Source organism: Loxodonta africana, chromosome 18 (genome assembly GCF_030014295.1).
Source record: "Loxodonta africana isolate mLoxAfr1 chromosome 18, mLoxAfr1.hap2, whole genome shotgun sequence".
Classification (NCBI taxonomy): Eukaryota; Metazoa; Chordata; class Mammalia; order Proboscidea; family Elephantidae; genus Loxodonta; species Loxodonta africana.
The window spans coordinates 80,941,971-81,014,059 of NC_087359.1; the positions used below are offsets into that span (position 1 = coordinate 80,941,971).

At 41.3% G+C, this 72,089-nt stretch overlaps 2 protein-coding genes across 13 annotated transcripts; both read right to left on the bottom strand.

Moving 5' to 3' along the window:
* Positions 1-27,195: 27,195 nt before the first annotated feature.
* On the bottom strand, positions 27,196-56,644 carry TVP23C (trans-golgi network vesicle protein 23 homolog C). Of its 12 annotated transcripts, none has more exons than XR_010318237.1 (8): positions 56,539-56,644; positions 52,625-52,707; positions 50,754-50,898; positions 46,513-46,602; positions 43,731-43,862; positions 32,326-32,454; positions 28,986-29,077; positions 27,196-27,380 (listed from the first exon to the last, which is right to left on the bottom strand). XR_010318237.1 is itself a non-coding variant. In XM_064270261.1 (7 exons), exons 1-7 carry the CDS (start codon positions 56,548-56,550, stop codon positions 29,075-29,077), a joined length of 594 nt encoding a protein of 197 aa, XP_064126331.1. In that variant the 5' UTR covers positions 56,551-56,644; the 3' UTR covers positions 27,196-29,074. The 12 variants fall into 12 exon arrangements, 6 of the variants coding, with proteins under 6 accessions (XP_064126331.1, XP_064126330.1, XP_023395353.1 ...); XR_010318236.1 differs by having other exon boundaries at positions 27,196-27,383; XR_010318235.1 differs by having other exon boundaries at positions 28,986-30,919.
* A 1,298-nt stretch (positions 56,645-57,942) lies between these two features.
* Positions 57,943-61,446, bottom strand: LOC111747844 (F-box/WD repeat-containing protein 10-like). The gene has a single exon (XM_023539597.2). The coding sequence runs from the start codon at positions 59,712-59,714 to the stop codon at positions 58,899-58,901; it is 816 nt and encodes a 271-aa protein (XP_023395365.1). The 5' UTR covers positions 59,715-61,446; the 3' UTR covers positions 57,943-58,898.
* Positions 61,447-72,089: the final 10,643 nt, after the last annotated feature.

Sequence of the window (72,089 nt, forward strand, 5' to 3'; positions counted from 1 at the left end):
TCACCCTATCATCAAATTTGAGTGGGGGACATTTGAAGGGATGCTCAGAAAGGCTGTGAACAGCACCTAGGAAACCAAGGCCGACTTCAGAAAATAAGATCAGGCACAAATGGCAAGGTACTCAGACAATGTTCCATTGTGGAGTTTAAAAACATGCATTTTTAAGAGCCTGGGCTTACTGAGTCAGCAATCTGGAACATTCTCAAGAGACTAAAAATATCCCAAGAGTGAACTGAATTTTAAAATACGCTTTAAAAAACTTGCTATGTGAAAACAATCGGGTATTTCTTCTTTAAAACAGTTCTGCATTTTCTTTATTTAGATTTTCACTACTGGAAATGATAACAAGTATAGAAGGGGGTTCAAGCCACAGGACCCAAGGCTTCCCCATCCTAAGATTCTACAGCTAGGGTCAAAGATTTACATGTTGAAATCTCTTATAACTATTTGCATTTTCAAAGCAAAGAGCTGAAATGCTTTCTCTCTTCCTCCGGACTGCCTGCTTACGGATTCTCTTTCCCAGCATCCACAAATGGGACAAAGCGCTGCTTTCCGCCAGGAGGTTAGCATCTGCCAGAAGCTTAGTCCTTGGTGTTGCCTGGCTTCCCCCAGCAAGACATGAGCAACAGATTTGTAAGTAGTTTGAGAGCCCAGTTAGAATGTACACCTGAGTATCAACCCACCAATGCAACCTCTCCCTTGTCGTTAGCTGCCATCAAGATGATTCCACCTCAAGTCAACTTACACACAACACAGAACAAATGCTGTATGGTCCTGTGTCATGCTCATGTTCGAGTTCATTGTTGCAGCTGTAGTGTCAATCCGTCTCACCAAGGGTCTCCCTCACCCTTGCTGGCCCTCTACTTCACCAAATATGATGTCCTCCTCCAGCGTTTGATCCCCCCAATGATGTGTTCAAAGCAAGTGAGTTGGACAGTGTTCTGTTGTGACCCACAAGGTTTTCATTGGCTTATTTTTGGAAGTAGATCAGGCCTTTCTTCCTATTCTGTCTTACTCTGGAAGCTTTACTGGCATTTGAAGTACTGATGGCATAGCTTCCAGCGTCACAGCAACACACAAGCTACCACAGTATAACAAACTGACAGATGAGTAGTGGGTTGTAGGTAACATGAAAATATGCATATGACATGTACCCTCTGCCTCAAGAAAAGGCACACAAAGGAGAAATACCAAATAAAAACATAAATGCAAAGGGTGTGTGGGGAAAACTCTGTTTTAAAACCTTATTTTTTTAATCAGACATGAGTTTTAAGGGGCTCTTAGCTTTAAAAGGAAACCCTGTTGGCATTGTGGCTAAGTGCTACGGCTGCCAACCAAAATGTCAGCAGTTTGAATCCACCAAGCGCTCCTTGGAAACTCTATGGGAAGTTCTACTCTGACCTAGAGAGTTGCTATGAGTTCGAATCGATTCGACGGCAAAAGTATGGTATGGTATAGCTTTACAAACACAGTCAGCTGGTGTCAGCTGCCTGTCAAGAAGCCAAGCTATAAAACCACTGGATCTTAGGACTGGAAGGGACCCTAGATGTCATTTCTCTCAGTCCTTCACCCATTGCTGGAAAACCTTCAGCAGCATCCCGGCATGCTTGTTCACTTCCCTTAGCCTAGCCAAGGAGGTAACCCTTTCCAGCCAGATCCACCATGACTGCTAGAAAATGGTTCCTTGGATGGAGCCAAAATTTTCTTCCTCTATTTTCCTTCCATATATCTGTCCTAATTCTGCCTGCCAGGGCCACAGAGAACATGGACAGCCCCTCCTCTACGTGACTGTCTAATATCTGAGTACAGTTTTCACGTTTCCCTAAGCCCCCTAAAAACAAAAAAATTAAAAAATTAATAAATCCACTGCTGTCAAGTTGATTCCAACTCCTAGCGACCCTGTAGGACAGATTAGAGCTGCCCTGTAGGGTTTCAAAGGTTGAAAATCCTTACAGAAGCGGACAGCCATATCTTTCTCCCATGGGGCAGCTAGAAAGTTCGAACCACCAACCTTTTGGTTAGCAGCCAAGCACTTTAACCACAGTGCCACCAGGGCTCCCTAAGACCCCTACTCCCAGCAAAACAGACTCATGACTTTCCACTGCTTTCCATGTGGCACGGTCTCAGATCACCTAGCCTGTCCTCGGCACCAGTCTCTGCATCATCCTAGATCTCAACTCGGGCTGCCAGGCTGGGCCAGGGCCCCCATCACCCCAATCCTGTTGTTAGAAATAGCCTCCAGGCAGAAACCCAGGGTGATTGCGGGGCTCACTTTGTTTATTTCCCTGTTTTCAGGGATCACAATCCTACACTGCCTGTTGTCTGGGGGAAAAAAAGTTATGTCTTTTGTCCAGCTTCCTAGTTGTTTACAGTAAGAGTTAAGTCCAGTCCTTATTACCACGTCATGGCTGAAAGTGGGGGTCCCCATAACATGTATGTTTTCTACACATTTGTAATTTTTAAAGTTATTTCCAAGCTTTTTTGGAGATGTTCCCAATTTACCATGAGAATGCCTATTCTAGGTGTTTTTTTTTAAATACCTGTATCTATGTCTTTGCGCTACTTACTATTAAACACTGTAATTGCCCGACACTTGCATATATAATTTAATCCTCACAAGTCTGTGAAGTAGGTATTATTATCCCCACTTTTCAGATGAAGAAACCAGGCTCAACTAGGTTAGTAAGTTAGCTGTCATCAAGTTGAACTCCAACTCATCAAAATAGAATGAAACATTACCCAGTCCTGCATCATCTTCACAACCACTGGCATGTTCAAGAACATTATTGCAGCTACTGTGTCAATCCGTCTCACCAAGCTACTCCATTGCCTTCACTAGACCCCTCCTTCACCAAACACGATGTCCTCTTTCAGCAATTGATCCCTCCTGATGACACGTCCTAAGCAAGTGAGTCTGATAATGTTCTATTGTGATCCTTAAGGTTTTCATTGGCTAATTTTCAGAAACAGATCACCAGGTCTTTCTTTCTAGTCTTTCTTAGTGTGAAAGCTCCACAGAAAGACCCTTCTAGTCTTTGAAATACTGGTGGCATAGCTTCCAGCATCACAGCAACAGGCAAACCGTCATAGCATAACAAACTGACAGATGGGTGGTGGCCAAAGAGGTTAAAGAGGGTGAAAGTGATTAGGCCCCACAACATCAGACAAGATACCATAGACATAAATACGTGCAGGGAAGGACTACATAAGACACAAGTCTCTGCCCTCTGAGTCCTAACCTGCTAAACACACACATGGTATCAAACTTTAAATTGAAAAATTTGTGCTTTCTAGGGACTTTAGCTGACCAAAATATCTCTCTAAAACTTCAGCCTGCTCACTCTTTTACTCCCTTGTTTCAAAATTGGGCAAAAGAGACAATTTTTATAAAAAATACAAATTACCAAACAGACTCAAGAAAAATAGAAAGCCTGAAGAGACCTACGAGTATAAAAGTAATCAAATCATGAATTTAAAACACCCACACACACACAATCATCATGCCTAGAGTTTATCAAGGAGCTTCTATCAAACAGTCAAGAAACAGATAAAGCACATTTTATATAAATTCTTTCAGAAGAAAGAAAAAGAAGGAATACTCCCCAATTTATTTTATGAGGCTTTTTTTTTTTTTTTTTTTTAGCTGCCATCAAGTTGTCCCTACTCATGGTAACCCCATGCACAACAGGATCATACTGTTGTGATCCATAGGGTTTTCACTGGCTGATTTTCAGAAACAGGTAACCAGGCCTTTCTTCCTAGTCTTTCTTAGCCTGGAAACTCTGCTGAAACCTGTTCAGCAACATAGCAACATGCAAGCCTCCACTGACAAGTGGTGGCTGCACTTGAGGTGTATTGGCCAGAATTGAACCTGGATCACTCATATGGAAGGGGAGTGATACGAATTGAATTATGTCCCCCCAAAATAGGCATTAGAAATCCAAACCTCTATGCCTGTGGTTATCATCCCATTTGGGAATGGGTTGTCTTTGTTATGTTAATGAGGCAAGATTAGTGTTGGGTATGTCTTGAGTCAATCTCTTTTGAAATATAAGAGATTAAACAAGTGGGCAAACAAGCAGAGATGGGGAAGAGACATGCCAAGATACATGGAGACCTCCAAGGAACCAGGAAGCAGAAGCTAAAGAGACAAGGACCTTCCTCCAGAGCCAACAGAGAGACAAAGCCTTCCCCTAGCGCTAGCACTAGCACTCTGAATTCGGACTTCTAGCCTCCTAAACTGTGAGAAAATAAATTTCTGTTTGTTAAAGCCATCCTCTTGTGGTATTTCTGTTACAGCAGCACTAGATAACTAAGACAGGGAGCTACCACTGACCCACCAATGCCCTCTTTAAGAGGCTAGCATAACCTTAATACCTTCCCACAAAGAAAACACCAGGCTCAAAACGTTGTTCCGGTGAGTACTACCAAATCACTTAAGGAACAGTATTTCCAGTGTTACACAAACAGCGTGTGATAAAGAAAAAGAGACAATCATACCTTGATATCAAAACTCGGCAGGACCCAACCCAGCTATACATGAAAATCATACCAAGTCGGAGGTTTGTCTGCCTTTTTTTTTGATGATGATTCCTCCTGCTCCTCCCTCCTGGAGCTCCAAAGAAAGTAATGTGAGTCAAACCTAGTTTGAGTCTACAATTGAAAACAGGATTCCTATGTTCACTTTGACCTGTGCTGTTAGAGGGTGTGCACACATTCTATGTTTAGTGAGCATCACCAGCCGCCCATCATTGGGAATATAAAGGTAAACAAGGAAGATAGGTTGCCTATTGTCACAGAGCTTAAAGAAAACCAAAGGTAACACGTACACAGGTAATTACTGCCCAGCATGCTAAGTGCAAAGAGCCATGGTGGCACACTGTTGAAGCACTCGGCTGCTAACCGGAAGGTTGGTGGTGCAAATCCCCCAGCTGTTTTGTGGGAGAAAGATGTGGTAGTCTGCTTCCGTAAAGATTTACAGCCTTGGAAACCCAATGGGGCAGTCCTACTCTGTCCTATAGGGTTGCTGAGTCAGAATCAACTAAACACCAACATGTTTGGTATCCCAAGTGCTACGCTTGGGAGGCATCATATGTGGGCATTGGAGTCCTGGTGGTTAAGAGCTACGTACGGCTGCTAAAGAAAAGGTCAGCCGTTCAAATCCACCAGCCGCTCCTTGGAAACCCTGTGGGACAGTTGTACTGTGTCCTATAGGATTGCTATGAATCAGAATTGACAGCAACAGGTTTTTGGGTATTTTTGTTTGTTTTTTTTGGTATGTGGACATTGGCGGTTCAATGGTAGAATTCTCCCCTTCCATGCAGGAGACCGTGTTCAATTCCAAGCCAATGCACCTCATGGGCAGACGCCACCCTCTTCCTCAGTGGAGGCTATTCGTGTTGCTATTGAAGCTGAACAGGTTTCAGTGGAGCTTTCAGACTAAGACAGGCCTGGTGATCTACTTCTGAAAATCAGCCAGAGAAAACCATGTGGATCACTACTGTCCAATCTACTGGGGATGGCACAGGACCAGGGAGTTCTCCATTTCGTTGTTCCTGTGGTCATCATGAGTCGGGGGCCAACTCAATGGCAGCTAACAACAAATGCTATGACTGGGAGACCTCGTGTGTGGTGCTTAACAGGGCAGGCATAAGTCAGGTTGTCAAGATTTGAATCTTGACTCCATGATGAACTAACCACACCATGATCTTGGGCTAATTCTTACATTCTCTGAACTTCAGTTCATATTCCCTATAAAACAGGAATATGGCATCTGTCTAATGGGGTTATGGCAAGGGATCAGAGAGTTTAAGTAACTTGCCCATGAACACACAGCTAGTAAGTGGGCAGTCAGGATATCTCTCTTTTTTTTTTTTTTGGTGAAAGTTTACAGGGCAAAGTAGTTTCTCATTCAAAAATTTATACTCAAATTGTTTTGTGGTATTGGTTGCAGTCCCTGCAATGTGTCAGCATTCTCCCCCTTTCCACCCCAGGTTTCCCTATTTCTGTTCATCCAGTTTTCCTGTCCCTTCCTGCCTTCTCCTCTTTGCTTTTGGCAGGTGTTGCCCATTCTTCACGTGTGTTATTGTTTTATAGACCTGTGTAATCTGTAGCTGAAAGTTGGACTTTGGGAGTGGCTTCAGTTTTGAGTTAGTAGGGTGTCTGAGGCCACAGTCTGAGGGAATCCTCCAGTCTCTGTCAGACCAGTAAGCCTGGTCTCTCTTTTTTTGCATTTGAATTTTGTCCTACATTTTTCTCTCACTTTATCCAGGAACTCCCTCTTGTGATCCCTGTCAGAGCGATTGGTGATGGTAACCAGGCACCACCTAGCTCTTCTGGACTCAGGCTGGTGGAGGCTGTGGTTCATGTGGTCCGTTAGTCCTTTGGACTAATATTTTCCTTCTGTCTTTGGTTTTCTTCATTTTCCTTTGCTCCAGACAGAATGAGACCAATAGATGTATCTTAGATGGCCACATGCAAGCTTTTAAGAACTCAGACACTGCTCACCAAAATAGGATGTAGAACAGTTTCTTTATGAGCTGTTATGCCGACTGACCTAGATACCCCCCGAGACCATGGTCCCCAGCCCCTAGCCCCAGTAACTTCGTTCGTCAAGGTGTTTGAATGTGTCAGGGAGCTTCTATGACTGTGCTCCCTCTGTACATGCTGTACATACAAATAAAAAAGAAAAAAAATTTTTTTATACGTATGTAAAAATATCCACAGACCTAACATATATATATGTATGTGGTGTACTCCTATACGCTCTCCTTCCCCTATTTGACATATGTATCTACCTATGTATCTGCTTGTAAGTTATTTGTTTTTACTGTTGTCGTAGGATTGTGTATGCTATAGTATTTACTGGTTGCCTCTTTTTCTTTTTTCTCTTGTGTTCCTCTAGGTGTCTTCCTTTGCCTTAGTCAAGTTCTGCTGACTTCCACTATATCGTGTATCATCTTTCTCTTTACCAAAGTTAACACTTGTCTACTATCTAGTGTTTTCCCCTTCCCATCCCTCCCCTACCTCATAACCATCAAAAGATTGTTTTTTCTGTTTGTAAACGTTTTCTTGAGTTTTTATAATAGTGGTTTCATACAATATTTGTCCTTTTGTGACTGACTTATTTCACTCAGCATAATGCCCTCCAGATTCATCCATATTGTGAGATGTTTCAAGGATCCATTACTGTTCTTTATCATTGCATAGTATTCCGTTGTGTGTATGTACCATCATTTGTTTACCCATTCATCTGTTGACGGGCACTTAGGTTGTTTCCATCTTTTTGCTACTGCAAATAAAGCTGCAATAAACATGGGTACGCATATGCCTATTCGTGTGATAGCTCTTATTTTTCTAGGATATATTCCTAGCAGTGGGATTGCTTAATCGTATGGTACTTCTATTTCTAGCTTTTTAAGGAGGCACCATATCATTTTCCATAGTGATTGTACCATTTTGTATTCCCACCAGCAGTGTCTGAGAGTTCCAACCTCCCCACAACCTTGCCAGCATTTATTGCTTTCTAAATTTTTGATCAGTGCCATTCTTGCAGGGGTGAGATAGTATCTCATCATGGTTTTGATTTGTATCTCTCTAATGGCAAATGATGAGAATCTTTTCATGTATTTGTTGGCCTTGTCCTCTTTCGTGAAGTGTCTGTTCATGTCCCTTGTTCATTTTGTGATTGGGTTGCTTGTCTTTTTATTGTTGTTGAAGTTTTCTGTATATTTTAGAGAGTAAACCTTTATCAGATATGTCTTTGCCAAAGATTTTTTCCCAGTCTGTAGATTCTCTTTTTACTCTTTTGGAAAAGTCTTTTGATGAGCGTATTTAATTTTTAGGAGGTCCCAGTTATCTAGTTCATCTTCAGGAGTTTGTGCACTTTTAGTTATGCTTGATATTCTATTTATGTGATAAATTAAGGTCCCTAGCATTGGCCCCATGTTTCCTTTCATGAACTTTATAGTTTTAAGTTTTACATTTAGGTCTTTGATCCATTTTCAGTTAGTTTTTGTGTATATGGTGAGGTATAGATCCTGTTTCATTTTCTGCAAATCAATGTCCAGTGTTTCCAGCACCATTTGTTGAGGCGACCGTCTCTTCCCTACTTAACACACTTTGACCCTTTGTCGAAGATTAGGTGTCCATAGGTGGATGGATTTATTTCTGGGTTCTTCATTCTTTTCCATTGGCCTATGTGTCTGTTGTTGTACCAGTACGAGGCTGTTTTGACTACCATGACTGTATAGTAGATTCTGAGATGGGGTAGTGTGAGGCCTCCTAATTCGTTCTCCTTTTTCAGAAATGTTTTACTTTTCTGGGAGCTCTTTCCTTTTCACATAAAGTTGATTAGTTTTTTCATCTCATTAAAGAATGTTGTTGGGATATGGATGGGAATTGCATTGTATCTATAGGTTACTGTGGTTATTACTGACATTTTCACAATGTTAAGTCTTCGTATCCATGGGCATGGTATGTTTTTCCATTTATGAACTTTTTTTTGGTTTCTTGCAATAGTGTTTTGAGTTTTCTATGCTTAAGTCTTTTACATCCCTGTTGTTGTTGTTAAGTGCCATTCAAGTCAGTTCCAACTTATAGTGACACTGTGTACAACAGAATGGATCACTGCCCAGTCCTGCACCATCCTCGCAATTGTTATGTTTGAGCCCGTTGTTGCGGCCACTGTGTCAGTCCATCTCACTGAAGGTCTTCCCCTTTTTCACTGCCCTTCTATTATCCAAGCCTGATGTCCTTCTACAGAGACTGGTCTCTCCTGCTAATATGTCCAAAGTATGTGAGATGAAATCTCACCATCTTCACTTCCAAGGAGCACTCTGGCTGCATTTCTTCCCACACAGACTTGTTCATTCTTCTGGAAGTTCATGGTATATTCAATATTCTTTAACTCTATGGGGCAGTTCTACTCTGTCCTATAGGGTTGCTATGAGTTGGAATCGACTCGATGGCACTGGGTTTGGTTTTTTTTGGTTTTTGCCAACACCATAATTCAAAGGCATTAATTCTTTTTGGTCTTCCTCGTTCATTGTCCAGCTTTCACATCTGTGTGAGGCAATTGAAAATATCATGGTTTGGGTCAGGCACACCTCAGTCCTTAAAGTGACATCTTTGCCTTTTAACACTTTAAAGAGATCTTTTGCAGCAGATATGCCCAATGCAATGCGTGGTTTGATTTCGTGGCTGCTGCTTCCATGAGTGTTGATTGTGGATCCAAGTAAAATGAAATCCTTGACAACTTCAATCTTTTCTCCATTTATCATGATGTTGCTTATTGGCCCAGTTATGAGGATTTCTGTTTTCTTTATGTTGACACATAATCCATACTGAAGGCTGTAGTCTTTGGTCTTCATCAGTAAGTGCTTCAAGTCGTCGTTGCTTTCTGCAAGGAAGGTTGTGTCACCTGCAGATCACAGGTTGTTAACGAGTTTTCCACCAGTCCTGATGCCACATTCTTCTTCATATAGTTCACCTTCTCAGATTATTTGCTCAGCATACAGATTGAATAAGCATGGTGAAAGGATGCAACTCTGATGCACGCTTTTCTTGCTTTTAAACCATGCAGTATCCCCTTGCTCTGTTCGAACAACTGCCTCTTGGTCTATGTACAGGTTCTGCATGAGTACAATTAAGTGTTCTGGAATCCCCATTCTTGGCAATGTTATCCATAATTTGTTATGATCCACACAGTTGAATGCCTTTGCATAGTCAATAAAACACAGGTAAACGTCTTTCTTGTATCCTCTGCTTTCACCCAGGATTCATCTGATATCAGCAGTGATACCCCTGGTCTTAGGCTGGGTTCCCTAGAGAAACAAACCAGTAAAGCATATAAATATATAAAAAAAATTATAGAGAGATTTATATCAAGAAAACAGCTCACTCGATTGTAGAGGTTGGAATGTCCCAAGTCCTTGGATCAGGATAGCGGCCTTTCACAATTCACGGAGCCACAGAAGCTAGTGAACCTAAGATCAGCAGGTGGGAAAGCAGGGCTCGCACTCAGGCTGTGAAATCCCCAAGGTCAGCAGGCAAGACCACAAGGTTTCTCCTAATTCACTTAGCTGCAGGGGCTGGCAAACCCAAGATCATCAGGTCAGGGTGCAGGACTCTTGCTCTGAGGCTGTGAAGATCAACAAATCCCAAGATGGACAGGTAAGCTGCTACCTCAAGTCCCAAGAACTGGAGGTTAGACAAGAGACAGCTGCTGGATCCAGAACAAACCAACAACCTTGACAAGGTGAGCAAGAAGGAAGTAGGCAGTGGAAGGTGGAGAGATGAAGGCCCCACCCCCTCTGGTACCGCTCAGCAGATTCCATCAACAGGGAAGTGATCATAACATTATACAACTGCCAAAACACTGAGAATCACAGCCCAGACAAGTTGACACACAAGCCTAACCATCACACCCCTCATTCCACCTCCTCTTCTGAAGCCAGCTTGAATTTCCAGCAGTTCCCTGTTGATGTACAGCTGTAACTGCTTTTGAATGATCTTCAGCAAAAGTTTACTTGAGTGTGATATTAATGATATTGTTTGATAATTTCTCATTCTGTTGGGTAATTTTTCTTTGGAATGGGCACAAATATGGATCTCTTCCAGTCAGTTGGCCAGGTAGCTTTCTTCCAAATTTCTTAGTATAGACGATTGAGTACTTCCAGCACTACACCTATTTATTGAAACATCTCAACGGGTATTCCATTAATTCCTTGAGCCTTGTTTTTCACCAATGCCTTCAGTGCAGCTTGGACTTCTTGCTTCAATAGCAACGGTTCTTGATCATATGTTATCTCCTGAAATGGCTGAATATCAACCAATTCTTTTTGGTACAGTGACTTCCACTGGTACATATTCCTTCCATCTGCTTTTGATAATTCCTGTGTCACTCAATATTTTGCTCATAGAATCCTTCAAAATTGCAACTCGAGGCTTGAATTTTTTCTTCAGTTCTTTCAGCTTGAGAAATGCTGAGCGCGTTCTTCCCTTTTTCTAAGTCCAGGTCTTTGCACATTTCATTATTTTACTTTGTCTTCTCGAGCTGCCCTTTGGAATCTTCTGTTTAGCTCTTTTATGTCATCATTTCTTCCATTTGCTTTAGCTACTCTACATTAAAGAGCAAGTTTCAGAGTCTTCTCTTCTGACATCCATTTTGGTCTTTTCTTTCCTGTCTTTTTAATGACCTTTTGCTTTCTTCATGTCTTCCCCCAACTTGTCTGGTCTTCAATCATTAGGGTTCAATGCGTCTAATCTATTCTTGAGATGGCCTCCAAATTCAGGTGGGATATACTCAAGTCACATTTTGGCTCCCATGGACTTGACTTAATTTTCCTCAGCTTCAACTTTTTTTTTTTTTTTCAACTTGAACTTGCATATGAGCAATTGATGGTCTGTTCCACAGTTGGCCGCTGGCCTTGTTCTGACTGATGATATTGAGCTTTTTCATCCTCTCTTTCCAGATGTATTTGATTTGATTTTTGTGTTTTCCATCCAGTGAAGTTCATGTGTTTTGTTGCCATTTATGTGGTTGAAAAAAGATATTTGCAATGAAGAAGTCATTGGTGTTCCAAAATTCTATCATATGATCTCTGGCATCATTTCTATCACCAACACTATATTTTCCAATTACCAATCCTTCTTTGCTTCCAACTTTCACATTCCAATCACCAGTAATTACCAATGCATCTTGATTGCATGTCTGATCAATTTCAGACTTCAGAAGTTGGTTAAAAAAAAAAAAAACCCTTCAGTTTCTTCATCTTTGGCATTAGTGGTTGGTGTGTAAATTTGAATAATATTCATATTAACTGGTCTTCCTTGTAGGTATATAGATATTATCCTATCACTGATGGTGTTGCACTTCAGGATATATCTTGAAATGTTCTTTTTGATGATGAACGTGACACTATTCCTCTTCAATTTGCATTGAATCAGACAATAATAGTAGACCATGTGATTGTCTGATTCCAAATGGCCAATACCAGTCCATTTCAGCTCACTAATGCCTAGGATAATGACCTTTATGCATTCCATTTCATTATAACCTGGTACGTCCCTAGTTAGGTTTATTCCTAATTATTTTATCTTAGGGGCTATTGTAAATGGTATTAATTTCCCAATTTCCTTCTCAGAGTTATCTTTGTTAGTGTAGAAGAATTTGACTGATTTTTGTATGTTGATATTGTACCCTGCCACTTTGCAGATTCCTTCTATTAGTTCCAGTAGCTTTTTTGTGGGTTCTCTGGGATTTTCTATGTATAGGATCATATTTGCTTCAAACAGGGATAGTTTTATTTCTCCTTTACCAATATGGATGCCCTTTACTTCCCTTTCTTGTCTTACCACTCTAGCTAGGACTTCCAATACAATATTGAATAAGAATGGTGATAAAGGGCGTCCTTGTCTTGTTCCCATTCTCAGGGGGAATGCTTCCAGTCTCTCTCCATTGAGAATAATATTGCCTGTTGGTTTTTTTGTATATGCCCTTAATTATGTCGAGGAATTTCCTTTCTGTCTTAGTTATCTAGTGCTGCTATAAGAGAAATATCACCAATGGATGACCTTAACAAAGAGAATTTTTTTTCTCTTATAGTTTAGGAGGCTAGAAGTCCAAATTCAGGGTGCCAGCTCCAGGGGAAGTCTTGTTGGCTCTGGGGGAAGGTCCTTTTCATCAATCTTCCCCTGGTCTAGGAGCATCTCAGCACAGGGACCCCAGGTCCAAATGACAGTCACCACTCCTGGCTCTGCTTTCTTTGTGGTAGGCAGTCTCCCTGTCTCCCTGCTCACTTCTCTCTTTTATATCTCAAAAGAGATTGACTGAAGACACAACCTAATCTTGTAGATTGAGTCCTGCCTCATTAACACCATAGAGGTAGGATTTACAACACATAGGAAAATCACATCAGATGACAGAATTGTGGACAATCACACAATACTAGGAATCACGGCCTAGCCAAGTTGACACACATTTTGGGGGGGATACAATTCAATCTATAACACCTTCAATTCCTATTTTGGTGAGAGTTTTTATCAGGAATGGTATTGGACTTTATCAAATGCCTTTTCTGCACCAATTGAGATGATCATGTAATTCTTTTCCTTTGTTTTATTTATGTGGTGGATTACATTGATTGATTTTCTAATGTATACCTTACATACCTGGTATGAATCCCACTTGGTCATGATGTATTATATTTTTGATATGCTTTTGGATTCTATTGGCTAGAATTTTGTTGAGAATTTTTGCATCAGTGTTCATGAGGGACATTGGTCTATAATTTTCTTTTTTAGTGGTATCTTTGCCTGGCTTTGGTATCAGGGGTATGCTGGCTTCACAAAATGGATTCAGGAGTATTCTTTCCTTTTCTGTGTTCTGGAATAGTTTGAGTAGTACTAGTGACAATTCTTCTCTGAATATTTGGTAGAATTCTCCAGTGAAACCGTCTGGACCAGGACTTTTGTTGTTGTTGTTGGTAGATTTTATACTTCTTCAATTTTTTTTTTTTTTGGTTCAGGGTCTGTTCAGATTTTCTATTTCAGTTTATGCTAGTTTAGGTATGTAGTGTGTTTCTAGGAATTTGTTCATTTCCTCTAGGTTTTCAAATCTGTTGGAGTATAACTTTTCATAGTATTGTGTTATGATCCTTTTTATTTCAGTTGGTTCAGTTCTGATGTCACCCATTGCATTTCTTATTTGGGTTATTTTCACCACCTTTTTTCTTTTGTCAATTCGGCCAATGGTTTGTCAAGTTTATTGATCTTTTCAAACAAGTTTCTAGTCTTGTAAATTGTTCCAATTGTTTTTCTACTTCATTTATTTCTGCTCTCTAATCTTTATTATTCCTTTCCTCTGGAGTCTGTGGGCTTCTTTTGCCGCTCTTTTTCTACTTGATTAAGCTGTAGAGTTAAGGTATTGATTTTGGCCCTTCTTTTTTGCTGTGCATGTTTACTGCTATAAATTGGCCTCTGACCATTGCTTTTGCTGTGTCCCAAAGTTTTGGGTATGTTATAGTTTCATTCTCATTTGAATCTAGAAATTTTTTTATTTCATTATTAATTTCTTCTGTTACTCAGTGGTTTTGAAGCATGGCGTGTTCAGTTTCCAAGTATTTTATTATTTCCCTTGTTCTTCCTGTTATTGATTTCTAATTTTATAGCATTGTGATCTGAGGAGATACTTTGTATTATTTTGATATTTTTTAAATTTATTGAGGCTTTCTTTGCAGCCTAGTATACGGTCTATTCTAAAGAATGATTCACGTGCACTGGAAAAGAATGTGTACTGAGCTACTGTTGGGTGAAGTAATCTGTATATGTCTATGAGGTCAAGTTGGTTGGCTGTACTATTTAGATCTTCCAGATTTGTTGAGTTTCTTTCTAGTCGTTCTGTCCGTCGTCAAAAGTGGTGTGTTAACTGCTGGTGGGAATGTAAAATGGCACAACTACTTTGGAAATCGATTTGGCACTTCCTTAAAAAGCTAAAAATAGAACTACCATACAATCCAGCAATCCCACTCCTTGGAATATATCCTAGAGAAATAAGAGCCTTTACACGAACAGATATATGCACACCCATGTTTATTGCAGCATTGTTTACAATAGCAAAAAGATGGAAGAAACCAAGGTGCCCATCAACAGATAAATGGATAAATAAATTATGGCATATTCACACAATGGAATACTATGCATCGATAAAGAACAGTGAGGAATCTGTGAAACATTTCATAACACGGAGGAACCTGGAAGGCATTATGCTGAGTGAAATTAGTCAGTTGCAAAAGGACAAATATTGTATAAGACCACTATTATAAGAACTTGAGAAAGAGTTTAAACTGAGAAGAAAACATTCTTTTGTGGTTACGAGAAGGGGGAGGGAGGGTGGTGGGAGAGGGACATTCACTAATTAGATAGTAGAGAAGAACTACTTTAGGTGAAGGGAAAGACAGCACACAATACAGGGGAGGTCAGCACAATTGGACTAAACCAAGAGCAAAGAAGTTTCCTGAATAAACTGCTTTGAAGGCCAGCATAGCAGGGGCAGGGGTCTGGGGACCATGGTTTCAGGGGACATCTAAGTCAATTGGCATAATAAAATCTATTAAGAAAACATTCTCCATCCCACTTTGAAGAGTGGCATCTGGGGTCTTAAATGCTAGCAAGCAGCCATCTAAGATGCATCAATTGGTCTCAACCCACCTGGATCAAAGGAGAATGAAGAACACCAAGGACACAAGGCGATTACGAGCCCAAGAGACAGAAAGGGCCACATAAACCAGAGAGTACATCCTCCTGAGACCAGAAGAGCTAGATGGTGCCTGGCTACAACCAATGACTGCCCTGACAGGGAACATGACAGAGAACCCCTGAGGGAGCAGGAGAGCAGTGGGATCAGACCCCAAATTCTCATAAGAAGACCAGACTTAATGGTCTGACTGAGACTAGAAGGACTCCGGTGGTCATGGCCCCCAGACCTTCTGTTGGCCCAGGACAGGAACCATTCCTGAAGCCAACTCTTCAGACATGGATTGGACTGGACAATGGGTTGGAGAGGGATGCTGGTGAGGAGTGAGCTTCTTGGATCAGGTGGACACTTGAGACTATGTTGGCATCTCCTGCCTGGAGGGGAGATGAGAGGGTGGAGGGCATTAGAAGCTGGTGAAATGGACACAAAAAGAGAGAGTGGAGGGAGAGAGCAGGCTGTCTCATTAGGGGGAGAGTAATTGGGAGTGTGTAGCAAGGTGTATATGGGTTTTTGTGTGAGAGACTGACTTGATTTGTAATCTTCCACTTAAAGCACAATGAAAATTATTGAAAAAAAAGTGGTGTGTTGAAGTCTACTATTATATTAGAACCGTATTTCTCTTTTCATTTCTGTTGGAGTTTGTTTTAGTATTTTAGAGCTCTGTCACTGGGTGTGGCTATATTTCTATGGTCATGTCCTCTGGGTGGACTGATTCCTTAATCATTGTATAACATCCTTCTTTGTCTCTTATGATAGAGTTTCATTTAGTCTATTTTATCAGAAATTAATATTGCCACTCCTGCTCTTTTCTGCTTAGTGTTTGCTTGATATATTTTTTTCCATTGTTTAGTTTTAACCTCTTCATGTCTTTGTGTCTAAGGTGTGTCTCTTGTAGGCAACATATTGATGGGTCTTTTTTTTTAATCCACTCTGTCACTCTCTGTCTCTTGACTGGTACATTTAACTCATTTACATTCAGTGTGACTATTGATAGATATGAACTTACTGCTGTCATTTTGTTATGCTTTTTTGTGTGTGTGTGTGTGTGGTGTTAACAAACTGTTCCACTTAATTTTCTGAGTTGAGTTCTTTTTGTTCACGGATTTTCTTTTCATTTCCTTCATTTTTTCAATTTTGTGTTTAATGAGCCTTTTTTTATTCTTTATTTTGATGGGTAGGTTTGTTAATTTTCTTTGTGGTTACTGTGACATTTATCTTTACCATCCTGTGTTTAAAACAGTCTGTTGTTTTTAAATAGCTCCTTGACTTCCTCTCCATATAGAAGTTCTGTAACTACACTTTTCTTTCCCCTTTTTTGTTTTGAAGTTGTTGTTGATTTCAGATAGACATCTCTGGTTCCTTGTTTTTTGGTTCTTTGGCTTTATTTTACTTTTGAGATGTCTCTAACTGGGTTGGCATCTTGGTGTTGCTGTCGTGTGCTTGGTCTCAGGTTGTTATCTGCTGTCACTGGTTCTCTATCCAAAGGACTCCCTTTAATATTTCTCATAAGGATGGTCTTATTTTTATAAATTCCCTTAATTTGTTTTTCTGGGAATGTCCAAATTTTGCCATCGTATTTGAGAGACAGTTTTGCTGGGTATATGATTCTTTGGTTGGCAAATCTTTTCTTTCAGGGTTTTATATATGTCATCCCGTTGCCTTCTTGCCTGCATGGTCTCTGCCAAGAAATCAGAGCTTAGTCTTATTGGAATCCCTTTGTAGGTGATATTTCATTTTTCCCAAGCTGCTGTCTGAATTCTTCCTTCATCTTTGGACTTAGAAAGTTAGATTATTGATATGTCTTGGTGACTTTCTTTTGGGTTCTATCCTGTATGAGGTTCACTGAACTTCTTGGATGGAAATCTTTTCATCTTTCATGATATTGGGGAGGTTTTCTTCCAGCAGATCTTCAAATATTCTGTTTTTTTTTTTTTTTTTTTTTTTTTGGTCTCCTCCTATTCTGGGATTCCTATCACAGGTAAATTATTCCTCTTCATCTCTTCATAGCGTCTCAAGTAAATCTTAGGCTTTTTTTTTTTTCTTTTTTCTGATTGTTCCTCAAATAGGTATCAAAGGGTTTGTCCTCTATTTTGCTAATTCTGCCCTTTGAATGAGTTATATTTTTCTGATACTTTATTGTTAGTCTTCTGGATTTCTAGTTGCTGTTTTTGTATGATTTCTAATTGTCTATTTGTCATTTTGTTCTTGTATCATTTTCTTGAATTCTTCTAGGGTTTTGCCTGTTTTCCTTGATCTATTTGAGGATTCTACATACAGCCCTTTTAAATTTCTTATTAGGCTGGTCCATTACCATCTCTTCCTCAGGGAAATTTCCTGCCCCTTTGTTTTGGTCAATTGGTAGAGCCATCTTGTCTTATTTATATGATTTGTCTGCTCTCTCTGAGGCATTAAGGTGCTGTTTTATTTATGGTTTTGTTTTGTTTTGTTCCATCAGTGCAGGGAGGTCAATTGTGCTTTGGTGATGGCTTGTCTAGCAGCACAGAAGCATTCACTTCCTGCCCCCAGTTGAATGGGGCAACTGCAGCCAGGATTTACACTCAGTCTGTCTTCCTCCAAAGTGTGTGCCCTTAACCCACTGCTATATCTCTGTTTGTTCCTCAGGAATTACACTTCAGTGTTTGGTTTTTTTACAGGCATTTTCAGCCACAGACAACCTATATACATTGTTATATGGTACTCTGAAGAGAAGCCTCTTAAATGCATACCTTTGGCCCAATTCTAAAGTTGAGTTTCAGGTTTCCATTGGATTTAGCTACTTGGGTATATATTGGCTCAAACCCAATATATATTAAATGCAAACTTATTATTTTCACCTGACACTGGTAAGTCCTGGCTTCACCTCTGTCTAGCTGTGAGACCCAGGGAAAGCCCCTGAACCTCCGCCTCTCAACTTTCTCATTTGTTGAATGTTGTGGGGAGCAGGGGCAGTGGAGAGATCAGGGAGGCAGATATATATCATGCATAGTTCCTATTTCTCTTCGTATCTGCAGTATCAATCTTTTTTTTTTTTATTGTATTTTAGATGAAGCTTTACAGAACTAGCTTCTCATTAAACAATTAGTGTACATATTGTTTTGTGACACTGGTTGCCAACACCAGAACATATCAACGCTGTCCTTTCTCAATCATGGGTTCCCTATTACCAGCTTTCCTGTCCCTAGTCCTTGCCCCACAGCTGGTGTGCCCCTTTAGACTTTTGTTTTGTGGGCCTAATCTTTGGCTGAAGGGTGAACCTCAGGAGTAACTTCATTACTGAGCTAAAAGGGTGTCTGGGGGCCATACTCTCGGGCTTTGTCCAGTTTCTGTCAGGCCAGTAAGTCTGGTCTTTTTTTTGTGAGTTAGAATTTTGTTCTACATTTTTCTCCAGCTCTGTGCGGGACCCTCTGTTGTGATCCCTGTGGTGGTTGTCAGGCACCATCTAGTTGTGCTGAATGCAGTACCAATCTTGGTGTCTGATACATGGCAGGTGCTAGGTATATTTTTGTATTTATTCATTCAGCATCTATTTCATCATCAGAACTGATTTTAACAACAAAATCAGAGACCTGGATTTAGGCCTAACTCACCAAAAAAAAAAATTTTTTTTTCACCACATATAGGTTAATTTTTCAGAAAAGCTATCATTTCCCACTTAATCATTTCGCATTAAGCCAAGTAAACAGGGTGCTAAAGGACACAGCTGGTTTCATTTCCATCTGGTGTTTGTGTACGCCATCTAGTGGACTCTGAGCAAATCACAAGCAAAAAAAAAAAAAAAAGGGCACTGGGTCCCTCTTTGGAAACCCTGGTGGCATATTGGTTAAGAGCTACAGCTGCTAACTAAAAGGTCAGCAGTTTCAATCCACCAGGCACTCCTTGGAAACCATTTGGGGCAGTTCTACTCTGTCCTATAGCATCACTATGAGTCAGAACTGACTTGGAGGCAATTGGTTTGATGTGGTTTCTTGGTTTGGGTCCCTCTTTGAGGACCCCTGGTGGCACAGTGGTTAAATGCTTGGCTGCTAACTGAAAGGTCAGCAATTTGAACCCACCAGCCACTGCATGGAAGATGCGGCAGTCTGCTTCTGTAAAGATTTACAGGCTTGGATCCTATGGGGGCAGTTCTACTCTGCCCTACACGGTCACTATGAGTAGGAATTGACAGCAATGGGTTTGGTTTTCCTGGTTTGGGTCCCTCTTTTGACCCAAGTGAGAAAGGTAGCATCCTGGAATTAAAAAAAGTATGAAGACTTATCTATACCACTGTTAGATTTCAACAACTCTCTGAAAACATAAATGACAATGTTTTAAATATAGAGGTCAACATTGTATCAAGTTACCAGCTCACAATCGTATAATCAATCTCTAACTTGTTCTAACCAAAATAAAAATAATAAAATCAGCATTATTTCCTACAACTGATTGCTTTGCTTCATTTAGATTCTCCATGCCATCTTAAATGGGAACCTAAATTAAAGAGGAGCCCGGGGGTTGACTGAACTAGGGGTTGGATTTCCAGACCGTTCTACCTTTAGCTAGCAAAACAAGCTGGTTTTCCTTTCTGAGTAACAGTTACCATTATGGAGTGCTTACTGTCTTGGAACTATGCTGAACATTTTACATGATCTCATTTAATCTTCATGAATATCACTTTTCCCCTGCCTTACAAAGGGAGGCGCTTTTACCTATGTTTCTCAGCCTACTGTCTAATCTGTAAAAATGAGATAAGTATATTGCTGGAGGTCAATACCAGGAGATGAAGTTGGATCCACAACCCAGGCTGCCTGAAACAAACTCAAGCTCTTTATGACTACATTATACTAAATAAAACCTCTTGATTCTAAAACTTTTGTGAGGATGAAACCATTCACGGAAAACACTGTTTGGAGAATGCAATGTTTGAGTGTTACATTTACATAACAGATATCTTCCCCACAAATAGGCTCAAAATGTTTTATCTTCTATTGGAATATTAGAAAAGTATTCAACTGCTCTTCCTGTAATGTTAGTAAATCAGGTTTCATTCCTGATTTTAGTAACTTGAGTCTCCTTTTTCCCTTGGTCAGTCTAGCTAAAGATTTGTCAATTTCATTGATCCTTTCAAAGAACTGTGAATGTAGCTACTACAAATGCAGACTGATGCAGTGTTCTGACTTGGCAATTCAGTCCATGAGCAACGCTGCTACTGGGGACAGGGGTTTTCAAAATGGTAAAAAGCAAAATAAAAATCTCTTGGTAAAATGCCAAACAGTACAACCCCCCTTATTTGCATTTCTGGATAAGTCAAGAATTGCAAATATGTTTTTAAAAATGTAAAATAAAGATGAGAGGAGGCGGGGCCAAGATGGCGGAGTAGTAACGCTTCAAGTGAACCCTCTTACAACAAAGGCCCTGAAAAAACAAGTGAAACGATTATATTTATGACAAGCTAGGAGCCCTGGACATCAAAGGCAAAGTCAGACAACAGACTGAGCAGCAGGGGGAGGGAGAAACAGTTCAGAAGCAGAAAAGAGTTGCCGGACCTGAATCACTGGGAACCCTCGGGCACCATTCACGGGAGCAACTGCAGTGGGCTGGTGGTAGCATTCGGCCGCAGTTTCCTCAGACAGCCAGTCGCACTGCCTACTCACACCTCCGAAACCAGAGAAAAACAGTGCTCTCAGCAAAAGCTAAGTACTCGCGTATAATTTACCGCTCCCCAAGCCCCAAGCTGGCTTCAGTGGCTGTTGATCTCCCTGGGCCTGAGATAGGTCCTGCTGCATTCCCTGAGCCATTCTCCCACCCTTGGAGAAGGAATAAATTCACAGTTGGGAGAGATGATCTGCCACCTCCACTAACCTGGGGAGCTCAGGACAGAAGTGGCTCCTGTCCAAGCATAAATGGTCCTTGGACTTTGAATGCTTTTACCCCTGCATAGACCTGTGTGGGCCTATTTCAGGAGAATAGGCCCTTGTTGGCAGACTGCAACTGTTTCAGCTGTGCAGTGGAGAGGTGGGTGTTTCATGTTTGACATTGCTTTGCCTATTAAACGAGGTCCTCACCTACCCACATTAGGGGCCTAAGGACTGGTGGCTTCACTCAGGTCACCCAGCCACCCGTGACAGGGGCCAAGGATAACTGGTACCTCCCAATCCTTACAACCAAAAACACTGGATGCCTGTGGTCCATCTGCAGAACCCACCTACCTGTGCGCTCTAGGGAACAGGGACACTCAGGAGATGGCTGTCAGCCCCCTGCCTTGTTCAGAGGGTGACCCCCTGCTGCAATAAGATACCGGTACCTACACCAAACACCCCTGCCCCTCTAAGACAGTATGATGGAGAATGTGTCACACACTTGATGACCAGCTACCTGGACACCTGAGCTGAATCCACACAAGAAAAGTGAATGAACTCATAAGCTCATATACCTGACAACAGCTCTAGCCATCTGATGACAGGACGTCAGAGCTCCAAAATTGAAAATAATCAAGCTAGCTCACTCAAGCAACCCATTTGGGCAAATCAAAGCAAAAAAAAAAAAAAAAAAAAGGCAAGAAACTAGGATACAGTAAGCAAACATAAAATAAACTAGTAACTTATGGGTGGCTTGAAGACAACAGTCAATATCAAACCACATAAAGAAACAGATCATGATCGCCTCAACAAGCTCTCAAAACAGAAAATCAAAGGATCTTCTGGATGAAAGTGCCTTCCTGGAATTACCGGATTCAGAATACAAAAGATTAATATATAGAACTCTTCAAGGCATAAGGAAAGAGATCAGGCAATACGAAGAACAAGCCAAGGAACACACAGATAAATCAGCTGAAGAAACTAAAAGGTTATTCAAGAACATAATGAAAAAATTAATAAGCTGCAAGAATCCATAGAGAGACAGCAATCAGAAAATCAGCAGATTAACAATAAAATTACACAATTAGACAACACAACAGAAAATCAGAGGAGCAGAATTGGGCAAGTGGAAGACAGAATTTGTGAGATTGAAGATAAAGCACCAGTACCAATATACTGGAAGAAAAATTAGATAAAAGAATTTTTAAAACATGAAGAAACTAAGAATCATGTGGGACTCTCTCAAGAGAAATAACCTATGAGTGATTGGAGTACCAGAACAGGGAGGGATAATAGAAAATACAGGGAGAATTGCTGAAGATTTGTTGACAGAAAATTTCCCTGCTATCGTGAAAGATGAGAAGATATCTCTCCAAGAAGCTTATCAAACACTACATAAGGTGAATCTTAAAAGAATGTCACCAAGGCGTATTATAATCAAACTTGCCAAAACCAAAGAGAAAGAAAAAGTGAGAATTTTAAGAGCAGCTAGGGTTAAACGAAAAGTCACCTACAAAGGAGAGTCACTAAGAATAAGCCCTGGCCCGGAGGGCTTCACTGCAGAGTTCTACCAAACATTCAGAGAAGAGTTAACACCACTACTACTAAAGCTATTTCAGAGCATAGAAAAGAGCAGAATGCTCCCAAACTCATTTCTATGAAGCCAGCATATCCCTGATACCAAAACCAGGTAAAAACACCACAAAAAAAGAAAATTACACACCTATATCCCTCATGAACTTAGATGTAAAAATCCTCAACAAAATTCTAGGCAATAGAATTCAACAACATATCAAAAAAAAATAATCCACCATGACCACGTGGGATTAATACCAGGTATGCAGGGATGGTTCAACGTTAGAGAAACAATTAATGTAATCTAATCCATCATATAAATAAAACATAAGAATCACATGATCTTATCAACTGATGCAGAAAAGGCATTTGACAAAGTTCAACACCCATTCATGATAAAAACTCTCAGCAAAATAGGAATAGAAGGAAAGTTAACATAATAAAGGGCATTTATACAAAGCCTACAGCCAACATCATCCTAAATGGAGAGAGTCTGAAAGCATTCCCCTTGAGATCAGGAACACGACAAGGATGCCCTGTATCGCCCCTCTTATTCAACATTGTGCTGGAGGTCCTAGCCAGAGCAATTAGGGTAGATAAAGAAATAAAGCACATCCAGATTGGTAAGGAAGAAGTAAAAGTATCTCTATTTGTAGGTGACATGATCTTATACACAGAAAACCTTAAGGAATCCTCAAGAAAACTACTTAAACTAATAGAAGAGTTCAGCAAAGTATCAGGATAGAAGATAAACACACAAAAATCAGTTGGATTCCTCTACACCAACAAAAAGAACATTGAAGAGGAAATCACCAAATCAATGCTATTTGCAGTAGCCTCCAAGAAGATAAAATACTTTAGGAACAAAGCTTACCAGAGACGTAAAAGACCTATACAAAGAAAACTACAAGACACTACTGCAAGAAACCAAAAGAGACCTAAGTTAGTGGAAAAACATACCTTGTTCATGGATGGGAAGACTTAAGATTGTAAAAATGTCTATTCTACTAGGAGCGATCTACAGATACAATGCAATTCCAATCCAAATTCCAATGCCCTTTTTTAATGAGATGGAGAAACAAATCACCAACTTCATATGCAAGGGAAAGAGGCCCTGGATAAGTGAAGCATTGCTGAAAAAGAAGAACAAAGTGGGAGGCCTCACACCTATGCTCATCTAAAGGCTTCACCAAAAGAGTAAAAAGACTACCTATAAACTGGGAAAAAGTTCTTAGCTATGACATTTCCGATCAGCATCTGATCTCTAAAATCTACATGATACTGCAAAAACTCAACTACAAAAAGACAAATAACCCAATTTAAAAATGGACAAAGGATACAATCAGGCACTTCACTAAAGAAGACATTCAGGCAGCTAACAGATACATGAGGAAACGCTCTCAGTCATTAGCCATTAGAGAAATGCAAATCAAAACTACAATGAGATTCCATCTCACTCCAACAAGGCTGGCATTAATCCAAAAAGCACAAAATAATAAATGTTGGAGAGATTGTGGAGAGACTGGAACACTTATACACTGCTGTGGGAATGTAAAATGGTACAACCACTTTGGAAATTGATTTAGCACTTCCTTAAAAAACCAGAAGAAATAGAACTACTGTACGATCCAGCAATCCCACTCCTTGGAATATATCCTAGAGAAATAAGAGCCTGTACACAAACAGATACATGCACACCCATTTCGCTGCAGCACTTTTTACAATAGCAAAAAGATGGAAGCAACCAAGGTGCCCATCAACGGATGGATAAATTATGGTATATTCACATAATGGAATACTGTGCATCGATAAGGAACGATGATGAATCCGTGAAACATTTCATAACACGGAGGAATCTGGATGGCATTATGCTGAGTGAAATTAGTCAGTTGCTAAAGGACAAATATTTTATGACATCCCTATTATAAGAACTCCAGAAATAGTTTAAACAGAGAAGAAAATATTCTTTGATGGTTATGGGAGCAGGGAGGGAGGGAGGGAGAGGGGTTTTCACTAATTAGATAGTAGATAAGTGCTATTTTAGGTGATGGGAAAAACAAAACACAGTACAGGAGAGGTCAGCACAACTGGACTAAACCAAAAGTGAAGAAGTTTCCTGAATAAACTGAACGCTTTGAAGGCCAGCATAGGAGGGACAGGGATTTGGGGACCATGGGGACATCTAAGTCAATTGGCATAATAAAATCTATTAAGAAAACATTCTGCATCCCACTTTGGAGAGTGGCATCTGGGGTCTTAAATGCTAGCAAGCGGCCATCTAAGATGCATCAATTGGTCTTAACTCACCTGGAGCAAAGGACAATGAAGACCACCAAAGACACAAGGTAATTATGAGCCCAAGAGACAGAAAGGACCACATAAACCAGAGACTACATCAGCCTGATACCAGAACTAGATGGTGCCTGGCTACAACCCATGACTGCCCTGACAGGGAACAGAGCAGAGAACCCCTGAGGGAGCAGGAGAGCACTGGGATGCAGACCCCAAATTCCCATAAAAAGACCAGACTTAATGGTCTGAGACTAGAAGGACCCCAGAGGCCATGGTCCCCAGACCTTGTTAGCCCAAGACAGGAACCATTCCCAAAGCCATCTCTTCAGACAGGAATTGGACTGATTTTATGGGATAGAAAATGATACTGGTGAAGGATGACCTTCTTGGATCAAGTAGACACATGAGACTATGTAGGCAGCTCCTTTCAGGAGAGGAGATGAGAGGGCAGAGGGAGTCAAAAGCTGGCTGAATGGACATGAAAATAGAGAGTGGAGAGAAAGAGTGTGCTGTCTCAGTGAGAGAAACTAGGAGTATGTACCCAGTGCCGTCGAGTTGATTCCGACTCATAGCAAGGTGTATATAAGTTTTTGTATGAGACTGACTTGATTTGTAAACTTTCACTTAAAGCTCAATAAAAATATAAAAAAAAGAGAGTATGAAATCAGTACATGAAATGTAAAAAAAAAATGTTTTTGAACATAAAATGGAGCTATAGTTTATGCTCAGATTATTGTTGCCTAGTGGGGAACCACTGGTGGCGTAGCGGTTAAGTGCTGCAGCTGCTAACCAAAAGGCTGGCAGTTTGAATCCGCCAGGCGCTCCTTGGAAACTCTATGGGGCAGTTCTACCCTGTCCTGTAGGGTCGCTATGAGTCGGAATCGACTCGATGGCACTGGGTTTGGTTTTTTGGTGGTTTTAATGGGGAACCATGGGCTGCCTCTGTATGAGGATGTTACCAAAAGACCCGTTGCTATCTAGTTATTTCTGCCTCATGTGACTATGTATGCTACAAAGCACACTTGCCCCATAGGGTTCTCTTAACCATACTTCTTCCAGAAGCAGATAACCAGGCCTTACTTCCACACTGTGGTGGGTGGGTTCAAACTACCAACTGTAGGTTAGTAGTCGTTCAGTGCAAACTGACAGCATCACCCAGGGATCTTATGAGAGTGTTAGAAAGGGCTTACTTAGAATTTGGGCTCGTTTGGTGATTTCAAGTAGAATTCCATGGGCCATGGTTTTACTCTGGATTGGGTGCGTTAAGCAAGGGGAATCCTGTGAGTGGATATCTTAATAGTTTTCATCCAGGAGGCAGGAGGCATAGAGTGGGCTGAACTGGTAAAGCGGCACCGGTCACTCATATGGTCCAGGAGGGGATATTTGATAATTTTTTTGTGGTTTGCAGTATTCGTTTCTATGCTCCAGCAGTGCTCTTGTCTTTGTCTCATTCCAAGACACACTATTTTGTTCTGTAAAATTGTTGTGTTTGAGAAGAGAATGTGATGGCCGTGCTGTTAGGGCTGCAAGCTGTCGGGAGATGCTTCTTCTTTCTCATTATAAACAGGGTCTTTGCACACATAAATACGCAGTAGGACATTTGGAAGTTATGAGAAATGCAGGATGATTCACTGTAGAACCCGTGCTCTGCCACTGCCTGGCATCGGCAGCCCCCACCCACCAGATGCCCATGTCATCCCACCAATCCCTATGTTCACCCTGCCCACCCTGGCCAATTTCACAAACACCGTCCCTTGGAAATGGCACCACGCCCATGAAACCACTGTTTGGAATCCAACCCCTGAATCACATCAAAGCAGAGATACATGCTTAGAGTTTATCAGTCTCACCCTCACAGAACAATCTTAACAAGCTGTAGTTTAATGGTTTTGCAGCAAAAGGTAGCCAAAAAAAAAAAACTGTCTAGATAAAATGTCACTTATTGCTTATAGACGATGCTGAGAGCATTGGCAGCACACCACTCACATTCTCTGCATAAAGCCCCACCTGAGAAGTGTGTAGTAGACACTGCCAGTCGCCCACCCAGCATCACTTCCCCCATCATCTTTACTAACAAAACCTCAACTTCTTTAAGGCAGCTAGCTAAACATCTGCTTTTCCAGGCTTCCTTACACCTGGGGGGACCCCGTTTTGGCAAATGAGACATAAATAGAAGCAGCAAAAGTTTGTGATTTCTGAGAAAGCATTTGCTTTCCTAAAAAAAATGAAACAAATGCAACTGGGGCTTCCTTCTTTATTCCTTCCTTTAAAAATAGATGTGTCCTCTTCACCTGTGGCAGCATCTTGTGACCATGAGGCAATGAGCATGGGGACAAAAACCAGCCGAGGACAGCAAAACGTCAGGATCCTTGATGGAACTGTTGAGTAGGTCAATCAACACCAAGTAACTGTCTCCTTCCAGACTTCTTACGTGAGGGAAAAGAAAAAAGCTTTTTTGTTTAAGCCACTATTATTTGTTTTTAAACCACTGTTATTTGTAACTAGACAAATTCCTAATAGATGAAGTCAACGGGTACAACATATAACTGATGGAATAAAAACAAGGTTTATGTAGCGCCTTTAACACTGCAATGCTCTGAACGTGGTGGGAGATTTAAGTATTCATTTTTCACAACAGGAAGTCAACAGTTAACATGAAGTTGATAAACCAAGAAACACTGTAAGCACATTATTTAGAGGTACAGGGGTTATCTACCTAAAAATATAAAAACACAAACAAAGATGTTTGCTCCTCGGAACAGAACTGGGGGCAGGATGGGCCCTTGCTTTTCTTTGTAAGCTCTTCTGTACAAGTTGCTTTCCTGATCACAAGTGTTTAATTTTTTAAAAAATTAATCCCAGTTGGAACAAGTAATGTATAAGATTAAATTTTTCTTGGCACTGAATTATGATTTCTTGAGGAAATGTTTCCTCCTTTCTTGTAAAAATTACAATATAAATGCTTTAAGGCATGCTTCCTCTTTTCTTAAAAGAATTAGATATTTATTTACATACATTTGAAAAGTATATTTACATACCATTTTACCCTGTACCCTGTAAAACCAGTAGACTTCGGTTTCACTTTCCTGGCAGTGGTTCCTTGGAAGCTGGTGGTCAGCGTCGAGCCGATGGTTCAGGACTCCCTAGTCCTGCTTCTACTAGAGCTGTTTTGCTTTACTTACTGTAGATACTAGGCTTTGACAAAAGATTTTATTTGAAGAAAGAGTTCCACTAGTTGAAAAATGCTTGAAAATCACTGCACTAATAGCAATGGTTAGCCACAGCTGGATGTGACCTGCAAATGTTTAGCCTGGCTTTGCATGTTTTCTTGTTCCTTTTTAAACTTAATTTACAGCATTTAATGATCAAATTTCATATAAGCATCCAGATTTCTTATTTTTCTTGAAAAGCCAAAAGATCTAGCAGAAGGGGGGTACTCCTGCTTGGCAGCACACACGGTGAGGGATTGGACACAGATCTCCTAGCTGACACTTTTCCCTGGTTAGTGTCACCCATTTACAGCATCTGTAGGCTCCACCAAAATGTGCAAGCCTGCACTAAGCAGCAAGGAATCCAATTTCTTTCCTTGCAACAGGAAATTGAAGAACGACAAAGACTACTGAACAAGGATTTTTTTTTTTTAAAGTTTTCTGAGTATCAGGTTATAACGTTATAGAAACAAATTAACCAGGAAATCAACTGGTTGAGCTTGCCAAAGGTTTATTTCTCACTTGTGCTGTTTGTCCAAGAGGAGTAGGAAGGTTCTGTTCTACAGGTCACCCAGGGACTCAGGATAACAGAGCTTCCATCATCCCAGGTGCCACTGGCTGCCACAGAAGGGGAAGGCTGGAGAGGTCACGTGAAGACTTTGCACTTCTTCCCCCGGACGTGACGCATTTCATTGGCTATAAGTAGCCACATGGCCCCCCACTAATTCAGGGACTGGGAAATGTAGGGGAAATGACGGGTTATTTGGTGAACACTGCTATCTCTGCTATACGCAACCTTCGGTGCACAGTTTTACCTACCTCAGTCTTAGCTGTGCTCCTGCAACATGACGCACTTTCACTCATGAAGCCAGGAAATCTAAGACAAGTGGCCTTTATTCCAGGTTTTATTACTGTAGAAGGAGAAAATGGACACTGGAGGGTAAGTGGTAGACTCTGCCACATGCATATTCCTAAGAAAACTCAATTCCTATTTGGTTTAGGACTGCAGGTTCAAATACACAACACAGTTACCTCAACAACCATACCAGTATGCCCCCTGACAGACTCTCAATCATAAAGAGTTAGAGCTTTCAAAGAAATAAAAACACAACCTTAGTACAGTATCAACTAATCTCATTCAATGAAACAGCTAAATAGTAAGTAAAATTGTGAAAAAGCACTTAATAAATTAACGTTCCCTGGGCACTGGGTTTTTAAGAAAGGAAACGTCCCTGGGTGACACAGCTAACGTACGTGGCTGCTAACCAAAAGGTTAGTGGTTTGAGTCCACCTAGACGTGCCCCGGAAGAAGGGCCTGATGATCTACTTCCCAAAAATCAGCCACTGAAAACCCTGTGGAGCACAGTTCTCCTCAGACACACATGGGGTCACCACGAGTCCGAACTGACTCGATGGCAACTGTTTTTTTTTTTTTTTTTAAAGAAAAGATATTTAGACGCAATTATTTCCTTTAAAAACTGTTACAAATCCTGATGGCTCTTGTAATCTGTGCTTCTTGGGAAAACCATTCAACCTGAGGTTCAGTTTCGTCATCTATAAACACAGATCATATGTAACAGGCCTGCTGAGAGAGTTAAGTGAGAGTACACAAGTCAAAGTGCTTTTGCAAACAGTCAAGTTTTATACAAATATAAAGTTATGCACCTTCAAAGCTATCACTCCAACAGACACTTATTCAATTAAACATCTTTTAAAAAATTTTAACAATGTATAAATACAATCACAAAATATGTTGATTAAAAGACTCCCACAATGTTTACAGTACCCACAACAGAATTTAGATTACTACAATAGTTTGTACAGGTTGGTTTAGTTTACAGTTAAATATATTGCTTTAAGAAATATCATTAATACAAATGAACGATTTACAATATCCCATTATAGCAAGAAAAAAATAGATTCACAAAACAAAATGTCCTTTAGACACTTGCTATGCCAAGTATCTAAATGATTACTCTATGACATAACTCACTATGACGTAAGAATAATATTCTCTGAGTGGTAAAAGACAGATTTCATTTGGCTGAGGGCTACTGAAGAGCTTCCAGGGAATTCCACAGTAAAATCTTGCTAGTCTTTCCATAAAATAAATAGAGCAGCAGCAATCTCTAGGTATCCATTAAATATAAACTACGAAAATTCTATTTACATAAATTGAGCCTCTAAGTACATGACTTATTACAAATAAAAAGAAAATTTTAGAAACTAACACCACTGGCCCAAATCTGATTTTTACTTGTAGCATGTTTAGGATAAGGATCATTTCTAATGTAAAGATAAACCAAAGTGCTTACTCTTCCATGGAAGCAAAGCTTTCTTCTTCAAATCAACAGAAACAAAATGTAAATACACAGAGCTTTAAGACTAAGAACACCCTCCTACAAATAACCACGGATCCAAACGCAAGGTTCTTCACTGCACACGCATGTGAGCCCAAACGCTAACTGACTGGGGATACGCAGATACCACAGAGCTGCGCGCACACCAGGACACCACCAGGAAATTCTGACGGCGTTTCTAGGGACACCATACCTTCAATCCTCAACTGCCGGAAAGAAAATGAAAACCACTGTTTTTTAAAATCAATAATTGGAAAAACAAACTCAGTACTACTCTTTGTAACATGTACTGAGCTCTAAAAGGTTCAGAGTCAAGAATTTTTTCAGTCATTCTCCGGTGTAACAGGACACATACGCTTTCCCTAGTTATCAAGTCTGATCATCTTCTGTGTTCTGCAAAAGAGAAAAACTCCTTAACATTAAATTTTATTTCACTTAACATACCACAGACTTCAAAGCAACAGACCTAAGGAAACATTCTGTATTTCAGCAGAGCTAGCCACTAAATGATCTCATACTCGCTGGCCCAATTATGTTAAAACTGGACACACTGGCGAAGGAAACAAATGGGCACCATCACCCACCCAGGTGCCCATCATGTCCCATTTCTGCAGCGTATCACAGGTGCCACATGCCTCTACTAATCCCTTCCATGCTGTATCAGGCTCAGGACTCTATCTCACCTCCACTCAACATCCTTCCCCCTTGAGAAACACTGAAAATCCTAAGGAAAAACCTATTAAGCACACACATGGCAATTACCATACAGTGGATTAGAGCAAAGGTGTATTGGGGCCATGTAAAAATACCTTCAGGATGAGAATCACGTCCCTACAAGAATATTAGTTTTCTCTATCTCCTACCTTTATAAGAGAAAGTGAACAATGGAAAGAACAATAAAATTCAAGTCAGGAGAAGTGGGTTCCAAGCCTAACTTCGAATCACGTCCTAGCTGCACATTCCTAAGGAGTCGCCTACTCTCCCAGGGCTTAGTTATCTAAAGTGTAATCATCCGACAAGCAGCGTCAGCATCTCCCAGAAACTTATTAGAAGGGCAAATTATGAGACCTCCCCCCAGATCTACTTGGGGGGTAAGAGTCCAGCAATCTCTGTTTTAACAAATTTTCCAGGTGACTCTGATGCTCACTCAAGTTTGAGAACACTGTGCTATTTAATGCTGCTCGCTGTCCAGGCTGCACAAAACAAACCTGAGGTGTTACCCATACAAAGACCCAGTCAATTTCCACAGAGATTTAACTAATATCCTATTTGCCTATGAATACTATGATTCAAATCCTCCTACTGGGGAATTACAGTAGAAGCTTTTATGTTGGGTGGTGGGGACGGGAAGCAGGACTTTTACTAGTACTTTAAAACAATTTTAATACGGTGTTATTTTGTTTCAACTTGTTCTTCCTATATGCTTAAAGCCATACGAAAAAACAAACATTCTTTAAAATTGTTCATTTAGAGCTACCATAATTGAAAGCAACTGAACTTAAGGTAATTAAAAACAAGTTATTATCAATGATAGCTGAACATTAAGGCCCTATGGTCTCATTCCTTGAACTCCTATTCTTCTTGATTTAAAATAATTTCAGGACACTGGCAATACATTTTTGGAATGTCCTAAAAGCATCCATTAAGAGTAACTAAAACAACTTTATCATCATCATCTGACATCTGAATATATATGTGCCTTAAAATTCTTATGTTAAGAATTATTTCACAAAATTAAACTCTGCAAGAGTTAGAAATCATTAACACCAAAATTACCCTCACAACCAGAAAACACTTACTTGTCTTAAAAACTGCTTTCCAAGATAAGAGGTAGCCATGCTGGTTAAATTCTTTCTGCTGCCCACTTTACATCTGATGTAGCCATACAGGTTGGCACCTTGTAGCACCACACCCATGATAACCACGGCCTGGGAAAAGAGGAAAAATAACCAGTGGTTACTGGTGTAAGAATGACAGCTTTCTCAATGCCATGAACTAAGACACGGCAGCATGTCATGGGAAAGAGGAGGAAAAATGCGCTCTGCAAAGTGGAGGCTGGGCCAATGAGACTCCTGAACTTGCTAAAACAGACCTATCCAATACATGCTCTGCACCAGGCACTGTGCTAGCCCCTGGGGAGCCCCGGGGGGAACCCTTCTCTCCAGGGCTTCCTATGAGTCCATGGTAAAATATAACGTAGATGAGACTCAGAAAAGGCTCAAGTGTTTGTTATTCCTTTAGGGATTACAAAAGAACGGTCAAGATGGAGATGTAGTTCAATAAACTGAGGGCATGCAGTTCTGTGCTAACCATGTGTGGGTGACACCTGGCTGCTGGGAATGCCAACTCAGTGCCTCAAGGCAATGCAGTGCTCAACAGGCTACGCCTTCCATGATGGGGGAGACAGGCACTGGAGGAAGTGCCCTTGTGCAGCTGTTTCTCCCTTGTGGCCACATCAGTGATCCTACAGGTGAGCCCACTGAGGTCACTGACAACAACTCAAACCCACTCTTTAAATATCACAGAAGGAAAACTGCCTAGGACAGTGTGAGCTGGTCCCATGGTCAAATATTCTAGAACAAGGGTCTGCAATGGTTTCTGCCGAGGCCCAGACAGCAGTAAATATATTAGGCTTTGCAAGTCATGTGGTCATGGTTGCAACTGCTCCCCAAAGCAACCAGGTGTAATGGAATGGCTGTGTTCCAGTAAAATTCACAGTAACAGGTGGTGGGCCAGATTTGGCCTGCAGGCCACAGTCTGCCAACCCATATTCTAGAATAAACAGCTCATCAACTCTTCTGCTATAGAAAAGATTACCCAGGAAATGCTCACATCTGTGGAAAGCAAAGCACCTAAACAGAATGTCTTTTCCAATCCAGACTCATACTGCTTAACCAGGGCTTCTAACCTGTATTAATTCTAGTTGAAACCCCTGCTGAAAATTTGCATTTCTAACAACTTCTCCGGAAGTTACTACATAAGAAGCACCTGGGGATCTTGTTAAACTGTAGATTCTGATTCAGTATGTCTGAGTGGAAATGCACACGAACCCAGTTTAAAACCTTGTCTTTTACTCAACAAACTCTATATACCTGATTTTAAGTAAGCAAGTTAGGGAATTTTTACATTTAATTAAGGAATAGGTTCAAGTTCCTAGTAAGAAAAAATAGTTGGTACTTTCTAAACTTGTATTTCATGAAAATAACACATAAGAATTATACAAAGTTCCCAGTTACCCGAATAAACAAAAAGCTCTACGTTCATTTAATTAAAACTCCACCAATTTCTCAAACTTCTCAAAGTGGGGTGGCTCCTGGGTATGTATGGACCAGTGCTTTGAACCAGTTTGTTCTGGTTCAAACCGCTGCTGATAATTTTCATTTCTACCCCCAGATATACTGAATCAGAATCTACTTTTTAAAAGTGTGCTTTAGGTGAAAGTTTACAGTGCAAAACAGTTCCTCATTCAAAAATTTATACTCAAAATTGTTTTGACTTGGTTGCAAACCCCCAACTGTCAGTACTCTCCCGCATTTCCACCCCAGGTTCCCTGGGTTCCCTTGTCCAGTGCCTTCCTACCTCCTTGTCTTGGCTTTTGGGCAGGTGCTGCCCGTTTGGTCTCATCTACTTGATTGAACTAAGCAGCACATTCTTCACGTGTTACTGTTTTATAGACCTGTGCAATCTACAGCTGAAAATGAACTTCAGGAGTGGCTTCAGTTTTGAGTTAGCAGGGTGTCTGAGACCACAGTCTCGGGGGATCTTCCAGTCTCTGTCAGACCAGTAAGTCTGGTCTTTTTGAGTGTGTGTGAATGTGAATTTTGTTCTACATTTTTCTCTCACTTCGTCCAGGAACACTCTATTGTGATCCCCGTCAGAGTGACTGGCGGTGGTAACAAGGCACCATCTAGTTCTGGGCTCAGGCTGGTGGAGGCTGTGGTTCACGTGGGTCGTTAGTCCCTAGACTAATATTTTCCTTGTGTCTGATTTTCTTCAATATCCTCTGCTCTGGATGAGATGGGACCAACAGATCTATCTTGCATGGCCACTGGCAATATTTTAAGACCTCAGGACGCTAACCACCAAAATAGGATGTAGAGCATTTTCTTTATGAACTATGTTATGCCAATTGACCTAGATGTCCCCTGAGACCATGGTCCCCAGCCCTCAGCCCCAACTCGGTCCCTCGAGGTGTTTGGACAGGTCTAGGAAGCTTCTAAGACTGCCTTCTTCCCCTATATTGTATGTTCTCTTTCCCTTCACCAAAGTTAGCACTTGTCTACTATGTAGTTCAAGATTTCCCCTCCCTACGCCTCCCCTCTCATGTACCCATCTGTTTTTTCTGTGTGTAAAGCTTTTCTTGGGTTAATACTGATTTCATACAATATTTGTCCTTTTGTGATTGACTTATTTCACTCAGCATAATGCCTTCCAGATTCACCCATGTTGAGAAATTTCACAGGTTCATCATTGTTCTTTATCGTTGGGTAGTATTCCATTGCGTATGCACCACAATATGTATACCCATTTATCTGTGGATGAGTACTTAGGTTGTTTCCATCTTTTTGCTGTTGTAAATAACGGTGCAATGAACATGGGTGTGCATATATCTATTTGTATGACTGCTCTTATTTCTCCAGGAAATATTACTAGCAGTGGGATTGCTGGATCATATGGTATTTCTATTTCTAACTTTTTAAGGAAGTGCCATATCATTTTCCATAGAGGTTGTACCATGTTACATTCCCCCTAGCAATGTATAAGAGTTCCGATCACCCCACAACCTATCCAGTATTTGTTATCTTGGTTTTGATACTTTCAGAGTGAGATGGTATCTCACTGTAGTTTTGATTTGCATTTCTCTTATGGCTGGTGATCAACAAGCATTTCTTCATGGTCTGTTAGTTGCCTGAATGTCATCTTTGGTGAAGTGTCTGTTCATATCTTTTGCCATTTTTAATTGGATTGTCTTTTTATCATTGAGGTGTTAAAGCATTGTATAGATTTTAGAGATTAGACCCCTGTCAGATACGTCATAGCCAAAAACTTGTTCCTGGTCTGTAGGTTCCCTTTTTTTACTCTTTTGGTGAAGTCTTGAGCATAGTGTTTAATCTATAAGAGCTTCCAGTTATCTAGTTTATCTTCTAGTATTTGTACATTTTAAGTTATGGTTTGTATTCTACTTATGCCATCTATTAGGGCCCCTAGCGTTGCCCTTATTTTTTCTTCCACGATCTTTATTGTTTTAGGTTTTATATTTAGTTATTTTGTGTTAGTTTTTGTGTATGGTTTGAGGTACAGGTCCTGTTTCATTTATTTACAGATGGATGTCCAGTTTTGCCAGTACTGTTTGTTAAAATGACTGTCTTTTCCCCATTTAATGGACTTTGGTCCTTTGTTAAAGATCACCTCACCACAGTTGGATGGATTTACATCTAGGTTTTCAATTCTGTTCCATTGGTCTATGTGTCTGTAACTATACCAGTACCAGGCTGTTTTGACTAGTAGGTTCTGAGATCAGCTAGTGTGAGGGTTCCTCCTACTTTGTCCTTTTTCTTCAATAATGCCTTGCTTATCCTGGGCCTCTTTCTTTTCCATTTAAAGCTGGTAATTATTTTTTCCATCTCATTAGAGAGTGCTGTTGGTATCTGGACTGTGATTTGTATTTTATATGTAGATCACTTTAGGTAGAATTAATATTTTCACATTTTCCAAGAGCATGGTATGTTTTCCCACTTACACACGTCTCCTGATTTCTGGCAGTAGTATTCTATAATTTTCTTTGCATAGGTCTTTTACATCCCTCCTTAGATCTCCTAAATATCTTTTTAGGGTCTATTATCAGTGATATTGTTCTCCTAATTTCCTTTGCGAAGTTCTTTTTGGTGTATAGAAATCTAACTGATTTTTATACGTTGAACATGTATCCTTCTACTCTTCTGAATGTTTCTACTAGTTCCAGTAGTTTTCTTGTGGAATCTTTGGGGTTCTCTAAGTATAGGACCGTATCATCAGCAAATAGGGGCAGTTTGGCTTCTTTTCCAATTTGGATGCCCTTTATTTTTCTTCCCTTACTGCTCTAGCTAGGACTTCCAGTCACAATGTTAAATACGAGTGATGATAAAAGGCATCCTTGTCTTGTTCCTACTCTCAGGGGGAATGCTTTCAGCCTCTCTCTGTTGACAACAATGTTGGCTCTTTGTTTTGTATGGATGCCCTTTATTACGCTGAGGAATTCCCCTTCTGTTCCTGTTTTAGTTCTTATCAGGAATGGGTGTTGGACTTTTCCAAATGCCTTTTATTCATCAGTTGAGATGATCTTGTGATTCTTATCCTTTGTTAGATTTATGTGGTGGATTATACTGATTGATTTCTAACGTTGAACCACCCTTGCATACCTGGTATGAATCCTAGTTGGTCATGGTGTTTTGTTTTTTTTTTATATGATATGATGCTGAATTCTATTGGCTAGAATTTTTTTGAAAACTTTTGCGTCTATATTCATGAGAGATACTGATCTCTAATTTTCTTTTTTTGTGGTGTCTTTGCCTGGCTTTAGTGTCAGGGTTATGCTGGCTTCAGAGAATGAATTTGGGGGTATTCCTTCATTTTCAATGCTCTGAAATAGTTCCAGTAGTACTGGTATGAGCTCTTCCCTGAATGTTTGGTAGAATTCTCCAGTGAAGCTGTCTGGGCCAGGGCTTTTTCTGTTGGGAGTTTTTTTTATTACCTTTTATCTCTTGTTATGGGTCTGTTCAGATTTTCTACTTTAGTCTGTATTAGTTTAGGTATGTAGTATGTCTCTAGAAATCAGTCCATTTCCTCTAAGTTCTCCAATTTGTTGGAATACGATTTTTCATAACATTCTGTTACCTGTCTTAGGCTGTGTTCTCTACAGAAGCAAAACCAATGCAGCATATAAATAGAGATGTATAAAAAGGAAATGGCTCACGCGGTTGTAGAGGCTGAAAAGTGGCAAGTTCACAAGTTGGGTTGGAAGCCTCTCCTGAGTCACAAAGCCATAAGTGCTGGTGAATCCAAGATCAGAAGGTCTGACAGGGGCTTCTGGCTCACAGGCTGTGGAGCCGACAAATCCCAAGACTGCCAGGTAAGCTGCTAGCTGAAGTCCCAAGAACCAGAGGCCAGATGAACCAGAGCTAGCTACAGGATCTAGAGCAAGCAAAAGCCCACAAGCCGTGCCAGAAAGTCTACCTATATTAAATGCAGGTCACACACCCAAGGAAACTCCCTTTCCACTGACTGGCTACTCACAATAGATCCCATCATGGAGGTGATCACATTATTATAGACCAAACCCAGTGCTGTCGAGTCAATTCCGACTCACAGCAACCCTATACAACAGAGTAGAACTGCCCCATAGCTTCCAAGGAGCACCTGGAGGATTTGAACTGCCAACACTTTGGTTAGCAGCTGTAGCACTTAGCCACTACGCCACCAGGGTTTCCATGATTGCCAAATTACATCATAACTGCCAAACCACTGAGAATTATGTTTTATTTATCCTGGAGGTCTTGTCATCAAGTACGCAGGTATTTCTAAAGGTTATGTCTTTTTGGTGGATTCTCCCTTTATCGTTATATAATGTCCTTCCCTGTCCTTAACGATGGATTTTCCCTTAAAGTCTACTTTATCGGATATTAGACTTGCCATTTTTGTTCTTTTTTCATAGCTATTTGCTTGATATATTTTTTCTATCCTTTGATTTTTAATATATTTATGTCTTTGCATCTAAGATGTGCCTCTTGTAGACAGTGTATTGATGGGTTGAATTTTTTAATCCATTTTCTCACTCTGTCTCTTTACATGTGTATTTAAGCTGTTTACATTCATTGTGATTATCGATAGGTATGAGTTTATTGCTATCATATTGTTGTGTTTTTTTGCATGTGTGTGGTGCTGACGTTTTCTTTGATCCTCTTACTTTCCTGTGAATTCCTTCTGTTTGTGGATTTTCTTTTCATTTCTTTCATTATTATAGATTTTGTGTTTACTGAAACTTTAGGTTTTTCTCTTTTTATTTTGATGAGTATGTTTGTTAACTTTCTTTGTGGCTACCTTGAAATTTATTCTTATCTTCCTAAGTTTGAACCAGTCTTTTATTACTTGATATCACCTTTACTTCCTCCCCATTTCGAAGCTCTATACCTACACCATTTAGTCTCCCTTTTATTGTTTCGACACTGTCGTCATTTACAGACAGGAAAACTGTCTGTTTCCCTGTTTTAAGTCTTCTAGCTTTGTTTTATTACTGAGAGTTCTTTACCTGGGTTGGTATCTAGCTGATGCTATCCTGTGTCCTAGACACTGGCTCTTGTCTTATGTTGCTGGTTCTCTACCCGAAGGACTCCCTTTAATATTTAAGTTTAGTTTGGTTTTTATGAATTCCCTTAGTTGCTGTTTATCTGGAAATGTCTTAATTTTGCCATCATATTTGAAAGAGATTTTTGCAGAATATATTACTCTTGGTTAGGTTTTTTTCTTTCAAGGTTTTATATATGTCATTCTAGTGCCTTCTTGCCTGCATAGTTTCTGCCAAGCAATCAGGGCTCAGTATTGTTTCCCCTTCGAAAGTGACTTTTTGTTTTTCTAGAGCTGCTCTCAGGAGAATCTACATTTTAACAAGATCCCCAGATCCCCATGTATAACTTCCTGGGAACTTGTTAGAAATTAAAATTCTTAGCAGGGGTTCAAACCAGAACTAACCAGTTTGAGGCCCTGGTATGCACCAACATGTCACAGGGCACCTGAATTCACAGAATGAGCATGGGTTCCACCGAGGCATCAATTTTACTTAATGGCAACAAATTTTAAAATGTATTTATAAGTTAGAATAAGCAGACTTCTGGTTTAAAATGGTGTAGTATGGCCAGATATCTAGATCTCCCTGCCTCTAAAACAGCAAATAAATTTTAAAAAATGGCAAATAAGCCAGTACCAATGAACATTAAAAAGGGCTGGGGAACAGAGGAAGAGCTAGCCTGGTACAGGCCTACACATTACTCTACAACATTCAATACAATTCTACCCTCCAAAGAAGCTTTAAGGGAAATTGATTAGTAATCATCACCCTCAATTCAGAGGCAGAAGTATAGAGCATACAGACAGCTCTAGGAAAAGACAGAGAACCAGTGAAAGAACAGGAGACCCACCCAGCCAACAGCAACAGAGTCGATTCTGACTCACGGCGACCCATGTTTTACAGTAGAAATGTGTTCCATAGGGTTTTCTTGGCTGTCATCTTCATGGAAGCAGATCACCAGGGCTTCCTTCTATGGTGCTGCTGGGCGGGTTTGAAAGGCCAGCTTTAGGTTGGGTTAGTAGCGGAGCACGAACCGTTTGCGCTACCCAGGGACCTTCCCAACCAACAAGGACCCAAAAAGGCAGGGAAATTCTTGCAGCTTGCATGATAGTTCCTTCCTCATGGGAGGAAAGCAGGGGAGCAAGAGTAGAAGGACCAACAATCATCAGAGTGAACCATCTTCAGAGAACAGGGGTAGGGAGGGAGGTTCATTAAAAGCCTAGGTGAAGCTGCCTCCCACCCTACGGACTTAATACTGGAGTCCCAGACAACCTTTAACATAGCCTTTTCCTCTTCTGGAGTCCCTAGGTGATACAAACAGTTAACACACTCAGCTGCCAATTAAAAGGTTTGAGGCTTGATCCACATGGAGATGCCTCAGAAGAAAGATCTACTGCCAAAAAATCAGCTAGTGAAAACACCATGGAGCACAGTTCTACTCTGACATACGTGGGGCCACCATGAGTCTGAGTCAACTCAACAAGCAACTGTCTTTCCCTCTTTTGCTTTAGGGCAATAAAAACATCTGACAGGAAAAGACCGTGCTGACGCTCTCAGATGATGCTAAGGTTCTGGGCCTCACGAACTACCTAAAGCAGGAGGCAGAGCCAGAATGGAGTTCACCCCCAGCCAGGGACAAGAGGTCTGCTACATGAGAGAAGGCAGAGTCCAAGCCAACCAGCCAAGTCAGGCCACAGCCCAGGCTGAGTTCTCTTCACACATGCACCTTCAGGCCACCCAAAACAGTATCTAAACTCTAGTTCACAGCAGAGCCCAAATGTCAGGCAACATGAGAAAGCAACCAAGGAGGATTCACCAGCGCTGAACCAGCACGAAGAGGAAATCTGGACAGAGCTGCCACCATAAGCATGAGTAAAATGGTGAGGGAAAAGGCAAAAAAGCTTCCATGCAAAACAACAGCAAAAAAGAAAATCAGGAAGATAATATGCAAAGGACAGGTGAAGAATCTATTCTGAAATATAAACCACCAAATTAAAAACATTCCTGGAAGTACTTCACCCTAGAGAAAAACTGAGTCGGAATCAATTGGATGGCAGTGTTTTGTTTTTTTTTTTAAAGAAAAACCTAAAGATGAAAATGGAAAGAGATCAGAGGTAGGCTAAAATAACAGAAGGAGATGAAAGCTGAGCTGGAAGAGCAGAGGAAATGCAGAGAAGCCTTGGCTGAGCACCCGATTTAAAGCAGCCTCCTGTCTCCTCCTAGCACTCTCTAGCCCATTACTCTGCACCATTTTCTTTAACATCCTCTGTGACCTCGTCTGTCTACCCCCACTAGAAAGTACCTTGTTTACCTGCCCCTGTGTCCCCAGATCCTCGGTGGCACAAACAGTTTGCGCTTCACTTCTAAAGGTTGGTGATTCAAACCCATGCAGTTGTGCCACAGAAGAAAGTCCTGGCAATCTGTTTCCATAAAGATTACAGCCAAGAAAACCCTTTGGAGCAGTTCTACTCTGCACACATGGGGTCACCATAAGTTGGAATAGACCCAACGGACAACTCGTTTGGTTTTTGGACCTCTGTCCCCACAACCTCGAATACCACTGGCATATGGTGAACTCCCAAAAATACTTCCTGAATGAATAAACATAAAAGAAAAATGAGACATTAAAGCAATAGTAGATCGTTCTTGTTGTTACGTGCCGTCGAGTCAGTTCCGACTCATAGTGACCCTATGCACAACAGAACGAAACACTGCCCGGTCCTGCGCCGTCCTTACAATCGTTGTTATGCTTGAGCCCATTGTTGCAACCACTCTGTCAATCCACCTCGTTGAGGGTCTTCCTCTTTTCCGCTGACCCTGTACTCTGCCAAGCATGATGTCCTTCTCCAGGGATTGATCCCTCCTGACAACATGTCCGAAGTATGTAAGACGCAGTCTCGCCATCCTTGCCTCTAAGGAGCATTCTGGCTGCACTTCTTCCAAGACAGATTTGTTCGTTCTTTTGGCAGTCCATGGTATATTCAATATTCTTCGCCAGCACCACAATTCAAAGGCGTCAACTCTTCTTTGGTCTTCCTTATTCATTGTCCAGCTTTCACATGCATATGATGTGATTGAAAATACCATGGCTTGGGTCAGGAGCACCCGGGTCTTCAGGGTAACATCTTTGCTCTTCAACATTTTGAAGAGGTCCTTTGCAGCGGATTTGCCCAATGCAATGCGTCTTTTGATTTCTTGACTGCTGCTTCCATGGCTGTTGATTGTGGATCCAAGTAAAATGAAATCCTTGATAACTTCAATCTTTTCTTCATTTCTCGTGATGTTGCTCATTGGCCCAGTTCTGAGGATTTTTGTTTTCTTTATGTTGAAGCGTAATCCATACTGAAGGCTGTGGTCTTTGATCTTCATTAGTAAGTCCTTCAAGTCCTCTTCACTTTCAGCAAGCAAGGTTCTGTCATCTGCTAACGCAGGTTGTTAATGAAGTCTTCCTCCAATCCTGATACCCCGTTCTTCTTCATATAGTCCAGCTTCTCGGATTATTTGTTCAGCATACAGATTAAATAGGTATGATGAAAGAATACAACGCACATCTTTCATGACTTTAAACCAATCAGTATCCCCTTGTTCTGTCCGAACAACTGCCTCTTGATCTATGTAAAGGTTCCTCATGAGCACAATTAAGTGTTCTGGAATTCCCATTCTTCGCAGTGTTATCCATAGTTTGTTATGATCCACACAGTCGAATGCCTTTGCATAATCAATAAGACACAGGTAAACATCCTTCTGGTATTCTCTGCTTTCAGCCAGGATCCATCTGACATCAGCAATGATATCCCTGGTTCCACGTCCTCTTCTGAAACCAGACTGAATTTCTGGCAGTTCCCTGTCGATACACTGCTGCAGCCGTTTTTGAATGATCTTCAGCAAAATTTTGCTTGCATGTGATATTGACAATATTGTTCTATAATTTCCACATTCGGTTGGATCACGTTTCTTGGGAGTAGGCATAAATATGGATCTCTTCCAGTCAGCTGGCCAGGAAGCTGTCTTCCATATTTCTTGGCATAGACAAGTGAGCACCTCCAGCACTGCATCCATTTGTTGGAACATCTCAATTGATATTCCATCAATTCCTGGAGCCTTGTTTTTCGCCAATGCCTTCAGAGCAGCTTGGACTTCTTCCTTCAGTACCATCAGTTCCTGATCATATGCCACCTCCTGAAATGGTTGAACATTGACTAATTCTTTTTGGTATAATGAATCTGTGTATTCCTTCCATCTTCTGTTCATACTTCCTGCATCGTTCAATATCTTCCCCAAAGAATCCTTCACTATTGCAACTCAAAGCTTGAATTTTTTCTTCAGTTCTTTCAGCTTGAGAAACACTAAGCGTATTCTTCCCTTTTGGTTTTCCAACTAGTTTTGGTTTTCAAACCAGGTTGTAAAAGGTGATCTGACTTCTGCTTTACAAGCTGGAACACTTGAGACTAGATCTCTGAGCCACTATGTTTTGGGGTGATTTGTTAGGCAGCTATAGATAACCGACACAGATTACCAAGCAGTATTTTCAGAAAAGGACACTCTATTAGTTCCAAACTAAACTAACATGTTTTTTTGAAGTTTACTGAAGTTTAGCACAGGCAGTGACATTCCCCTCCAACAAGAAAATACTGTGACAAGTACGGTAATCTCTGTACAAGGTGGACTCCATCAGAATTCTGCTGGGCACTAATATCCTGAAAAATCAGTGAAGTGGTGCTCTCAACAGGACTCTGCTCTCCAGGACTTAGAGGGCAGCAGAGTCTGGAAACAGAACTCGTCTCCTCAAGATCAGTCCTAATGTTAAGGGCATGGGTGGTTGCTTATTATGACTGTCTGTCAAATAGCTACTGGATTATTCAAACACTCTGCCTTGACACTCACCAACCACTTCACTCTGAAGGAGAAAAGCGCACTGAAGGCAAATATCACCCACAACACCGGACATGTAATAAGTCCTAACCAAAAAATTCTTGATTCAGCCTCTGAAGCAGTTTTGCTGTCTTGAGAAGATGCCTACAAAAGAACATAAATAACCACCATTGTGATATTTATCAGTAAAAAGTTTAACATTTTTCATGGCAAACACCTTAGTTACAAATTCAGATACATTAATACAGACAAACCAGGTAAGCAGTACCCACCTGCCAAAGAAAAAACAGTTCTACCATTATTAAAACCTTAAGAGGTGATTTTAATACACTTTAAACTCAAGAATTTTGCATTTTTAGGGTAAAATCAACAGTTTACCCTGGCCCAAGAGAGTAAAAGGAGGTCTCTGATAGGCTTCTACTCAATTCTTTTCCCATAAGTATACTGTTTATTCACAAAGAAGCTTTAAAAATACCTTATTGGGTGAGGATCAAGGAAACCAAGGTTATAGTCATCCTGGATGCGAAAAGGTCAAGTCAGGATCCAGAGAGAGAAATGGGGTCAGGGGATTCAGGAAATAACCAAAATATCTTCACAATACCAAGGAACTTAATCCTTTAGTGACTCATGGAACATATTGTATCCCACCTACTTTCTATGCCTCTGGAGTTCTTTCGGAGTATACTTTTCTTGCTCAAAGTATCTGCTTCCCTCCAGTGGGGACTTGTGCAATGGCGAAAGGTGAAAGACTGATTCGTTGAAGGAAAATAGCCGGGATATTAGGTAAAACCAGAGGTGCCCCATGTATCCAAATGGAAGGTACCCCACAATAAAGCCTGCTACCTAAGACTGGTGGGCCAGATAAGCTCCCACTAATCATGTATTGTCACATGATATTTCTCAAAAATCTGTATTATAAAAAAAAAAAAAAAAACCAAACCTGTTGCCACTGAGTCGATTCTGACTCATAGTGACCCCATAGGACAGAGTAGAACTGTCCTATAGTGTTTCCAACGAGCAGCTGGTGGATTCAAACTGCAGACCCCTTGGTTAGCAGCCAAGCTTTTAACCATACCAACCAAAAATTTAAACACACTCAATGACTCAGCACATATTCCACTACTGAAAACATATGGTATCAACAAAAAATTCAAAGCAGAAAATAACTGGGTTTTAGAAGGGTTAAAAAGGTGGTGAGTTGTTTCCAAGGTAGGTTTTATAATATAAAGGAATATGGGTATGCTGAATACAATGCTGCTTTCTGAGAAGTACCAGTGATAAAAGCCCTTCCAAGCAGAAGGTGAGCAAATTAATTCTGTCTCCAAATGTTTTGTCTTCCGTCTCCCAGACTGATCTGAGAGATGACTCAGAAGGGGCAAGTGAAAGAGCTCCTAGTCACTAACCAGCAAGAGGCTAACTCAAAACAGGCAAGGGTGGCCCGGAGGTCCTGAAGTCAAAGGCTTACAGAAGAGGCTGCTTTTAAGCAACTTGGATTTTCTGCCCAGTTACAATCCTCTTTCTTCCTGACCAGAAGTGGAAAAAGGGCCATGGGAGCAAGGACAGAGCAGGATATTAGAAGCAGTTTATTGGCTGAATACAGAGGGATGCCTGGAGAAATCAGGCAATGCAATCAATAATAAGTTGAGTGCCATCAGCTAAGTACACTGCATAAACTCTGACCCAAAGTCAGGGCTTCGAACCAGTTCATTCTGGTTGGAACCACTGCTGAGAATTTGCATTTCTAAGGAGCTCAGTATATCTGGGATGGAAGTGCAAATTCTCAGCAGGAATTTGAACTAGAAGAACCAAGTGGTTTGACGCCCTGCCCAAAGTCCTCTTCTCAGAGGATTCAGTCATAAATATGCCTTGTTTCCAGTCTGAACTACACAGAAAAATATAGTAAGTTTTAGAAGTGTGTGTGAATTTTTTTAAATCTGAGGTTCCGATATGTCTGAATTAGGGGGATTTCAGAACTAAAATGAGGCACTCCATGCTGAAATTAACTGAGAATTTCACTTCTACTCTCCTGATAAAGGTTAAGGTTTTACCACTTGAAAAACAAAGCTCAGTGCCTGTTACGTATGTTTCCCAAGAGGGCTCCAGAGAAGGCCTCACTGATATGTCAAATGAAGTTAAAGCTGTAGATAAACTTGTTAACTACCTTCAAGGAATTTCCCCAGCAGGACTTTATCTTAATTGCCTGGACTTTATCTCCTTTTCCCTTAGCTGAATAAGCAGAGTTTACACTTTGAAAGACTTAGATTTAAAGCTGATCTAATCTTTACACTTTCCTAAAGGTCAGTTTTGTATCCAAAGACTCCAATTAAGTAACTCAGACTGCAATACATTACTGAACCTTCATGTCAAAAATGTTTATATGTTTCATTTTAGAAATATTGCCTCAGACAAACTGTGGGAAGAATGAGAGATTTGTGTTAGACTAGAAGCTGATGTTAAGAAAGCTGCAGTTAGTCACCACTTGTAAATCTTTCCCTTTCGTTCCTTGCAATGCTTTGATGTGAAACAATTGTCTATGTTTACTCTGCCTGTTAATTATTTCTTTGTTCTGCCCTCCGCTGTGGCAATGGACTTGAATGCCTCCCTTTCTCCTCAGAGTTATTCCTTCAATCTATTGAAGAAATAACTTGAAAGCTGGTCCTGGACTCCACTAGGACAAAGCCATCCGGTTTAGTGCTGACATTCCAACTGATTTGGAGTAGTGTTTTAAACTTGAATACTTCATCCTTAAATGTTCAAATGGCACTTTTTTTTTAAAGGGGGGAGGGCAGTTTACCTTCCTGGACTCAAACACCCAGTGGCTCTTTCCATCTTCATCGATATGATTCCACCAACGCAGGCCAACCATTAGTCTACCTGTGACATTCTGATGAAGATTAAATACATACACTTACTTTAAATGCAATATTTAAAGATTCATCTTTAGTTCATAGCTTAGCGCAACATTTCACAAACAAAAACCCTTCAGCTTTACCTTTACAATGTCCAGTGAACATGGATAATTATGCGTCATATCTGGCCAAAGTATTACTTTACCTCCTGCTTTTATCTTTATCATTTTCCTAATTTCTGTCAGGCTTGTTGTTTTTTTGTTTGTTTGCTTTTTAAACTCTGGCTCTGTTTAGTCTACTATTTTCATTCTTTGTCTAATAATAAAAGCATTTACCCAATAAAAGCATTTAGTCTATTATTTTTCTTCTTAGGGGAAAGCATTGTATTTTAGAATTGGGAATAGGAATTCTAGGAGTGTGTATCTTTGTAAAAGAGGTAGGATTCCAGAAGTATGCTGGGAGTAGGAAATTCTGATGCCGGGAAAATCAGGAGACAGCACTGGAGGAAGCAGTCTAGTTAGCTGTTCTTTGGGAGAAAAAAGATGATGAAACAAGTTCCAGTGGCAACAGGTTATTAAATACAGCAATTCAAACGACGGAAACAAGCCCTCTTTTCCTTTCCTTTAAAAAAAAAAAAAAACTCCTACCTTAGGCACCCTTCAAAAGTTTGATTGTAGTGCTCATTACCTTTAGGGTCTAAATCATCTATATTTACAGTTTTGTTTTCTTTCTAAACCAAGATATTTAGAAGGTTGGCTTTTTTAAAAATTTCCAAGTAGCTGAATAATTTTTGGCATCATTTTTAAATTAATGACTAGTTTTGCTGTATTGGAGCAGAACATGTAGCTAGCTGCTTTGGGCAATTTACTTGGATTTTCTTCATGGTGTTATTTAATCAATTTGTGAATGTGCCAGAAACATTAACAAGTAGGTATCATCTCTGTAGGGTACAAAGTTCCAAATACTGTTATTAAATTGACCTTATTAGTTACTTCATTCAGATCCTTTTATGACCTTATTTTAGCCACTTTGATCTGTCAGAGAAAGGTTTCTTAGAAGACTTCTATCATGGTGCCTCTTTCATCTTCTCCTGGTACTTGTAATAGTTTCTGCTACATACAATTTGTTGCAGTGTTATTCTGTGAGTAAGCCTTACTGCATTAGTACCTTTGTTAACATACAATGATTTTCTTTTTTTTTTTGGTCCCATTTAATGTTTTCTTACCCTGATTTCCACTTTGTCTGACATTATCTGCAAACAAAAACCATCATTTCATTTGAATTGGTCCGATGTTATCTTTGCCTACCTGAATTTTTTCTAACATCACTATTTTTGTTAGATCTCTTTGTGGCTGGACTTTGATTTTTGACCCAACCTTAGAATTCTTACTTTAAAGTGGAGTTTTTAATAATTTAATAATAAATATCAAATGTCATTTAGTATTGTAACTTTTTTAATACTTCTGACATCTTGTACTATGCTGTGCAGTATTTAAGCCTCTGCTTTTTCTTTCTTTTGGTACATGAACTATGTTTTAGACTCCAATGTTGTACAAGATACACGACTTGTCTTAAATTTGACCAAGAGTCACCATTAAATTTTTAAAACTACTACTGAACATTCTTTACTCTTACTTCTCAAAGGAATAAAATTAAAACCACATATAAAAATATAACATATAAACATAACTCTAAAAAACTATCCTTCCTTCTCCACCATTTCTTGGTCTGTATTAGTGTCACCTGTGGGTTTAGAGGCAGATTACTTTTATAAAAAAATACCTTTTCTTTTGGTGACTGGACTGGGATTTATAATAATTATAACACACTTCTGTTTTGACCGGTTCCAGAATCCTGCTCTACCCTGTCCCCAGGTCCATTTTAATAATTTCCCCACTCTTGATTTATGTTTGCTTCATATCTCAGTCAGATGTACTAAATCTATAACCAATTTTACCAACAATAAATGGGTGACAGTTTTCAGTCCCTTTAAAAAAAAAAAAAAGACAGTTTATCAAAAATAAACTTTTGGGCCACAATTTTTTGAACCCTAAGCCCAAAAGTGAGTTTGCACTTGACTACCAACCTAAAGGTGTGCAGTTTGAACCCACCAAATATCACCACGCAAGAAGGGCCTGGCAATCTGTTTCCATAAAGATTAGAGCCAAGACAACCCTACTGGAGCAGTTCTACCCTAACACACGGGGTCGCCATGAGCTGGAATCAACTCAACAGCATAGGGTTTTTGGTAAACCCAAAAGGGTTGTGGGAGCAAAGGGATTACGAAAGCTGGCTGAAGGCCATGTTCTATCTGGCTGAACAGAAGCTGCACTTAAAAAAAAAAAATCCATCAAAACGAAAACGAGGATACAGTGAAAACTTAAGAAAATAAATCTGAAGACATTTGAAGAGATGCTAGCCAAAGAAGGGTGCAAAAGGGAAATCTAAAGAAAACGGGCCTTTGAAATCTTCTTTAAGGACACATCACAATTCTCAGCATTATGAGGCCTATGGAAACTGACGACCACCAAGCCGCCACTCCTGACGGCTGTAAGAATCAAAAGATCTAAAAATGGCTCAGCTGGTGGTCTGAGTAGACCTGTGGTATCTTAGTGGTCTTGGAATCAGTATTAAAAAAAAAACTGCTGCCATCAAGTCGTTTCTGACTCATGGCAACCCTGTGTGTCCAGGTAGAGCTGTGCTCCATAAGGTTTTCAATGGCTGGTTTTTCAAGAGCAGATCATCAGGCCTTTCCTTCCGAGGCACCCCTGGGTAGACCTGAACTGACAACCTTTCACTTAGCAGCTGGCACTTAACTGCGCCACCCAGGGACACTGGAATCAGTATACATGTCCCTGAAATTCCAAAACTTGTCTTTAGGTTTTCAGGGGTTTTTTGTGTGTGTTTGCCTTTGATTTTTTCCCCCAGCATTTACTGTGAAAATTTTCAAACACACAGAAAAGTTAAATTTGACAATGCGCACTCACATACCCACCACCCGGATTCTATACTTAATATTTTATTACAGTGACATTACCACATATCTATCCCTCCATCCCTAACTCCACTTATCATTCAACTGCCTCTTGAGTTTAAGACCATTTCTTACACACCATCCCTTAGAGCAGAGTTTCTCAACCTCAGTATTAATGATATTTTAGGCTAGATAATTCTTTGTTGTGAGGGGGTTGTCCTGTGCACTACAGGATGGTAGCAGTGCCCCCGGTCTCTAACCACTAGATGCCAGTAGCATCTACCTGCCCCCAGCTGTGACAACCAAAATTGTCTTCAGACAGTGCCAAATGTCTCCTGCCCTGGAACACCCATCAGCAGCCTCTGCAAATAGCAGGCACTCCTTAGAAATTTGTGGACAAACTATCCTGGGGCACTACCTAGATATCGTACAGCCCACACTTGAAGGTGAACCTGAAGCAAGACCAGTGGTATAGATTAACAGTAGTATGTAGGGTCTGTGGCTGCTAGTCACATTTTTATTTATTTCCTCTTTTTTTATTGTGCTTTTGGTGAATCTTAGTTTCTCATACAAAAACTTACATACACGTTGTTATATTACCCTAGGTGCTCTCCCTACAATGTGACAGCACACTCCTCCTCTCCACCCTGTTATGTCCCGTGTCCATTCGGCCAGCTCCTGTCCCCCTCTACCTTCTCATCTCGCCTCCAGCCAGGTGCTGGCCACATAGTCTTTTGGGTCTACTTGAGCTAAGAAGCACACTCTTCACGAGTATCATTTTATGTCTTATAGTCCAGTCTAAGCTTTGTCTGAAGAGTTGGTTTCCTTTGGGAATGGTTTTAGTTTTGGGCTAACAGAATCCAGAGGCCATGTCCTCTGGGGTCCCTCCAGTCTCAGTCAGACCATCAAGTCTAGTCTTTTACTAGGATTTGAGTTCTGCATCCCACTCTTCTACTGCTCCATCATGGATTCTCTGTTGACACTTTTATTTATCCTTAAAGACAGCATAGATTGATGTATGGCACAACTTTGTAGTATAATAATTTACATGCAATATAGCACACCGAACATTTTAGCACAAATGAGACCTGAGGTAACAAAAGGATAAATTAACACTAACCTAAAATGCTTAAGTGTCATATACTTTTTACTTTTCATAAATCATTCAATCTCACCATATTAAATGTGATTTTAAAATAAAAACAAACCTACCTTCACTGCCCAAAAGTCACATGACAACAACAAGATAATTGTCACCATACAGGCAATAAAGCTGGTGCTGAACAATTCACACAGAAGATAGACTACAATTGCACTGACTCGAAAGAATAAATGGAAAAATGATGCCACTGGGTGTCTGAAAACCAAAACATAATAACAGAAATGCAATTACATTTTACTACCAGCACTAACAGATGTAAATGAGAAGTGTTTTAGCTAGGACATAACCATGCAAAGTTCTGTCAAAATAAAATAGATGCTTGAGGAAGGTGCAGGCTGCCTACCTTGCTTTCTTCCTAAGTCCCGTTATTTGACTAGGTCACAGAAAACATGACGTGACTTGTATGTAAACATGACTCTGACACCTCACTGTGTATCAACTTTCACAAAATATACGCCAACAGCTTTACCAAATGTAGAGGAATGAGGAAACTACACTCCAGATTGGAATCCTATTTCACATGTCCAAAAATCATGCCAAAGGAACTCTAAGTCCTCAGAAACCATGAAGTCACCAACCAGTAAAGTGTTCAGGGTTTTTTGGGTTTTTTTTTAAGTTTTATTGACATATAACTCACATGCCTTACAATTTGCCAATTTAAACTATAATTCAATGGTTTTTAGTATGTTCAGAGTTGTGCAAACATCACCACAATTACTTTTAGAACATTTTCATCACCCTAATTAACGATTAAAGGAAACACTGGTGGCATAGTGGTTAAGAGCTACAGCTGCTAACCAAAAGGTCGGCAGTTTGAATCCACCAGGCACTCTGTGGAAACTCTATGGGACAGTTCTACTCTCTCCTATAGGGTCATTATGAGTCGGAATTGACTTGACAGCAACGGGTTTTACGGTTTTAATGATGAAAAGAAATGCAGGCTCAAAAAAAAAAAGTAAAAGAAATCCTATACCCATCAGCAGTTACATTTTTTTCCAATCCTCATCTTCCCAGTCCTAAGTAACTACTTTCTGTCTATGGATTTGCCTATTCTGGACATTTCACAGAAATAGAATCGAACAACATGTGTGCTTTTGTGACTGGCTTCTTTCACTCAGGATAACTGTTGTCACGGTTCACATGAAGTTTTATTTTATTAAATGATTTTCTTTAGCAAGAATGAAATCGGGAATAGAAACCACTTGGTATGTTTGGCTTGATATTTTCATGTCAGTTTATACAAAAGATGCAATTTTGAAATTTGTACAAGAAATCGAAATGTAATATAACTACAAAAATTAAAGAAATGGTGCTCCTCTTCTTGGTAAATCATAGCTAACGCAGAATTAAACACATAGTAGACATTGAAATAATAGGATTTGCTGATCTGAAAAATCAGTATTAAATAAATTTCCATATAACCAAAACCAACCCAAACCCACTGCCATCAAGTTGATCCCGACTCATAGCAACTCTACAGGGTTTCCAAGGCTATAAATCTACAGGAGCAGACTGCAATGTCCTTCTGCCGCGGAGCCGGTGGTGATTTTGAACCACTGACCTTTTGGTTAGCTCTCGATTGCTTTAACCACTGTACTACCAGGACTCCTTATGCCAGACATAAAAACCAGAAACCAGCTGCCATCAAGTCGATTCCAATTCATGGTAAACCCCGCCTGTTTGGGAGTAGACCTGTGCTCCACGAGGTTTGCACATACAAGAATCTGAAAAGTCATCTGTGCCTCAGACTAAAGGTCAACTAGCGATGCTCAGTGTTCACGAGCACACTGTAAGCACTCTGCCTTGAACCTCGTCGTTTGTCATCAGTGTTCACGAGCACACTCTAAGGACTCTGCCTTGAACCTCGTCATCTGTCATCACTCCATGGACAGAACAGCACTACACATCTTTTAACTCATACCTGATTTTGGATTTTTTTGGTCTATGAGTTGTCTCCTCTTCAGCATCAAACAGTGAAACATCTTCAGTGTCATCGTTACTGTCCTATAAGGAAATTTAAATATCCATGAAGCAAAACGAAATTCAGTTTTTCCATGCAAACTACATGCAAGGCAGCAGGCTAGTAAAAGAGGAAGGTAAGACTGAGATGTGGTCACATCCATTAGGAATTCACAACCGAGGGGATAAAGAGGACAGTGGCCTTCCCTCTCCATCCTTCCGCCATCATTCAGCAAAAGGCCCACATGGTAATCCCAGTGTCTGCGGTCTCCATCCCCACCCCCGAGGGGCTGAGCCCTGAGAGAGAGCCACTCGGGTGTAGACGACGCTCACGCACACTTACATGTAGTCTCAACTGCTGCCTCTCAAGTCACGGAGAAAGCTGAGGCCATCAGGATTACAGAATGACAACTGCATCCTGCTTCCGGGACCCATCTTGCAACTTTCTCTTCAAGGTTCAACCAACTACTTGTGCTTGGGTCCTTTCTTCTCCTGCCTCCTCAGGGGCTTGTTCAGCCAGTTTTCCCTTCATTTACTTACTCTTTCCCATGTTTTCAAGTCTTTCCATTGGATCTGTCTCATCAGCGTATGGACCTGAGTGTCATTCACTAGTCAAAAATATTTTCTAAAACCCTGATCCTGCATCTCCCTTCGGACTAACCTCCCATAGCATTCCTTCCTTTCCCAACCAGGCTTCTAAGAGGGGTTCACTCCTCAATTCACTGTAGTTCATATTCAGTCTCAACCACAACAGTGACACTGCTCCTCCTAACTTCACTAGACTCAGCCACAACAGTGACACTGTCCCTCCTAACTTCACTAGCCTCAGCCACAACAGTGACACTACTCCTTCTAACTTCACCAGAGCCAGCCACGACAGTAACACTGCTCCTAACGTCACTAGCCTCAACCACAACAGTGACACTGCTCCTCGTAACTTCATTAACCTCAACCACAACAGTGACACTGCTCCTCCTAACTTCACTAGCCTCAGCCACAACAGTGACGCTGCTCCTCCTAACTTCACTAGCCTCAACCACAACAGTGACGCTGCTCCTCCTAACTTCACTAGCTTCAGCCACAACAGTGACGCTGCTCCTCCTAACTTCACTAGCCTCAGCCACAACAGTGACGCTGCTCCTCCTAACTTCACTAGCTTCAGCCACAACAGTGACACTGCTCCTCCTAACTTCACTAGCCTCAACCACAACAGTGACACTGCTCCTCCTAGCTTCACCAGCACCAGCCCTTTACCAGCCCCCGCCTTTCTCTCTAGTTTCAGCCCCTGTCTACTCTAATCTCTGATCGTCCATGTTATAATTGTCTTGACATGGAAATCCTACTGCATCGCTCCCCAGCTCAAATTTTTAAGTGGCCTCCCTCTAGTACTGGGTAAAATTTAAAAACTTCACATATAGCCCATGGGATTTCATAACCTGATGTCTGCCTACCTACCTTCTGACAATCCCTCACGCTTGACACTTCAGCAAAACTGTTACATGGGCTCTGAAAACACCGTAGTCTTTCCTATCTTTAACATGCTGTCTCTACCTGGAAAGCTTTTCCTTGGTCTATTCCATACCTAGCTTACACCAAGCAAACACCAAATCAGCCTTCGAATTTCAGTTCAAATACTCAAATGGCTGTGAAACTTGCCCTCAAAATCCCAAGGCACACCTTTTCTCATGCTCCCACAGTACTTGGACAAATCTCCATTTGAACAATTATCTCAGGAAATTTGTATTGCCAAGAGTGGCCTCCCTGTACCCCCTTCTAGACTCTAAGCTACTAGAGGGAAAAACTGTCTTTACCAGTGTAGTATGTTCTAGGACCTGACTAGCAAGACATGCACCCCAGCATGGATCCTAGCAGGGCACCTGACCAAACAGTGCAATATTTGTTGAAAACATGAGTGAATAAACCAGGAAGGCAATTACCCGCAATACAGTGCAGATTGTGATCACTGCCAACAGAAATGCCAGTGCAAACAGGAGCATGGAGAGGAAGAAGATTGTTTTTATTAGACGGCTGGAGAGGAGCTTCCAGGAGAGTCTGATAGATTGGGGGGAGGGAGGCTTCCTACTCACTCTAGTCCCTCAGCTACATATGTCTTCAAAAGCACAGGAATAGGAATACACAAAGTATGTGTAAGGAATGGCCAAGTAGCCCACATAGTGAGTGAAAAGCGGAGTAAGAGCTAAGGCTGAAAAGGTAAAATGGGTTCAGATCTATGAGACTAATGGTTCTCAGCACTGGCTACACACTGAAATTGGCTGGGGCACTTGGGGAAAAAAAGGGTGCCAAACAACAAAACAAAACTGATGCCTGGGTCCCACCCCCAGAGGCTCTAACTGATTTGGAATGCAGCCTGGGTATCTGCATTTTTTAAAGCATCCTGAGTGCGCAGCCAAGGCTGAAAACCGCTGAATGATGCAATGGAATAAAAGGCTGAGGTCTCCCACTCTTGATCTCAACAGTCCAAACCCCATCCAGCACCCAGGATGACATTTTTACATTAGATCTTATCATTCTCCTGCTTAAAACCCACAATGCTTTGACTGAAAAGCAGACTCCTTAGGACCTGTCAGGATCTGGCTCCCTCCCACCTCCCAGACCTTATTCCAGGCCACTCCCCCTTCCTTAGCTAAGCTCCTGCCAGACTAAGTTCCTTAGCATGCCAGGTTTTAAGTTCCTTAACTTGTGCCCCACTGGGTCCTTTGAACGTGTGATTCATTCTATCTAGAACCTTCTTTCTTTTCTTTAACCCAATCTATGAAAGACTAGGTTTTTTTCATTTAATCCATAAGTAAGGAGTGCGTACTACATGCCAGACAGTTGTCAGTAGTACAGCCAGAAACAAAAGACAAACAGATCCGTACTCACAGAGTCACATTTACTAAAATGGCGAAGGGTGAGGGACCAACAGATTAGGAAGGAAAATCCAGCGTTAAGTTTTGGACAAAGAACGAGCTTATTAAAAACGTTGACAGGGGAAACCATGAGAGGGTTCTGAGCAGAGGCCTGAGGTGTTCTAAGTCATGTTTATGTCTCTCCCCACCACTTCCACGACTCCCCAGCTTCCCACAGTTCAGGGTAAGAAAGCGCCTGTATCGTTCACTGTTGGATCCCAGAGTAGACTGTAACGAGTCACAATAATCCCTCAATGAACTGTGAGTGGAAGTCATGTAACTGGAAGTGCGCCATAGTCAATAAAAACTTTTAGACGAGGAGATTATTAAACTGCGCTCACTAATCTCTGGCCGTAAACACGTAGACTACAGCTTCCTTAAGGGGCACAAACGTAACCCTCGAGGTGGACCACTTGGCCGCGCATCCCCAGGGGCCCGGGGAGGACTCGAGGGAGGCCCGCAGTCCACCGCCCCTCACCCCACCCACCCGCGAAGGCAGAACAAACAAAACGTCCGGACTCCGCCGACGACCACCTTTCTGCAGCCAGCACGGAACCGTCCCAGCGCTCCGCGTTCCCAGCACTCCGCGTTCGTTCACAACGTACAGCGCGCTCCTCCAGACTTCGGGCTCTCCGGGAAAAGCTGTCCCTCCTCAGCTTGGTCCGGGTCACCTCCCCCGCGGGTCGCCTCCCTACACGGGTCACCTCCCCTCACGGGTCACCTCCCCCCCGAGTCACCTCCCCACACGGGTCAGCTCCCACACAGGTCCCCACCGGACACCTGCCCAGCTCTCCCGGGGCCGTCCCCCCGCCCAGGCCCTCTTCCGCGAGCTCAGGCAGCAGGCCGCGTACCGGACACAACGGCACAGGACGCCGACCCGCGCTAACGGCGCCGTTCAGCCGAGACCCCAAACCCGCCGCCCATTCCCGATGCCCACCGCCCTCTCCCGGCGCCCACAGCCCCTCACCTGCGACAACATGGCGGCCCTGCGCCAGTCCCACTTCCGGGCAGCCACGTCAGCGCGCGGCCGCCAAGTCCCGGCTGTGGAACATACGCAGCCTCTTACGCACAGGCCAGCAGGGGGCACTTCCGTCTCCAGACGCCTCGCGGGAGGAGAAACTCGGCCCCGGGGCAGGGGGCGGGGCGCGGAGGGTGCGAGGGGCGGGGCTGGGGGGTTTGAGGGGTGGGGCGCGGGAGGAGCACGCGGGCGCGGAGCGGGGCGCGGAGGATGCGAGGGGCGGGGGCGGGGCGGGGCGGGGTGGAGAGCGGGGCGGGGCTCGGACCGGCTGGGCGGGGCGCGGGGCGGGGTGGGGCGGGGCTAAGACCGGGCAGGGAGGGAGGCGGGAGCGCGGGAGCGGGGCGGGGAGCGCGGGGGGACGGGGCGGGGGGCGGGGCTCGGACCGGGCAGGGCGGGAGGCGGGAGCGTGGGAGCGGGGCGGGGAGCGCGGGGGGACGGGGTGGGGGGTGGGGCTCGGACCGGCTGGCGCGTGGCCCGGGGGCGGGGCCGCGGGGGCGGGGGCTCGGACCGGCGGGGCGGGGCGGGGCGCGGGGCGGGGCGCGGGGCGGGGCGGGGCGCGGGCCGGCTGGGACAGGCCCAGACAGAAGTGCAAACTGATGGTACAGCGGTCCTTTTTGTCGTTTGTTATGGAGAGCTGTTGATTGCTGTTATTTCATAAGTCCTTTTTGTTGGAATGTTTCCCAACGACATATATTCCTCCACAGCATTACTTTTGTACCATAAGTTTCGGAAGCAATTAAACAATCATCTGCTCCTAGGTAGGGGTTAGAAAGTCGCTAAGAGCCCGGCAAAGGGACCGCCAACAATGCGGAGTACGTCTATGCCAGGAAGCTAGCGTACAGGCTGAGACCTTGGCCCCAGAGCTTGAGCGTCTGCGTCTGGACCCCGCTCTTCCTTACCAGCTATCCAACTAACCTCTATGTACTTCTCTGTCCTCAGCTGTGAAGCGAAGATGATGATGGTATCTATCACGGAGAATAACCAGAAAGAAAAGACCGACTCGCCGCGGCGTGTGTTCCCGCTGCTAGCATGGGGTAACTACCCAGTAAGGAGGAGCCGTTACTACCCTAAGTCCAGCCGTCACCTGCCGTTAACGGGGTGACCTCGCCCGATGAAGGAGCTGAAATGCAGCGGCACCGAGTCACCTTTGAAAGTGACGATAATAATATCCTATCTGCCCGGCCTGCCTCAAACTGCTGTTTGAAGACCCATGGAATAATGTGCAGTAACAAGTTTTCTTAATTAAAGGAATTATTTTCATTAAAATTACAATTTTACATGGCTTTTCATCAGGGCTATTTTAAATAATAGCCTAGGAATGAACGGGGGAAAAAAAACCCGTTTCTCAAAGGAGCGAGGTCTTGGCAAGGCAATTGCATCCCTGCACTTGGGAGGAGCCGAGGTTGGGAATAAATGGGCTGTGGACCTAGGCTGACCACGCCCTGGCTTCTGGGGCCCAGACACCCAGTGTTGTAGTTTTGGTTTTTTGTTCTAATATATTTTTGTTTTTTATTTGCATTGTATTTAAATTCAGTATTACCCTTTAAAATATCACGGTATGTCACAGGCAAACCAGAGTTTCTGGCTTCGCTTGAAGAAGCAGAAGACCTGGCAATGCTGAGCCCCTGAGTGGGAGCTATCCTCCCTCGGGGTGGCATGCAGACTCTCCAATGGGCCACAGCCCCAGTGCAGGCTTCACTCTCGTAAATTACCTACCAGGTCCCTGACAACACTCCTCTAAAGGCTTAAATAGAAACCTCAGTGCACTCACTGTTAGTGGCCTTTTGTGTAAAGAGGATGAATATGTTCAGTTCTCTTCCATAGGAGAGACCCCTGAGAAAGAAAAGAACACAAAACTTTCTCAAATACAATCGCTCAAACCCATTGAGGCCTTCTCTTGTAGATTCTTAACTGAACTCACCAAGCTTCATCAAAATTCCATGCAAAAATACTAGGGCACACCAGTGCATAACTCTGATATAAGCCTGTCACTTGATTTGCTGGAAAAGAATGATAGCACTAAATGGGTCATTGATGGGAGGTATCTCATTTCTGATGATCACCTCTTCCTCCCCCTTCTGCCCCCTCAGTTTCATTGAATGGTTTTCCATGGATGTACAGATGCCAGTCTCTCCCAGCCTCTTTCTGTTTTCTCACTTTGATAATTTCAATTCTTAGGCTCATAGAAAAATAATTAGGAATTCTCAGAATAATTTCTAGGGAACAGTCCAGACAAAGCAAAAGGCCAAACCCCAACACCCACTTGGTTTTATGTTTATTGTAAGACAGTGTAATTTCCCAAGCCTGGTTCAGATAAATGTGTTTTGCCCAAGTTCAGGAGCCGCTATTTTCCCTTGCTTTATGAAATTATCTATAGGCAGGCCTTTGATCTTCCTGAGCCATGCAGTTTTTCTGGCTTTTTCTGGATCAGCTACCCTGGTGGACTCCCTGGCCTGATACTCCTTCATCTTGGCTTCCCCGTACTCTTTCTCCTCCTTCACGGTCAACAACATGAACCCTGTGTTCATTCTAAAGGGATCGAGAGCTGTGTAGAAGCGAGGCCGTTCTTTCTTGAGACACAGAGTCGTGGTGCCCACTCTCGGAGCGACCATGCGGTTGGGTCTGATGACGTGCATGCTGGTCAGGTGGCCAGCAGTGCGTGCTGCCCCTTCAAGAGAACTGGTCACTCCTTCTTCACCTTTGAAGCTGCCCGAGAGCCTGGAGCGGATGATCGTGGGCTGGGGTATGGTGGACTGGACTCTGGGACTGTGCAAAGAATTCTTCAGGTTGGGCTGCAGTTTCTGGATTTCAAGCGGAATGGTGGTTTGTTTCACTACTGTGGTGGAGTTGATGAGCCTCAACCCATCAACTGCAGGCTGGAGTGATTTTCCTTTGAAACTCAGGACCTTCCTTGGGTGGGAGATCGAAGGTCCCCAGGCATCAATGACTTGGGTTTGGGGCCTCCTGGGATAGGCAAATGTCCCCGAATTGTGGGCCTGCTGCAGGGCATTGACGGTCAGGAGGAACTGGTCAGGCGACATGGGGGTGTGCCAGCCCTTTTTCCTTGGGCAAGAGGACGATTCTACAGGAGTTTCCAGTTGTCTTTGTTTTTGTATTTTTCCCATGTCATCTGCTTTTGCAAAAGAAGAAGACAAAACAAGTCAGCCTTCTGTGAAACAGATTAAGTACTTAGGCATGAAAGTTAAAGCCATTCTAACACTATGCAAATTGAGGTCTCTGCTACCCAACAGGCATGTCATCTGTGGGCAAATGTCCCTAGGGTCCAGAAATGATGACATTTAACAAGACAGGTTTTTAAGAATATGCTGGTACTTTTATAGGCAAGTGTGTATTAGCCTCTGGATACCCATGTTTTGAAGGCAACATGTATTATCTCAGTGCTTCACACATTTTTGAAACAACCCTGTAGAATTGACCTTGATACCTCCTTTATAATTCACCCAAAATAGGTCTTAAATTTCATAGTAACATACCTACCATTTTTTCCTTCAGAATGTGATGCTTATTAAAATCATTTTCACAGAATAATGATCACAATTAGGATAAGAGAATTGTGATATATCACCTGGTTAAGAACAATAACTCACCAGGTGCCTGTGCTATTGCAGTGGTTTGGCCAGAAGGGAGGGCACTCAGCAAAAGTCTAATGATAAATTTCTGTTGCCAACCTCATCAGTTTCCTAATGGACAGTATCTCCCAAATGTGTCTACGGGTGCGATAAAATGTTTTAATATGTAGCTTCAGTGGTGGATAGCAGACGTAGGATTTGGGCTTTTGATTTCTGAATTTCTACGTGAATGGTCATAGAGAAGTACGCCTTGTGATATTTTTCTTGCTCATCTTTCTCTTTAAAATGTCTTCTCAACTAACACACATTTTTTGTCATCTTCCTTATCACATTGTATTACAATGATGCTTAATTATCCGTCCCCAATCCTAAGCAATTATGAGCCACTTGGGGCAGTCAGGTCTCATCTGTCTCCTGCAGAAATAAATCTACCCTTCAAAGCACAGCTCTAACTTAATCTAGCTTAAAAGACAAAAACTGTATTGTAGAGTTTGATCTCTACCTTATTAATCAAATTTGACTCCAAATGATCTTTGGATGTCTCCAAAAACCAAACCTGCTTTGAGTGTGTCACTTCTGAGTAATGACCAAAAGGCAGCTTCGAAAAAGGGGTTCCCAAAATATTTTGAACAAAATATTTTGAAACACCATGGATAAAGACAAGATGCCTACTTGACTGTACAAACTCTGGCCTATTTCTTTAGAAAGCAGCTTATTACATTATGGCAATACCTCCAAGGTGCCTAAGACCCTCAGGTAACAAAGATGCCTTTACAGGGAAGCAAACCTATTATGTCTCTCCTACTTGGGCTTTTCAATCCTTACACTATCTCACAGATGCGTTATCCCTGTGAAAACGTTATCCCTGTTTTACAAAAGAGGTAACTGAGCCATGGAAAATCATAGTTTGCCTTATCTGACCTAGTCATTAAAAGTCTATGACAAACTACACCAATCAATAACCAACAAATAAAATTCAGCGTTGTGTTGAACATCTAATTGTCCTTGACCAGACAGATTTTAGCTCAATGTTTGTGTATGGGCATAAACTAGGATGAAAAAAAAAAATTCAATTTTCCTCCTTGGCCTTTACTTTATTTGTTAATTAAATAATATTAAAAACATATAAAACTGAATGAAATAAAGATGTAAAATCTTCCCCACTCTTCCAATCCCAGAAGAAACTCTGCTAACACATACATAAAACACAGAGTTTTTGTCCCTTTGTAAAAAAGGAATTATGATGAGCACATTTTCACTAACTTGGTTTTTTTTTTTTTCTATATCATAATATATTCTGTATCTCCAAGTCACCTTGGATCCTCATTATACAATTTTTAGCTATTGTATAGTATTCCATAGGATGATTGTTCCCATTGTCTTCTCAGCCATTGTCCATTGATGGACATTCAGTTTGCTAGTGATCAACCTTAAAGAAATGCAAATATCATTTTTTAATTGTATTGTCAAGTACAAAATGATGGGTAATACCGAGTGTTGGACTGGCTTTGGGGAGCTCTCAGATTGGAAGTGTAAATTGATACAGTACTTTTTAGGCACAACCATGACATCTTTCTGGTTTTTAAATGCATCGGTCCTTTGGTTCAGCAGTTCCACTCCTAAGACTTTACCCCACAGGTATACCCAGACACAGGTATACACACAGATGCCCATTGCTAGCGTAGCCCTCATAAAGCCTAGCTGTTTGGGCCCCACCTTAAAACCAGCCTTTGCAGTGAATCCAATTCTAAGAAGCACTGTTATATTAGTCAAAAATATCTGAAAGACATTTTCAATCTTTACTCACGTCTTCAAAAACATCAAAGGGAGAGCCCATGCCCGATGTCCAGAAACTTTTCTTAAAACCCTCATACCCATCTCCCTTATCTCCTTACCTCACATAACAGCTGACCCAAAATCTCTTTCTCCTCCCTCATCCACACTAATTGCCATTCCTTTAATTCTGACTCATGGTGACCTCACGCACTTCAGAGCAGAACTGGCATCCACAGAGTTTTCAATGACTAACTTTTCATAAGTAGATTGCCAGGCCTTTCTTCTGAGGCACCTCTGGGTGGACTCGAAACTTCGCCCTTTCAGTTTGCAGCTGAGCCCTGTTAACCCTTGTACTATCCAGAGACTCCTCCCTCATCAAATCCCCTAAAAAGCTCTCTGAAGCTAACCCTGACTGCCTCTTGTCTCTTCTGTTGTGCTCATTACCCAGATTAGCAACACAACAGTCCAAGAAGTGAGGAGGCTTAGTGGCAGGGAAGGGAGGCAGGTTGTGAGCCCAAAACTAGAAAGACAGGTCTTTAAAAGGTTCTTGATCTATGGCCTGAAGTTAGGAAACAAGTAAGGAAAACCAACCAGTCTTAGGAGAAACCCGGTGTTGTATCCATCCTGAATTCTCAAAGATAAGCAGTTATTGGCCTGCTGACAAATAAAACTAAAACAGAGGGAGAGATGGATACCTGACACTAATTCAGAACTAAGTATTACCATTCATCTTATCTCCTGCCATCGATTTTGCTTCCGAGTCCTCTTGCCCATCACCCAAGTCACTCGGTTCCTTAAAAGTGGGAGATCTCTTCTTGCCATCTTTTCTTGATGATTTTAACTTTTCTTGAATTGGAGTTGACATTATTAATGCTGATAAATTAAGATTAGAACGCCGTAGTGATTATACAGTTCAATTAGATCTGAATAGCTGAGATGTAGCTAATAAATAGACCAACTTCACCCAAAATATCCCCTACTGTTTACCGTCCTCTGGGACGAAGTAGTCGAGTGGAATCCAAGCTCTACAGCACCTCCCAACTCCCCTCCCACCCACCTTTCCTACTGATTATCAGGCTTTAAGCATTATCTAGCACATTTGGTTGTCTTCTCATCAGGAGATAGCTGACCATTTTTAGTGTAATAAGCTTAGGGATGATCTATCGATCGTCTTTATGGAGCTGTAGATCCAATTTCACATGTCAGATATAGTACAAGTCAAAAGAAGGAATGTGGCTATTCTAGCCCACAATAATTTATTCTTCAGATGTCTTATAAATGACACAGTCTTGTACCCTGCCCTCAGACACACACACACACACAACACACACCAGCTTTATAACTAATATATTTCAGGTACACACATTGTTGCAATGGGAAAATCTGCTACAAAAGACTTCTTTAAAGTGTTAAAAAGCAAAGATGTCACTCTGAGGACTAAGGTGTGCCTGACCCAGCCATGGTATTAATAATCACCTCCTATGCATGCAAAAGTTGGACAATGAATAAGGAGGCTTGAAGATGAGTGATGCATTTGAATTATGGTGTTGTCGAAGAATATTTAATATACCATGGACTGCCAGAAAAACCAACAAATCTGTCTTGGAAGGAGCACAGTCAGAATGCTCTTGGAAGGGAGGATGGCGAGACTTCATCTCAAGTACTTTGGACATGTTGTCAGGAAGAACCGGTCCCTGGAGAAGGACATCATTCAGCCAAAAAGAGGAAGACCCTCAACAGGATGGACTGACACAGTGGCTGCCACAACAGGCTCAAACATAGCAATGATTATGACGATGGTGCAGGACCAGGCAGTGTTTCGTTCTATAGTATATAGTGTCGCTGTGAGTTGGAATTGACTCCATGGCACCCAACAACAACACACATATCATCTCTCAGAGGTCTAAGGATATGTGTTAAAATTCTGCATAGAATTTTTTTCTGCTTACAGTAACTTTTTTTTTTTTATTGTGCTTTAGGTGAAAGTTTACAGCACAAATTAGTTTTCCATTCAAAAATTCATACACAAGTCATTTTATGACATTGGTTACAATCCCCACAACGTGTCAACACTCTGCCCAATTCCCTTTCCACCCTGGGTTCTCCATGTCCATTTGCCCAGTTTTCCTGTCCCTTCCTGCCTTCTAGTCTTTGATTTGGGCACATATTTCCCATTTGGTCTTGTATACTTGATGGAACTAAGAAGCATGTTCCTTACATGTGTTATTGTTTGTTTTGTAGGCCTGTCTAATCTTTGGCTGAAAGGTGGGCTTTGGGAGGGGCTTCAGTTCTGAGTTAGCATGGTGTCCGGAGGCCATAGTCTTGGGATTTCTTCCAGTATCTGTCAGACCAGCAAGTCTGGTCTTTTTTTTTTTTTTTTTTAAAGTGAATTTGAATTTTGCTCTACATTTTTCTCCTGTTCTGTCCAGGACGCTTATTGTAATCCCTGTCAGAGCAGGCGGTGGAGGTAGCCAGGTACCATCTAGTTCTTCTGGGCTCAGGCTGGTTGAGGCTGGGGTTCGTGGTTCATGTGGTCCATTTGCACTAATGTTTTCCTATGCCTTTGGTTTTCTTCAATATCCTTTGCTCCAGGTGGGATGGGACCAATAGATGTATCGTAGATGGCCGTTCGCAAGCTTTTAAGGCCCCAGATGTTATTCACCAAAGTAGGATGTAAAACATTTTCTTTATGAAATGTTATGCCAATTGACCTAGATGTCCCCTGAGACAATGGTCTCCAGCCTTTAGCCCCAGTAACTCAGTCTCTCAAGGTGTTTGGATGTATCTAGGGAGCTTCTATGACTTTGTCTTGTTCACGTTATGCTGGCTTCCCCAACAATGTGTGTTGTCCTTCCTTTTACCAGAGTTAACACTTGTCTACTATTTAGTGATTTTCCCTCCCTACCCCTCCCTTCCCATGTACCCATCAAAGACTGCTTTTTCTGTGTATAAACCTTTCCTTGGGTTTTTATAATAGTGACCTCATACAACATTTGTCACTTTGTGACTGATTTATTTCACTCAGCACAATGCCCTCCAGGTTAATCCATGTTGTGAGATGTTTCGCAGATTCATCATTGTTCTTTATCATTGAGTAGTATTCCATTGTGTGTATACACTATAAGTTGTTTATCTATTTGTCTGTTGATCGGCACTTAGCTATTGTGAATAATGCTGCAATGAACCTGGGTATGAGTATGCCTATTCATGTGATGACTCTTATTTTTCTAAGATATATTCCTAGGACTGGGATTGCTGGGTCATAATGGCATTTCTATTTCTAGGGTTTTAAGGAGGTGCCATATCATTTTCCATAGTGGCTGTATCATTTTACTTTCCCACCAGCAGTACATAAGGTTCCAATCTCTCTGAAACCTCTCCAACACTTGTTATTTTCCCTTTTGATTAGTGCCAGTAATGTCGGGGTGAGATGGAATCTCATTGTAGTTTCGATTTGCATTTCTCTAATGGCTAATGATGGTGAGCATTTTTCATGTGTCTGTTAGCCACCTGAATGTCTACTTTGGAGAAGTGTCTGTTTATAGTCTTTGCCCATTTTTTAATTAGATTATTTGTCTTTTTGTTGAAGTATTTTGTAGGTTTTAGAGATTAGACCCTTGTGGGATATGTCATAGCCAAATTTTTTTTCCCAATCTGTAGGTTGTCTTTTTACTCTTTTGATGAAGTCTTTTGATCAGCACAAATACTTAATCTTTAGGAGCTCCAGTTATCTAGTTTATCTCCTGGTGTTTGTGCATCATTAGTTAAGGTTTGAATACTATTTATGCCATGTATTAGGACCCCTAACATTGTCCCTATTTTTTTTTTCCATGATCTTTATCATTTTAGGTTTTATATTTAGGTATTTGATCCATTTTGAGTTAGTTTTTGTGTATGGTGTGAGGTATGGGTCCTGTTTCATTTATTTACAGATGGAAATCCAGTTTTGCCAGCACCATTTGTTAAAAAGACTGTCTTTTCCCCATTTAATGGACTCTTGTCCTTTTTAGTCCTTGGTCAAAGATCAGCTAGCTGATCGTAGGTAGATGGGATTTGCATCTGGGTTCTCAATTCTGTTCCATTGGTCTATGTGTCTGTCATTGTAGCCGTACCATGCTCTTTTGACTACCATGGCTATATAGTAGGTTCTGAGTTCAGGTAGTGAGAGGCCTCCTACTTTGTTCTTCAGTAATGCTTTGCTTATCTGGGCCTCCTTCCTTTCCATATAAAGCTGGTAATTAGTTTTTCCATCTCGTTAAAGAATGCTGTTGATATTTGGATCAGGATTGCATTGTATCTGTAGATTGCTTTTGGTAGAACAGACATTTCACAATGTTGAATCTTCCTATCCATGAGCATGGTACATTTTTCCATTTATGCAGGTCTCTTTCGGTTTCTTGGAATAATGTTTTGTAGTTTTCTTTGTATAAATCTTTTATGTCCCTGGTTAGATTTATTCCTAAGAATTTTATCTTTTTAAGGGCTATTATAAATGGTATTGTTTTCCTGATTTCCTTTTCTAAGTTCTCTTGTTGGTGTATAGGAATCCACTGATTTTTGTATGTTGATATTGTATCCTGCTACTCTGCTAAATCTTTCTATTAGTTCCAAGAGTTTTCATGTGGAATCTTTGGGGTTCTGTATGCATAGGATTATATCCTTTGTGAATGATAATAGTTTTATTTCTTCCTTTCTCATTTGGATGCCCTTTATTTCTTTTTCTTGCCTTGTTGCTGTCACTAGAACTTCCAGCACAATGTTAAATAGGAGTGGTGATAAAGGGCATCTTTGTCTTGTTCTCATTCTCAGGGGGAATGCTTTCAGTCTCTCACCATTGAGAATGATGTTTGCTGTTGGTTTTGTATTAAAAAAAAAACCAAACCCAGTGCCATTGAGTTAATTCCGACTCATAGCGACCTTACAGGACAGAGCAGAACTGCCCCTTGGAGTTTCCAAGGAGCGCCTGGCAGATTCGAACTGTCAACCCTTTGGTTAGCAGCCGTAGCACTTAACCACTATGCCACCAGGGTTTCCAAATAGATGCCCCTTATTGTGTTGAGGAATTTCCTTTCTATTGCTATTTTATTGAGAGTTTTATCAGGAATGGGTGTTGGACTTTATCAAATGACTTTTCTGCATCAATTCAGATGATCATGTGGTTCTTTTCTTTGGTTCTATTTATGTGGCGGATTATGTTGATTGATTTTCTAATATTGAACCATCCTTGCACACCTGCTATGAATCCCACTTGGTCATGGTGTATTTTTTTTTTATATATATGATCCTAAAGTCTATTGGCTAGAATTTTGTTGAGAATATTCGAATCTATATCGTGAGAGATATTGGTCTGTAATTTTCTTTTTTTGTGGTGTCTTTGCCTGGCTTTGGTATTAGGTTTATGCTGGCTTCATAGAATGAATTCAGGAGTATTCCTTCTTTTTCTCTGCTCTGAAATAGCTTGAATAGTACTGGTGTGAACGCTTTTCTGAATGTTTGGTAGAATTCTCCAGTGAAGCCGTCTGGGCTAGGTCTTTTTTGGGGGGGTAGGGAGTTTTTGTTTGTTTGTTTGTTTGTTTAATTACCTCTTTGATCTCTTCTTCTGTTATGGATCTGTTGATATTTTCTATCTCAGCTTGTTTTAATTTAGGCAGGTAATGTGTTTTTAGAAATTTATCCCTTTCTTCCAGGTTCTAAAATTTGTTGGAGTATGGTTTTTCATAGTATTCTGTTATGAACCTTTTTATTTCAGTTGGGTTTGTTGTAGTGTCCCCATCTCATTTCTTATTTGGGTTATTTGCTTCCTCTCCTGTTCATCTTGTCAGTTTGGCTGATGGCTTGTCAATTTTATTGATCTTTTTAAAGAACCGAGTTTTGGTCTTGTTCATTCTATTGTCTATTTCATTTATTTCTGCTCTGATCTTTATTATTTTCTTTCTTCTGATGGCTCTGGGCCTCTGTCATGGATTAAGTTATGTCCCCCCAAAAATGTGTATCAATTTGGCTGGGCCATGATTCTCATTATTGTGTTATTTTCTCATACATTGTAAACCCTGTCTTTATGATGTTAATGAGGGAGGATGGGTGGCAGTTGTGTTAGTGAAGCAGGACTCAATCTACAAGACTGGATTGTGTCTTGAGGCAATCTCTTGAGATATAAAAAAGAGAAGCGAGGAGAGACAAGGGGACTTCATACCACAAAGAAAGCAGTGCCGGGAGCAGAGTGCATCCTTTGGACCCGGAGTCCCTGTGCAGAGCAGCTCCTAGTCTAGGGCAAGATTGATGAGAAGGCTGAAAGAGAGAGAAAGGCTTCTCCTGGAGCCGACACCCCGAATTTGGACTTTCAGCCTACTTTACTGTGAGAAAATATACTTCTCTTCTTAAAGCCATCCACTTGTGGTATTTCTGTTATAGCAGCACTAGATAAGTAAAACAGCTTCTTTTGCAGTTCACTCTCTATTTGTTCAAGTTGTAAAGCTAACATTTTGATTTTAACCTGCTCTTCTTTTTTGATGTATGTGTTTATTGCCATAACTTGACCTCTTAGCACTGCCTTTGCTGTGTCCCAAAGTTTTTGATGTGATGTGTTCTCATTCTCATTTGATTCTAGAAATTTTCTTCTTCCCTCTTTGAATTCTTCTATTACCCAGTTGTTTTTTAAACAAGGTGTTATTCAGTTTCCATGTATTTGTTTTTTTTCCCTTGCTCTTCCTGTTATTGATTTCTACTTTCATGGCATTGTCATCAGAGAGAACCCTTTGTATTATTTTGATTTTATCGAGGGTTGCTTTGAGACTAAAATGTAGTCTGTTCTGGAGACTGTTCCATGGGTATTGGAAAAGAATGTATACTTTGCTGATGTTTGGTAGTCTATATAACTCTGTTAGGTCAGATTGGTTAATTTGGCCTTTAGATCTTCTATATCTTTGTTGAGTTGCTTCCTAGGTGTTTTGGCCTTTCCCAAGAGTGGTGTACTGAATGCTCCTACGATTATTGTACAACCGTATATTTCTTTTTACAGGGATGTTAGAGTTTGTTTTATGTATTTTGAAGCCTTGTCAGGTGCATATACATTTATTAAGGTTATGTCTTCCTAGTGGCTTGTCCCTTTAGTCATTATATAAAGTCCTTCCTTGTCTTTTACAGTGAAGTTTGCCTTAATGTTTATTTTATCTGAAATTAGAATTGCCACTCTTGCCCTTTTTTGTTTACTGTTTGCTTGATATATTTTTTCCATCCTTTAATTTTTAATATATCTATGTCTTTGTGTCTAAGGTGTGTCTCTTGTAGACAGCATCTTGATGGGTTGTGTTTTTTAATCCATCCTGCCACTCTCTGTCTCTTTACAGGTGCACTTAAGTCATTCACATTCAGTGTGATTCCTGATAGCTATGAGTTTATTGCTATCATATTGTTGTGCCTTTATTGTGGTGCTGACGTTTTCTTTGTTCCTCTTACTTTCCTGTGCTGAATTCCTTTTGTTTGAGAATTTTCTTTTCTTTCCTTTCATCATTGTAGATTTTGTGTTTATTGAGACTTTACATTCTTCTTCTTTTTTATTCTGATGACTAGGTTTGTTAACTTCCTTTGTGGTTAAATTGAAATTTACCCTTATCTTCCCAAGTTTGAACCAGTCTCTTATTACTTGTATCACCTTGACTTCTCCATTTGAAAGTTCTATACCTACACTGTTTACTCCCCCTTTTATTGTTTTGATATTGTCATTGTTTACAGATTGACATCTCTGTTTCCCTGTTTTATGTCTTTTTGTTTTATTATTGAGAGTTCTTTACCTAGGTTGCTATCTGGCTGATGCTGTCATATGTCCTAGATTCTGGTTCTCATTTCATGTAGTTTGTTCTCTAACCAAAGGACTCCCTTTAGTATTTCCTGTAATTTTAGTTTGGTTTTTACAAATTCCCTTAGTTGCTCTAATTTCATCATCATTTTGAGAGAGAGTTTTACAGGATATATTATTCTTGGTTGGCAGTTTTTTTCTTTCAAGGTTTTATATATGTCATTCCATTGCCTTCTTGTCTGCATAGTTTCTGCTGGGTAATGAGAGCTTAGTCTTATTGTTTCCCCTTCAAAAGTGACTTTTTGTTTTTCTCGAGCTGATCTCAGGATTCTTTCCTTGTCTTTGGTTTTGGCAAGTGTGATTATGATATGACTTGGTGACTTTCTTTTGGGGACTATCCTTTTATGTCATTCGCTGAGCGTCTCACATGGTCAGCTTTTTGTCTTTCATGATACTTGGGAAGTTTTCTGCCAGCAAGTTTTCAACAGTCTTCTCTGTGTTTTCCATTTTTCCCCCATTCTAAAACTCTGATCATGTGCAAATTTTTCTTCTTGATTGTGTCCCACATAATTCTTAGGTTTTCTTGTTTTCTCTGATTTTTTCTCAAAGTAGTTTCCATGGATTTGTCTTCAATCTCACTGATTTTATGTTCTGTTGTTTCATATTTGCTCCTAAAACCTATTGAGTTGTCCATTTCTGAAATTTGTTATCTTTTGGATTTCTAGTTGCTATTTTTGTATAATTCCTAATGGTTTATTTATTTTGACATTTTGTTCTTGTGTTATTTTCCTGAATTATTCTAGTGATTTGTGTGTGCTGTCCTTGATTTTGGCTATGTTTTTGTTGTTTTTGTCTGTTTTCTGTGCTTTTGTCTATTTTTTCCTTGATTGTTTCTGTTTTTCTTTATCTCTTTCCTAATCTCTTGGAGAGCCTTAAATATTAGTCTTTGAATTCTATATCAGGTATTTCCACTGCCTTTTCTTGTATTGAAATGTCATCTGATTCTTTATCTTGTTCACTCGTTGGAGCCATCTTGTCCTGCTTTTGTATATGTTTTGGTATTGTCTGCTGTCTCCAACACATTAAGGTATTATTTTCTTTATTTATTGATTGTATGTTCATTTGTTTCATCCTTCTTCTTTGTTTTGTTTTGCTATGTTAGGGTGGGCGGGCCAGGCATTGTTTGCTGCTTGCTCATCTGTCTCTAGACATGATAACTCTCACCACCTTGTCTGGTTGGGCAGGGCAGCAGCAGGCAAGGCAATCCCACTTCACTGTATAATGGTTTGATGAGGTACCTGGGAGCAGACTGGATAGGTGCTGTCTTCCTCCTGATGATGGTCCAGTGGTGAGGGAGCATTCAAAGCTCTTTGTCAAATAGGCACGTGTGTCATACAGGGAGTGGTATGAGCTCATTTCCCACCATTCAGCAGCTGGTCGAGTGGCAGGAGGAGAGGGTCAGTGTGAGCTCGGTGCACCAGTGGACCTGAGCACCGGGGATGCTCTACCCACAGCGGCATGGCTAGGTTTGGTGTTAAGGTGGGGTGTTGTACACGGCTAGGTGGGGGGAGAAAAGAAAAAAAGGATAGATGGAAGGTTGGGCAGGGCAGACCTGGGGGCCGGCAGGAAGGGGGTAGGTGGTGTACAGGGCTAGGTGGGATATAGAAAGGAAATAAAGAAAGAAAAAGGAAAAAATAAATAGTGGTGCCATTACAACTAGTAAGTGGGGGTGGGCTAGTGTACCAGTGGCACTCTATACAGGGTAGCACACCAGGGGCCAGCATGAAGTGGGGAGAGGGAGAAAAAAAAGTAAGAAGGAAAAAGAAAGAGAAAAGAGGAAAAATGGCAGCACAGTGGCATCTGGCAAGTGGGAACAGCATAGACCCAAGGCTAGTGGGAAGGGAGAGGAGGTGACATACAGGGTAGGTGGGAGTGAGAAAAAAAAGGAAAATAAAATGGAAGTATGTTGGGGGCCATGGGTGGGGACAGGGTGGACCCAGGGCAGCGATAGGCTGGTGTGCCAGTGGCTCTCTAGCCATGGCAGTGTGGTGGGGTATGATGGGACAGGGGGAGGTTGCATACAGGGCTAGGTGGGAGGGAGAAAGAAAAGAAAGAAAGAGAAAAGAAAAAAATTTAAATAAAAAAACTGGAGGCATTGTGGGGGCTGGTGAGTGGGGGTGGGGAAGGCCCAATGGCCAGTTGGAAGGGAGAAGAGGTGATGTGCAAGGCTACATGGGAGCAAGAAAGGAAAGAAAAAAGAGAAAGAAAAAAATATGGTGGCACAATAGAAGCTGGCCAGTGTAGGCGGGGCAGACCCGGGTCAGCAGTGGGCCAGTGGC

Coding starts and splice junctions, on each gene's coding strand:
- TVP23C (NM_001281878.1), bottom strand. CDS start 52,877: ATGGAGAGGGAAGGCCACTGTCCTCTTTATCCCCTCGGTTGTGAATTC. Junction 43,863..46,512: donor GGGTGTTTGAGTCCAGGAAG/GTAAACTGCCCT, acceptor GTTCTTTTGTAG/GCATCTTCTCAAGACAGCAA. Junction 32,455..43,730: donor CCTTCAGAGTGAAGTGGTTG/GTGAGTGTCAAG, acceptor CTCTTTTCCCAG/GCCGTGGTTATCATGGGTGT.
- LOC111747844 (XM_023539597.2), bottom strand. CDS start 59,714: ATGGGAAAAATACAAAAACAAAGACAACTGGAAACTCCTGTAGAATCG.